The following is a 72089-nucleotide window of genomic DNA, read 5'->3' on the forward strand; positions in this document are numbered from 1 at the left end:
GCACAAAAAAGCATAAGCTTCTTCAAGTTAAAAAAAAGCTCAAAATGCCAGTAAAAGCAACTTTAAAAGCTTTATCAATAGAATAGTCCAGCAGCACTACCAAAAGGCATATAGTGTTAAGATTGGAGTGCTTCATGTATATGAGATTAAATATGTTTTCTGCAACCACAAAAAAAAAAAAAAAAATTCTGGCCCAAGATCCCTGGTGCCCAACAAATGGCCCTGGGCCACATGCTCCCCCTACCCCCCCAGCATTCCTAATGCAGCCTGCTTTGCTCCCAACTTGTAATCAAGGCCGGAGCACTGCATGCTGCACTCTGAGTAACAGCTATTTTGACAGTGCTGGAACTGCTGTCTGTCAGCGACAGCCGGAATCTAGCACTAAGCCCAAGAGCTGAATCGATCAGTTCTGCACCAACACATCCCTGCTCCCTCCCTCCACTCTATGGAAGGCTAAGGAGACTAACGTTCCACAGACTCTGCCCTCTAGTGTTAACGGTGACCATTAGTCAGATTTAATCTAATTGCGTATTTCTGCGTTTGTTATTTGTATTCTGAAAACATCTTTCAATAAAAATATAATATCAGCTTTTTTACCATTTAAACAGTCTTGATGCAAATTTCATTATTTTTGTTCCAAATTACTTTCTCAATCATACTTTTAACGTTGTTAGCAGTCTGCAGTGCTCAATTAACAATCTTCATTAAAATGAGCGAACAGGTTTGAAATTGATTAGTTTCCCCAATTCAAGGCGTGTACACATTAAAAAGCAGGATGAATCATTACCGCCGCTGTGCCTTACTCGAATAAACATTGATTAAAAAATAAGAAAGACTGCAACAAAAGTCAAGGTCACCTCCAAAATTTAAAAAAGCATTGTTGAGGCCAAAATCTTGAAGCAAAAGATATTTTTTTTCCCAGAAAACATATATATTTAAATATTCTGTAAACTAAAGAGGAGCACCAGAAACACCTGACCACCATTATTTTTATACAGGATTTATATAGCGCCAACAGTTTGCGCAGCGGTTTGAAAAATAAAGGCAGACATTACAGTTACAATACAATTTAATATAAGAGGAATCAAAGGACCTGCTCATTAGACCATGAAAAAAAAAAACTCCAATGTAATTTTAGGCAAACAATAAAACCTTTATGTAAGGAAGAATTACTGTTTCTGGGGCCCTAATAATCATACATTATAAACGAGAAGATCTACAAAGAAAAATAAAAAAAATATAAATGCACTCTCCCTTGTCTTTTGTGTGTCAGTTACTGTAATGCAACAGTGATGATGGGCACACAAACAGCATGGCTTCCACTGGCTGCCAGTAATCTTAATGAGAAACTACAATGGTTTGGAGTCAATTTCAATTTTCGTCTGCATTTTAAAACTGAAGTTTTGTATCTGCTTTTTATTTTTATTTTATTTTTTTTTCAATCTTGTGCTCAATGTCCCTTTCATTATATACTGTACAGTAGATAAGAAGAAATGAATACATGTTAAACTAAGCCAACAGCTCCACCTGCTGGTTGAATACAACAGAAAAAAATATTCATTTTCAACATCTTCTATAACTGGCTGTCATTAAGCTTAATTAGAAACTGCAATGGTCTGAGGTAAATTCTTATTTATGCATTTTTTTTCAAACTGAACTTTTGAAGCTTCGTTTTTTTTAAATCTAGGCTCTTTATCTTCCTTTCACTATATATTGTACAGTAGATAAGAGGAAAGTGAATACATGTAAAAAATGAGCCAATAGCTCCACCTGCTAGTTGAATATTTGTTCATTTATTGAAACCACTACACGATTGGAGTCCCCTCTCTCTCCCCCTTTCCCCCTCTCCTCTGTGTTCTTTTCAAGTTCCACACCACGGAAATACAAGTCCATAGCTGCAGTATTACATTCAAGAGCTGGAAATGGCCCTCTAGTGGCAGAAGTGTATACTACATGCTTTATCTGCAATTCCTTGGTTATTGTATACAAAGAAGCAAAGGAGAAGTTTTTGGGGTTATTTTCATTTGTCTGAATATTTCATCTTGAGGTGAGAGTTCTGAGAGCCTGGATTTATATATTTTGGAACATTTGGTCCCGTTCTCTCTTGTTTTCCACTTTATACCTTCACTCATCGGTGTGTTTATTTTTTGATTTTTTATTGACTGTTTTTATTTTTTATATTTTTATATTCATCATCAATTTTTTCAGTGGCACGATTTGCGCAGGACTCTTTATTTTATTCATTTTGATGCGATAGTTTGTGTTTACTATTTTGTCCCGCTGCATTTTATATTATTTAGTAGCACTTGCACTTTTGTATCACTTCACTGGTTATTTCACTTGTATTGTGTATTGGTATATTTTCCATTTTTTACACGTACTTAGATACATTTTCACGTTTAGCACTTAGTGGCGCGAGGGTCCATTTTTTACATAACAACCGATGTGGTTAAAAGCCGCTCAGCTGTTATCTCAAAGGAGCAGGAGGGGATGTCTCTCCTTTCCCGCGGCCTTCCACTGATCTTCCCGTCCCACCGGGAGACCCAATCCACGATCTGGAACTTCCACCGGCTAGGCTGAGACTGGGACAAAGTCAGAAATGGTTTAGTTTCAGTCTCCTATGTAAACACATGGAAGCTATGTCACTTCCGGTTTACTTGGCTGGCAAAGGCGCAGATTAAAAAAAAAAAAAAAAAAAAAAAAAAAAAAAAAAAAAGACAGTATTCAGCATCTCCGTTTTTGGCAATCTGAATACTTTGAAGTGCAAAGGAGGGATTTGGGGTGCATGCGTAAGTCACGCCCGCATGTATAAACAGTGTCCAAATCAAATGTGAGCAATAATTATAGCACTAGACCTCATGTCAGAGAACTCATATTGCTGCCTATATCCGTGCAGCAGTGGTCAATTCCCGTTCTGCTAATACCAATGGGCATGCGCAGTGTCCCCAACAGAGACGAGCAAGATCCAGAGCACCCATACGAGCACGTATGTGTTAGCGCACACTCACATCTGCCAATCCCGGTGCAAGCAGCCCTCTATAAACAGAGACTCTGCCTGATACCAGTGCTGGATTGTCTTCAGCTTGTCCCTGTGTTCCTGATTGCTGTTCTGATCTGTTGACCTTGCTTCCTTGACTACTCTAGTGGACAACCCCTGCCTGTTTATCTGCCTCTACTCTCATACAGACCTTGGCTTGGCACTACCACGGCTCCGCCTCCTGCACCTCACTGCCAGCCCGTTGCAAACCTCTGGCTGTCCTTGACTATGATCCTGCCTTGCCTGTTCCCGAGTCCATACCTACCTGCCTGGCTCCTGCTGAACAGGTCTGGTGATCAGTCACCACACCTTCCTCTGAGGGGTCCCTGTATCATCCAAGCTCCAGCCTTCTGTCTGCAGGCACCTGCACCCTTTCATTGCCCCACCACTCCCTGCCCCTTCCACTACCAGGGGTGTTGGGACTGGAACCATGCAAGAGACCACCCTCAGCATTTCAGACACCGCTGTAAGGTACGTGACACATTATCTGTAACCTGGCAACCATTTTTTTTTTAAAGCATCGCCTATGGAGATTTTTAGGTATCGTAGTTTATCGCCATTTCATGAGTGTGCACAATTTCAAAGCCTGACATGTTAGGTATCCATTTACTTGGCGTAACATCTTCTTTCACAATATACAAATAAGTTGGGCTAACGTTACTTTTTTGTTTCTTATTTATTCATGAAAGTGTCTTTTTTTCCCCCAAAATTAGTGCTTTTAAAGACCGCTGTGCAAATATCGTGTGATGTAAAGTATTGCAACAATCACCATTTTATTCTCTAGGGTCTCTAGAGGGTGCTAAAAAAAAAAAAAAAGTATAATGTATGTATGTATGTATATATATATTTATATATTATACACACACATACATGTTTGGGGGTTCTAAGTAATTTTCTAGCAAAAAATACAGATACAGATTTAACTTGGAAGCAACAAATGTCAGATATAGGCTTAGGCATGAAAGGTTATATTTACTTGACACAATGGGGTTTATTTACTAAAGCCGGAGAGTTCAAAATCAGTCTCACTTCTGCAGAGAAACCAATCAGCTTCCAGGTTTTATTGCCAAAGATTAATTGAACAAGCTGAGATTAGAAGCTGATTGGTTTCTCTCCAGAGGTGAGACTGATTTTGCACTCTTCAGCTTTAGTAAACAAACCCCATAGTCAGAGCAGACATAGGCAGACAGCGCGCGCGCACACACACGCGCGCGCACACATGCACGCACACAGTGATATATGCATTCAGAAGCACACGCAGTGAGGACATATGTATTCAGTAGAAACAGACACACCTACAGAGGGTATAGAAAAGAATCACCCCCTTTAAATGAACATCACATTTTGTTGCTTTTCAGCCTGAAATGAAGACAGACGCAGCTTTTGTTTTATCCAGCTGTTTTTACTCAGTGCCACTTATAACATCCAAGTAAAAGATATAACATCAACATGTCAGAAAAATAAAGAATTAAAAACGGAATCACCGAATTGTAAAAAAGGATCACCCCCTTGTGTCAGTATTTAGTTGAATCGCCTTTTGCTTTAATACCAACCTTTAGACCCCCTTCACACTGGGGCGTTTTTCAGGCGCTTTAGCGGTAAAAAAAGCACCTGTAAAGCGCTTGAAAGAAGCCTCATCTGCAATCCCAATGTGAAAGCCGAGTGCTTTCACACTGAGATCCCTTTCACACTGGGGCGTTTTTCAGGCGCTTTAGCTTTAAAAAAAAAAAAGCGCCTGAAACAAGCCGCAACTGCAATCCCAATGTAAAAGTCTGAGTGCTTTCACACAGAGGCGCTGCGCTGACAGGGCATCAAAAAAAGTCCTGCAAGCAGCTTCTTTGCAGCGCCGCTGAAGCGGTGAATACACCGCTCCTAAAACGCCCCTTCTCATTGAAATCAATGAGAAATGCCTGAAAAGCACTTTTGACAGCAGCGCTTTGTGGGCGCTTTTAAACCTTTATTTGGCCACTAGCAGGGGTTAAAAGCGCCCCAATAACGCTCGAAAAACGCTGGTAAAGAGATGCTAGTTTAAGCGGCGCTTTACGAGCGTTTTTTGGGCACTGACATTGTGAAAGGGCTCTTAAAGCACTCGAGCTTTCACATTGGGATTGCAAATGAGGCTTCTTTCAAGCGTTTTACATGCGCTTTTTTTAACACTAAAGTGCCTGAAAAACGCTCCATTGAGAAAGGGGTCTTAGTCTGTTAGGATGTCTTTACTAACTTTGCACATCTAGACTTTGCAATATTTGCCCACTCTTCTTTGCAGAACTGCTCAAGTTCCGTTATATTTGATGGTGACCATTTGTGGTCTGTGTTAGTAAAATGACTTGACAACTGCAATGTTTATTCATCTTGGGGGGGGGGGATGCACCATTTGGCAACTTCGGCCTGGGCACTGGATAACCCACCACTGCCTTCAACCACTGTTGCTGTGTGCTTTGGGTGTTTGTCATGTTTTCAAAAATTTGATGGTATTTTGCCTCATCCATTTTTCCTTCTATCCTGACAAGTGCTCCAGTCCCTGCTGCAGAGAAACACCCCCCATATCAGGATATTACCACCTTCATTCTTTACTGTAGGAATGGTGTTATCTGGATGGTGAGCTGTATTAGATTTCCGCCAGACATCGTTTGCTGTTGAGGCCAAATAATAAGAAATTATTATTATTTCAGGATTTATATAGCACCAACATTTAATTAAAAGTAAATAATTGAAAGTTAGTATCACCTGACCAAAACTCCTTTTTCCATGCAGCCTCAGAATCTTCAAGGTGCGTTTTGGCAAGGCTCAGTTGTGACTGCATGTGGCCTTTCTTGAGGAGCGGCTTTTTTCTTGCAACCCTCCCATACTTTCACATGGATGTTATAGGTTGCACAGAGTAAATACAGCTGGATAAAACACAATCTTGTGTGTCTTGATTTCAGGCTGCAAAGAAAAAAAAATGTGATTATTTTAAAAATGGGGGATTATTTTCTATACCCATTGTAGGTGTGCTCTGTGTGTATATTTCTACTGTATACATATGCCCTCACTGTGTGTTTCTGGCTGCATTTGTCGTTCTCACTGAATGTGTGCTGCCTGCCAATGTCTGCTCCGACTATGTGATTATTATAAAGGGGGGTAATTCTTTTCAATGCCCACTGTATTTGCACTGGCAGACGCAAGGAATTTGATGCACAGAGATGCAGTGAGAGTAGACATGCACAGTCCAAGCAGCCATAGGCAGACAGAGTACATACATGGTAAGATAAGAAATAGAACTAGGGTCACTGGTTCGAATCCCAACCACGACACTCCCTGCCTAGAGTCTGCATGTTCCCCCTACGTCTGCGTGGGTTCCCTCCAGGTACTCGTTTTCTCCCACACTCCAAAGATATGCTGGTAGGTTAATTTGATGGATCCTGTCTAAATTGGCCCTTCTAATGTGAGTTAGGGAACTTAACCACTTCAGCCCCAGAAGATTTGGCTGCTCAATGACCAGGCCATTTTTTTGCGATTCGGCACTGCGTTGCTTTAACTGACAATTGCGAGGTCGTGCGACGTTGTACCCAAACAAAATTGATGTCCTTTTTCCCCCCCACAAATAGAGATTTCTTTTGGTAGTATTTAATCGCCTCGGCTGTTTTTATTTTGTGCGCTATAAACAAAAAAAGCAACAATTTTGAAAAAAAAATGCAGTATTTTGTACTTTTTGCTATAATAAATATCCCCATTTTTTTTTTTTTTTTAAAGCAAATTTTTTTCTCAGTTTAGGCCGATATGTATTCTTCTACATATTTTTGGTAAAAAATAAAAATAATTGCAATAAGTGTATATTGATTGGTTTGCCCAAAAGTTTTTTTTACTAGTAATGGCGGTGATCTGCGTTTATCAGGACTGCGACATTATGGCGGACACATTTGACACATTTTTGGGACCATTGGCATTTATACAGCGATCAGTGCTATTAAAATGCACTGATTACTGTAAAAATGTCACTGGTAGGGAAGCGGTTAACACTAGGGGGCGATCAAGGGGTTAACTGTGTTCCCAACTGAAGGGGAAGGGGACTGACTACAGGAATTGATGAATCGTGGTTCCTAGCTAATAGGAACACACAATCTGTCACTCCTCTCAGAACAGAACAGGGATTTGATGTTTACACACACATTTCGATGTTCTGCCTCTCATGGTCACAATCGCTTGTGTGACGGCTGGTCGGCAAGGGGTTAAAGCGGACCTTCAGTCATTTTTCTTTCACCTTTCCATCTATTAAATCTTCTGCCCTCGTTTTAATTTTGAATAGTAAAACATTTTTTTCCGCCGGTAAATACCTTATATAGCACATTTCCCATTTCTTGTCAGGTAAAGAAAAGCCTAATCTTATGACATCATGCACAGCTCGCTCTTTTTCACTCGTGAGAGTTTGCCTGGAAGGGAGAGGGGATGAGTCATAAGAGTGCCAATGAGAGCTGCAGGGCTGGAGGTGTGCCTCTGTGTAAAACCAGGAAGTAAAGCATCCAGTCAGCAGCCGTCAACAGTTAAAATGGTTGCAGCCAGACTTTATGGAGGGAGATTTCTGCGGCATATTTGGCAAGTACAGAATCACAGTATATATAAAATAATATGCAAAGTGGTGGGAGGGAAGCTTCAGAATGGCAAAGAAGTTTTTATTACAAATTATGTGAGCAGACTGCAGTTTCTCTTTAAATTGTAAGCTCCTTGAGGCAGGGACTGATGTAAATGTACAATAATATATATGTAAATCGCTGCATAAATTAACGGCGCTGTATAAGTACCAGTAATAAATAAAATATGCACTTAGGGGCAAAAGCAGAGAAGGCAGATGTATATAGTAAACAGACACACAGAGCACACCCTTACTTTGGGGGCCGACGCAAGGAATTCTGAGCACCCAGATGCAGTAAGAATAGACATGCAGTCAGAGCAGACATAGGCATACAAAGTACATTACATAGTCAGAGCCGACAAAGTGACAAGAATAATGTCCCAGTGTGTGTCCGATAAAGATAAAGATAAAAAAAAAAAAAAGAAGACTTGATCCAGCAACACCAATAATCGCAAAAAAAGTTTCTCAAACAGTGCTCAAGTGACCAATTTGATTTAATTATTTAAATCAAATATTTTTTGATTTTTATCAAATTTATTTTAATATTAATTTATAAATATTACATTTTATTAAATTTATTTTAATAAAATGCTTTGAGTAAAAATCTATCTAATGATAGTTTTCTATTTAAGATACATTAGTAATGGAGTATATTCAGCATGAAATGGAGCTTAGTTATGTAACATGAGGCTGTATTTTCTTTAATATTTAAATTTTTAGTAAACTCATTCAATGAATCCAAGCTTTGCAAGCTGAGATAACATGCACTGCATTGATGCATTCACACAATTTCAATAGTAACCATGAGATAAAACAAAGTTCAGGAATATACCTTTATCCCACTGTTTTGCAAATCTATGTACACTACAAACTATATAATTGAATAGGTTCTGATATCGCTGTTTTACTAACCTGACAGCTTATTCTAAATAGGAAACCTTCATTTTGTTTGCAAATATTAAAAAGACTAACTACCAGAAAGAATGAGTCCATTTAACCACTTAAGCCCCGGACCATTTTGCAGCTAAAGGACCAGGCCTCTTTTTGCGATTCGGCACTGCGTCGCTTTAACCGACAACTGCGCGGTCGTGCGGCGTGGCTCCCAAACAAAATTGGCGTCCTTTTTTCCCCCCCACAAATAGAGCTTTCTTTTTTCACCTCTACGGTTTTTATTTTTTGCGCTATAAACGTATATATAGAGCGACAATTTTGAAAGACCAAGTTAGACTTACCGGTAACTTGTTTTCCAGAAGTCTTTCAGGACAGCACCTGAGAGATAGCGACTCCACCCTCCTCGTTAGGAAACACCTTCTTCCTCCAGACTTTAAAGGGAGGCGCCTCCCTACCACACATCAGTTGTAGAAGAGAACCTCCGGCCCCGGCTGGAACACATAAACACATACATTAGTCACAGCGTAGCATAATATAATACCATAGGGCGGGATGCTTGCTGTCCTGAAAGACTTCTGGAAAACAAGTTACCGGTAAGTCTAACTTGGTCTTTCCCAAGGCGTCTTTCAGGACAGCACCTGAGAGGATAACAGAGACTTACCCCTTAGGGCGGGACAACAGCTTGCAGGACCTTTCTGCCAAACGCCTGATCGCTGGCAGAAGTGAGATCCAGTCTATAATGTTTCACAAATGTGTGAAAACTCGACCACGTCGCCGCCTTGCAGATCTGCTCAGGGGTGGCACCAGCTCTCTCTGCCCACGTAGACGCCAGAGCTCTGGTTGAGTGTGCACAAATTCCTGCTGGAGGAGATAACCCTGCCTGGGAATATGCCTCCGAGATAGCTAATTTCAGCCATCTAGCTAAAGTAACTTTAGAAGCCTGAAAACCCTTTTTTCTTCCTGAGAAAAGTACAAACAGTGAATCTGAACGCCTGAAGGACTCCGTCCTTTCTAAATAACTCAGCAGAGTCCTTCTGACGTCCAAAGTATGGAAAGAAGTCTCCTTATTTCCTTTGGGGTTAACACAAAACGTTGGCAGTACTATGTCCTGTATACGGTTCTGAACTGAAGCTACCTTCGGTAAGAATTTTGCATCTGTTCTAAGAATAACTCTGTCAGGAAAAATGGAAAGATATGGTTCTTTAATTGACAGAGCATTTAGCTCACTGATCCTGCGTGCAGAGACAATGGCAATCAGAAACACGGTTTTTAATGTGAGAAACCTAAGGGAAGCCTCCACAAGAGGCTCAAAAGGCCCTTTTGTTAGAGACTGTAGGACTACCGACAAATCCCATCTAGGAAAAACCTTAACAGGAGCTGGCCTAGATCTTTTAAGAGCTCTAAAGAACCTGATCACCAGCGGATCTGAGGCCACAGATTTTTCTAAGAACACCGTCAGGGCTGCTACTTGCACCTTCAGGGTACTAACTGCCAGTCCCTTGTCTGCACCATCTTGTAAAAACTCCAAGATGGAGACAAGGCTCCCTGGCACCTGGGCGGCTGACAAACACCAAGTTTTATAACGCTTCCAGACCTTAGAATAAATGGCCCTCGTAACCCTTTTCCTACTTGCTAAAAGGGTCGAGATCAAACGGTTGGAAAACCCCTTGCTCCTAAGGAGCTGCCTTTCAGAAACCAGGCCGTGAGAGCCAGGCTGGCCACTCCTGGATGGTTCACTGGGCCCTGCAACAACAGATCGTGTCTGAGGGGCAGACGCCAACAAGGCTTGATTGCCAGGCCTAGAACTGTCGAAAACCAAGCCCTTTTTGGCCAAAAGGGCGTGATTAGAATAACTGGTACCTTCTCCCTCTGAATTTTTCTTAAAATTAACGGGATTAACTGAAATGGGGGGAAAGCATAGCAAAGACGAAATTCCCATGGATAAGCTAGCGCATCTGTGCCCAGCGAGCCATCGCGACTGTCCAAGGAAAAGAACTGGGGAACCTGGGCGTTCACCCTTGAGGCGAACAGGTCTACTTCTGGTAAACCCCATTTTCCGGCAATCATTGTGAATACCTCCGGGTTTAGAGACCATTCTGCTTCCCGAATAGCGTTTCTGCTTAGGAAGTCCGCTACCCTGTTTAGATCCCCTTTTAGGTGGACTGCTGATAGGGATAACAAATGTTTTTCCGCCCACCGAAGAATCTCCATGGCCAGTACCTGAAGCGACCTGCTTCTTGTACCCCCCTGTCTGTTTAAATAAGCCACTGCCGTGGCATTGTCTGTTAGGACCTGGACGTGATGGGACTGCAGTTCCTGAACAAACAACTCCAGAGCTAAGGCAATCGCCTTGAGTTCCCTCCAGTTTGAGGACCTTATTGTCTCCTCTTTGGCCCAGGACCCCTGAGTGAAACGTGTTCCTAGATGGGCTCCCCACCCCCAGGAACTGGCGTCGGTTGTTAGTCTTTTCCCGACTGGAAAAGCCCAGACTAACCCTTCCGATAAGACCTCCTGTCTTTTCCACCACCATAGGGACCTTTTTACCTGGGTTGACATTCTCACCTCTGCCTCTAGGGATGCCACTGTGTGATCCCAAGATTTTAGAAGGAAAGCCTGCAGACACCTGAAATGCATTCTTGCCCACTGGACTGCTGGCATTGCTGAAGTCAGAACTCCCAAAGCTGACATAACCTGTCTTACTGTCAGATTTTGGCTGGTCTGTAATAAAGACACTGCACCGGAAATCCTGTCCTTTTTGTCTAAGGGAAGGAAAATTTTTTGCTCCACCGAATTTATTAGATACCCTAAAAACCGAATCTCCTGAGATGGGTTTAGGGACGACTTTTGGAGGTTCAAAATCCAACCCAATGCCTCCAGATGGCTGCGAGCTTTGCCTAGATTGGTCTGCAATTCCTCGCTGGATGGGGCGAAAAACAGCAGATCGTCTAAATAAGGAATAACTGCGATTCTCTGAAGACGCAGTGGCGCTAAAGCTTCTGCCATTATTTTGGTAAAAATTCGGGGAGATGATGACAGGCCGAAGGGTAGGGCCCTGAACTGGAGATTATGAACCACACCCCCCAACCTCACCGCCAGCCTGAGAAACTTCTGAGACTGGGGAGAGATCGGAACATGTAGGTATGCGTCTTTTAAATCTACTGACGCCATAAAACATCCTGGCGTCAACAGATTTCTGACCGAAAAAATTGAGTCCATTTTGAACTTCCTGTACCTTATGGACTCGTTTAAAGGTTTTAGGTTGAGAATCAACCGAAATTTCCCTGTCGGTTTCTTTACTAGGAAAACATGGGAATAAAACCCCTCCTGCTGTTCTTGCAGGGGTACCTGTACTACTACGCCCTGTTGCATCAGTTCCTCTAGAGAGGACTTCATGGCCAGGGCCCTTACTGGATCCCGCGGTGTTGGTAATCAGGAACCTTTTTGGGGGGTCGTTGACAAACTCGAGTGAGTAACCCTGCGCGAGAGTGGTCAGGATAAACTGATTTGAAGTTATCCCTGACCACTGCGGAAGAAATTCTTGTAGTCTTCCGCCCACCCGCAGAGACGAGTCATTGCGATTTTTCGGCCTGTGTAGGAGGACGGAAGAGAATTCCGCCTCTACCCTTCGGCTTCGGGGCGGACCAACTTTTCCTTCTCCCTTGCAACTTGCTGTCCTGATCCTGAGTTTTTTGAGGTCGAAAAAGACGCTTTGGTACCTGCTTTTTCTTTTTGACCGGAAAGGATCTCTTTTTATCGGCTGTCCTGTCAAGAATATTATCGAGGTCAGAGCCGAAGAGCAAGTCTCCTGAAAAGGGTAACCCACACAGCTTATTCTTTGAAGCCGAGTCACCCGGCCAGGTTTTAAGCCATAAGGCTCTTCTTGCAGCATTAGTTAGAGCTGCTGACCTGGCCGATATCTTAATTGCCTCAGCTGAGGCATCTGCAACATAGGCCACTGCCGTAATCAGGGTAGGAAAAGAATCTAAGATTTCCTGTTTAGGGGAATCTGCAGCTATATGCAACTTTAACTGGTTAATCCAGTATTCTAAATTTCTGGCTACACACGTTGTGGCCATTGCTGGTTTTAAATTGCTCATAACTGATTGCCATGATCTCTTGAGCAAAAGATCCATGCGTTTGTCCATCGGATCTTTCAAAACTCCCATATCCTCAAAGGACAGATCTGTGGACCTTGAAACCTGGGAAAAGGCGGCATCCAGTCTGGGCACCTTGTTCCATACTGCTGCAGGGTCCTCCTCGAAAGGAAAACGCCTTTTGTGGGCTTTGGAGAAAAAGGGCTTTTTCTCTGGATCCTGCCATTCTTTCCTAATGGCCTCAGAGATGACCGGATGAACTGGGAATGTTCGGCCCTTAGGCTCATCCAACCCAGCATGCATGCGGTCATGGAGTGATAATTCCTTTTTCTCCTCACTTAAACCAAGCGTAGCATGAATGGCTTTAAGGAGCCCATCGACCTCTTCAAGGGACAGTTTGAATTTAGAGGGGGCTACCTCAGAATCCTCCAACTCCTCTTCCGAATCTTTAACGGAAAGAGCAGTGGACTGCTTTTCCCTATCTGAAGGGTCTTCAGGCAGAGATTCTAACACCGGGATTGAGAGAGACCCCTGGGAAGACTCTGAAGTGGAAGGCTGACTAGCAGCCGGGTTTGCTAGTGAGTCACGAAAATTCTGGATCGTGGCGTACAGCTCCTTCTTTACAGAGGCCACCAGATCCTCACATACAGAGGCAGATTCCTCTTTAACTAAAGAAGTAATGCAGGGACTGCATAAGGTTTTCTTCCAATTTTCTCCCAGCTTGGCCCTGCAAGAAGGACATCTTTTCTTTGGGTCAGAGCTCTTAGCCTATGAAGAAAAAGACAAAAAAGGGAAAAAAACCAGGGAACCCTTAGTGAGACCCAGTCTCAGCTTTGATAGGGATCACCACACAGGTGCACTAAGAAGAAACCAGTCAGCTTCTAGTGCCCAGACAGGCCCCTTGCCACCAGGGGGGAAAAAAAGAAAGGAGAGAGCGAGACCAAACGCCAGGAAATAGAAAAAGAAAGGCAGACTTTAACTGCTGCCTCTTACCTGGGCCTTGCTGGTGCCTGTGCCTGTCCCCACCGCTGCAGACGCTGAATCTTCCATAATCAGCTGTGCAGAGATCCACTTGTGGCTAAACGCCGCCTCCGGAGTCACGCCGTGCAGCTGCACCGGACCGGAAGCGGAAATAGGCACCAGCACCTGTCCTCCCTCCTCCCCCCTGCGTCCACGCCGGAAACGACGTTTCAGCTGACCCGATGACCCGCTCTGTCACTTCCGGCGCGACCGCCGTAAACAAACATGGCGGCGGCACACGCGCGCCGCCGCGCCTACGAACGTGCGGGCCGCCGAGTCTTCGGCTCTCTCCGAGCACAAGAGGGGAAGAGGAGCCCGCTTGCTACCGCTGACGAGGCGTGGGTAGGTCGGGAGGACAGCGGGTCTCTAAAGGAGGAAAAAAAGGGAAAGAAGCCTAGTCCCTCAGGAACACCTAAGAGAAACAGACTCCTTCCCAAAAGGTGTTGCCTCCGGGCCGGAGGAAACACAAAAACTGATGTGTGGTAGGGAGGCGCCTCCCTTTAAAGTCTGGAGGAAGAAGGTGTTTCCTAACGAGGAGGGTGGAGTCGCTATCTCTCAGGTGCTGTCCTGAAAGACGCCTTGGGAAAAAATTCTATATTTTTTGCTATAATAAATATCCCCAAAAATATATATATAAAAAAAAAATTTTCCCTCAGTTTAGGCCGATACGTATTCTTCTACATATTTTTGCTAAAAAAGTTATAGCTTCCACAAAATAGGGGATAGTTTTATGGCATTTTTTTTTTTTTTTTTACTAGTAATGGCGGCGATCAGCGATTTTTATCGTGACTGCGACATTATGGCGGACACGTCAGATAATTTTTACACATTTTTGGGACCATTGGCATTAATACAGGGATCAGTGCAATTAAAAATGCACTCATTACTGTAAAAATTTCACGGGCAGTGAAGGGGTTAACAGTGACCTAATTTGTGTTTCTTACTGTAGGGGGTGTGGCTTGGCGTGTGACGTCACTGATCGTCGTTCCCTATGACAGTCAGTGACAGGCTCACTAGGAAGCACGGGGAGAAGTTTGTTTACACTTACCTCTCCCCGTTCTTCAGCTCTGTGACCTGATCGCGGGACACCTGTGGCGATCGGGTCCGCGGGTCCCGTGGCCACGGTCACGACCCACATGCTATTCTGCCGACGTACATCGACGTGAGGCGGTCCTTAAGTGGTTAGAGATCACCTGTCATTTCATATCCATCATGGTAGTGCCTGTTAGCGGGCATCCACTCACCTGCTGCCGCCACATCTCCTCACCTTGTTGTGTCACTGCCGCATTACCAGCCGTCCCATTAAAGTGAATGAGGCTGTCGGCGAGTCAACAGCGGGTCAGAAGAGGAGCCACTGCGGGACAGAGATGACAATTGCTCTTTTAAATCAATGTGATTTAAATCATAATTTTTAATCAAGCTATTTTACCAGTGATTTAAATTGACTAAATCAACATCAAGTGAATTCAAAACTCACCAGAACAAATGGCTGCCATTACAGAAGTATAAACGCCTGAGTAGGAATGAAATGCAACAGGGATCAGTGTGGCAATCTGCTCTCAGCATGGCAATCTGCTCTCAGCATTACCTCCTGGTATACTCCAGCTAGGGAGAAATAAAGCCGGCCAAGAGCCCAAAGGAGTTTCTCAGTGCACTGGGTTTGTTATCAGAACAAGCATAAAACTGGAGCAATGAATCTGATTAGCTTACATGTAAAGCCGCTGCTGCCCTCGTATCGCACAACGGCGTGATGTTAGCACCATAATCTTCACCCGACGCGATTTGTCCAATGGGACGTTCATCAAGTCCCACTTTTATATCTCAACTAAGTTTGCATCTTTGTACTAGTTATTTTCAAATGTCCTTATATAGTGAATATTGCACATTTATTTGTTTAATTTGTAGACTGGTGCTGCACTATGAATTGAGGTTAGATATACTACCTTCTGTGACCCCGGGGACTGCTTTGGGTGCCGCTCAAGCTCACTAAAACAGGTTATGGATCTCAAGCATCCGCCACTGGGAGTGCCGGCTTGGTAGGGAGCTCATCAGAGCTCCTACAATCACTGCCAGTAAAGAAAGGACTCCCTGAAGCCGCACATCTGTGTTGTCCCTATGCTGGGTGTACGAATGACAACCTGAGCCTGGACTCCGACAAAGCCACACCCCCAAAGAGTTCCCCTCCGCCCCTCTGAGCTCAGTCATCAGGAAAGGAGGGGCGGAGCAAAACATGTTGGGGGGGCGTGGCTTGATCCGAGTCCAGACTGAGGTTGCCATTCATACACCAAGCATAGGGACAAGTGCAGCTTCAGGGAGTGCTTTCTATATTACCTTCGGTGCTAGCAGACTCAGTTTCACATTTTAGGTTTCATGTCACAGCGCAGATTTTGTCGCATATATATAAAAAATGCATTGAACTCTGAGATTTTGGAAGCTCCCTGTCTTGGTGACCACAAAGAAGGTTAGGGAGAAACTACCCAGTGGCTAGAGACAGCAATAGAAACATGGCAGGCATTCTAACCCTTTCCTATTCTGTCTTTTTCCTGGAGTTATGGTTTAGTTTAGATTAGTGAAATATAATATATTTCAGAAATATCGGTTTATAAAGGTCAAAGTGTAGTGACATCTTCTCTGACCTTTGGAAGGTATGATGTCCCCAGGTACTCTTGTCAATAAGTGCATTTTATCCCAGTGCTATAAATGGACTCAGATAACAATCCCAGGCACAGCAGAAGCGATCAGTCAGCAATAAACTGAAGAAATGCCAAGTGTCACCCATTGATTACAGCCTTCAGTGCCCTGCAGAGAACTGCTGCGGGAAAGCAATTGACATTTCAGTAGAGTGATTTATGCGTGCCCAGCACAAGTGTTGGCAGAGTTGCAGAGCAGCCTGCCATAGAACAGACTGCACAGATATATCTATTCACCCTAATAAAAGCTGTCCACTTTTTTTGGTGACAGGTCCATTTTTTGTATAATAAAACTTTATTTGCAGGCTTTAATATATTCCAATATTCCAGATACATACAGCTTAGGCCCCATTCACACTGGGGCGGTGCGGCCGCCGGCGGTAAAGCGCTGCTATTTTTAGCGGCGCTTTACCATCGCTTTAGCGGCGGTCTGCGGCCGCTAGTGGGGTGGTTTAACCCTGCTAGCGGCTGAAAAGGGTTAAAACCACCCGCAAAGCGGCGCTTTGCCGGCGGTATAGCTGCGCTGTCCCATTGATTTCAATGGGTAGGAGTGGTTTAGGAGGGTAGCGGCTAGCAGAACTTTTTTCACTGTCCTGCTAGCGCACCGCTCCAGTGTGAAAGCCCCTTGTGCTTTCACACTGGAGTGAAAGGGGCCGGATTTTTCAGGCGCCACACAGGCGCTATTTTTTAGCACTGTAGCGCCTGAAAACCGCCCCAGTGTGAAAGGGACCTTACCGGTCCTCAGATGCATTTGTTGATCAACAATGGATCACTGAAGCTAAGGCAATGAGGTAAATGGTCATCGGGTATATGCTGAGCAAACTATTTTGAAACTGGTACTTGCTGCTTCTGCTCCTGAGATAAGGGAATGTCTCAGAGAAAAGAGCAAAAAATAAGAAAAAGGAAGGCATAGATAAGCACAGTATACTGCACTTAGCTGTGCCTCCCCCCTAATCCTGCCATTTACTTATTCCCTGTGACAACCGTACTGAGCAGGGATGTCAATTTAGGACAGTGAGTGTGTTATGTACTAACACTTCCCTTTCTACTCCATAAGAGGGGGGAGGTGTTTTGTATTCCACTTTCAAGCTGGTGACCCTCAGATATCTAGGCAGTCCTTAAAGTGGTTGTAAAGGCTCAAGTTTTTTTTTTACCTTCATACAGTCTAATGTCGCGTACACACGATCGGACTATCCGGCGGACTTGGTACAATCCGCTTGTGTGTGGGCTCTGGCGGACTTTCTTTCCAAAAGTCCGGTGGACTTAGAAAGAAGTTTTGACTCAAAATTGTCCGCATGCTAGTCCGCTGGACTTTTGAAATGAACAGGCTTGCCCACACAGAGAAAAGGTAGCCGAGACTAGCGAAGGAATTGAATGTCGCCGCCTCCATCGGCGAGATTGACACCTCACTAGCCCCGTCGTCTGGTATGGATTTAAAGAACTCCTACGCCGAAAAAAACATTGTGGGGGTCCCCCAAAGTCCATAGCAGACCCTTATCCGAGCACACAGCACGGCCATCAGAAAAGGGGGTGGGGACTTGCAAGGGCCCCCCCCCCCCCCCCCGCACCGTACCAGGCCATGTGCCCTCAACATAGGGGGGTGCTTTGGGGAAGGGGGGGCCCTGCTGCCCCCCTCATCCCAAAGCACCTTGTCCCCATGTTGAGGACAAGGGCCTCTTCCCGACAACCCTGGCCGTTGGTTGTCGGGGTCTGCGGGCGGGGGGCTTATCGAAACCCCTACCCATTCACCTGGTGAAAAAAAAAAGTGTAAATCAAAAAACACAACACAAACATGAGGACAAGGTGCTTTAGGGTGGTGGGGGGCGCAGGGCTCCCCCTCTTCCCCAAAGCACCCCCCATGTTGAGGGCACGCGGCCTGGTACAGCCCAGGAGGCGGGGGGCGCTCGCTCGTCCCCACCCCCTTTCCTGAGCGGCCGGGCTGCATGTTCGAATAAGGGTCTGCTACGGATTTTGGGGGGACCCCCATGCCGTTTTTTCAGCGTAGGAGTTCCCCTTTAAATCCATACCAGGTGACGGGACTAGTGAGGGGACAATCTCACTGATGGAGGCGGTGAGATTCACTTCTTTCACTAGTCCCGACTATCTGGAGGCACGTTCAAAACGAACGGACTTTACTCCGTGTGTGGGCAAGTCCGTTAATTTCAAAAGTCTGGCGGACTCCCGCCATAGTCCGGCGGATTGTCCACTGGACCTAGTCCGCCGGAAAAGTCCGGTCGTGTGTGGGCAGGTCCGCTCGTTCGGAAAGTCCAGCGGACCTCCGCTGCAAAGTCCGGCGGGTTGTCCGCTGGACTAAGTCTGCCGGATAGTCCGATCGTGTGTACGCGGCATCAGGAAGTGTCCCTGTTCAGGTGCCCCCATAGCAAGAAGGGAGGGGTCAGAAGCCGTTGGGGGACCCAAGAAGAGGATCCATTTCACAGAGCAGGCAAGTATGACATGTTTGCTATATAAAAAAAAAAAAAATATGCCTTTAATATCACTTTAAGGAAAGGATCTGGAAACAGCCATAGTCTCTCGTGAAATTAGCAACAGTCAGCAGCACATTGTAGCAAAGTACAGGAACATTGACAAAGTTTTGGGCAATTTAACACTCACCCCAATCATGACACAGCAGCTTCTATATGAAGATGGCGGCTTTATCCAGGGTAAGAACTGGGACAATGCAGAAGAGGAAGAAGGATCAAATGAAATGTTGCCACTGAGTAGGGAAGAAGGGGGACATATCAGGTCCAAAACCGGTATTTTATATCATACTTTTATCCAAAATAAGATAAGGGAAAAAAAACAACAAACATTAAGCACACAGCAAGCTCTAATAATTTAAGGGCCAATAACCCCTAAAAAATGTTTGGGTGTACTGACACTTTAACCTCTTCCCACTCACGCTATAGCCAAAAGACATCTGCAGCATGGACTCACATTGCCGGGAGGGCGTCCACCAACATCCTCATGATTGCAAGGCATGCATCAGCAGGGATCTGTGACCGCCATCTCCTTAGGACACAGCTGATCACAGATCGGGGTAAAGAGCCAACCAGCTGTATCCAATCACAGCTGATCACGATGTAAACAGGATTTGATTTATCGGCATTCCTCTTCTCAGCTATCCGTCTCAAAAAAAAAAAAAAAAAAGTTTTTTTTATGGGTACAGTGCTGACCTCGCAATTTTCACTAAAAGTGTGAGAGCTCTGAAAATTGGCCTGGGCAGGAAAGGGGGGGGGGGTAAAAAAGTGTCCAGTAGGCAAGTGGTTAAAGTGTCAGGAAACCCAACATGGGTTCAAAGTTTTTATATATTAGGATCCTCTAGTAATGTTGTCTTGGGATGACTGCTGCAATGGATTAATTTGTACTAATACTTCCAGGACCCCTTCACACTTTTCTGCCATATTCACAGCAAAGCAATTTCATAAAGTTGTCATTTTTCAGTTGTCCCTGTCACTTCCTAACATTTTTTGAACTTTCCATTCATCTTTTATCTACCTTCCATAAACTACTAATCCCATCACCCACCATGTAATGCAGATGAAGAAAGGAAGAAATATTTTAAGTCCAGCCTGGGTGACAACCATGGCTTACTCCAAAGATACAGCAGTAGTGAGCATAGATGCCTTATTTAAGGACGGGTAACCTGCAGTATTAATGTATTTAATGTGTGTTCCTCTGCTCCAATATGCCTACAGCTAGTTAATACAGGAAGGTGACAAAAGGGAACACAAGAGGGCACCAACTGAGTGCAGCATAAATGGGTTTATTGTGATTAAAAAAAAAGCAAAGTCACAGAAATCTAAAATCAAAAGAGCTCATCTGCAGCCACACCACACTGGATGGAAGAGCAGCTCGCGACAGCAAAAAGAGTGTTGTCAGTGAGAAAATCAAGTCCAATGTTGCAGGAAGTGAGGAGAGCCACTGTGGAACACGGCAGGATGTGACATCACACCTGGGGTGGGCTACTTGCTAAAGTAATGGGTTTCATTTTGGAGCCCCTTAGGTCTTTGATTTTACAATTCTGAGTTTGCATTTGGCTTTTTAATCATAATAAACCCATTAATGCTGCACTTAACTGGCGCCCCTTGTGTTCCTTTTTGTAAATTTCAGATTTGTTCCTGTCCCAGTTGGAGCGGTCTACTGAAGTACAACATCCTTCCTATGGGATATTTATACTGTAAACTCCTTAAACATTTTGGAACTACTTATGCTACACACAAGTATCTCTTCACATTTATCTAGGCTAGGGGGTAAAGGCTAACTTATGTGGATTGTGCATTTGCATTAGTTTGCGCCACAATTTCACTTGTTGTTAATACGGGGAAATTAAACCAATAGTCGTGTTATATGACCCTATGGCTAAAGTTCACATGGGCATTGAATTTTATAGCATCATACCATCCATCCGATGCATTGCACAGGCATTCAAGCCATGTCAAGTGATGCATCTCAAACACCCTGTGAGATTTTAATTTTTTTTTTACAATGCAAAAATTTTCACTTTTGGCACTTACCTGTGCTGTAAAAGTCAATAGAAGTGAATGAAGCTGGTTAGAAAGTGTTAATGCCGGCCAAACTCTGCAGGTAGCATTATTCTTGCTTCGTCATGATGCAATGCTAATGCTGCTGTGTGTACACCTCCATCTGCTCCCTGTTAACAGTTTTGAGTTGCATAAATAGGAAGCGATAGAAAGGTAACACATCTGTCTATGTTGAATGCCTTGTGTGAATGAGGCCTATGGGTTTGAGCATAGCTGTAGCTATATTCTACAGTAATCAATGGAGTTGATCTGGAGGTAGCAAAACATGAATCTGAGGACAGCTAGAAGGTTTAATGCTAGAAAGGTCTGATATAAACCACTCACATTTAAGATGCTTGAGAGGGGTTACGATTTCAATGTACAAATACCGTACTGGTGACCCCCACAATAGGGATAAAACTTTCCAGTGAAAGGCCATTTAAAAGACTTGCGGCCATTTACAAAAATTAGAGGAAAATCGATTTAACCAGAAACTGTGTAGAGGGTTCTTTATGGTAAGAGCAGTAAGAATTGGAATTCTCTTCCACAAACTGTGGTCTCAGCGGGGAGCATCGATAGTGTCAAAAAAACGGATAGGCACCTAAAGCGACCAAAACATACAGGGTTATACAATGTAATATTGATATAAAAGCACACACATAGGTTGGACTTTATGACCTTTCGTCTTTTTTCAGCCTCACCTACTATGTAAGAGGTTGAATAGAGCACTGCAGTGATATGGAATACACACAGGCTTAGCAGGTCTGTGAACAACCTCAGCTGAGCATGCTCCTTTGTTATCGGCTTTCTGGCCGAACAGAACAAGTTAATCATGTACTGCCAGCTGCAGGATGTGTCATTTGCCGCGTCTGACGTAAGGGCAGGAAATAATTACTCATGCATTACTTTCAAATATAAACTACAGCTCAGTTTCAGTGTGACGTATGAATACTGCCTGATCTGTTGGAACTTCATATTGTATTGGTCAAACAGTTAAACCTCCTTTAATTGAGGGATTGTGTATACTGTCCTTGAAATGCGTTAAACATATCACTTTCCTTCAGTTCTTTACTATTGAAGGACGCCCTTGCATAACTGCTAGAAATATTTATGGCATATACACAGTGATGGTACATATACAGTGACTATTGCAGTCACATTGGCTGGTCTATGGAGAAATTTGTTTTAACTTTATCTTTTTACTGTAGGAAAATAATTTATGTCAGGATCACGTTTATGGTCGTATGAAACTGATACAGTAATTCCTGTCATTTATCAGTTGCAGGGCTTGTTCACTCCTGTTGTGTAATGGTGTGATATTACGGTCTGGACTTGTAAAAAGTATTTGCTACGGGGCCAGTGTACATTCAAGCTGAAAATTAAAGTGATTATAAAGTCTTGTGTTTTTTTGTTTTTTTTTAAAGAACAAACATGTTATATTTACCTGCTCTGTTGCAGTGGATTTGCACAGAACAGCCCAGATCCTCCTCTTCTCAGGTCCCTCTTCGGTGCTCCTGGCCCCGACTGTCAAGTGCCCCCACAGTAAGCAGCTTGTTATGGGGGCACCCGAGCTGAGCTGCAGCTCTGTGTGTTCATTCAGACGTGGAGCTGCCGTTTGCGTGCCCTCCCCCCCACCCCCTCTCTCCCCTGATTGGCTAACTGACTTTGACAGCCCCGGGGGGGGGGGGGGGGGGGGAGGGGTGGTAATGGTGCTGCTGCTTTGTCTCAGCCAAATCGGGGGGGGGGGGGGGGGGATCTCCCAGACATCACTGGACAGATGGGCTCAGGTAAGTATTGGGGGGGGGGGGCTGCTACACACAGCAGGCTTTTTTATTTTTAATGCATTAAGTAAAAAAAAAAAAACCTTCTGCCTTTACAACTCATTTAACTGTAAGCACCATAAACTGAAACCACTAATTTAATAACCAATTAAAACATTTTTATATTCAAAGCAAGCTCACCCATCCACGTCTCATGCATTATTTTGTTGGGAACTCACTTTGAAACCTCCCTCCCCCTCCTAGAATTTTTAGTTGTGGCCAACTTGAGTAAAGGCAGTAAATTCATGTAGCATTTACTTCCTGGAATCCATCTGACCTTAGCTTGGGCATAGAGGTGGTTGTGCTTAGCAAAGAAAGTCCCTCCTCCCAATAAAAGGGAAAAAATGCTCATGAAGGCTAATGGGATGTACGACGCCATTTTGGCCTACGCCAGAAACCAGGAAGCAACTGACAAAATGTAAAATTTCAAGTGGTTATAAAGTCAGATTTACAAATAACTGGCATCCCCTCTGTTGTACAAAGATATAAAGTATTGTGTCAGCTTTTCTAAAATGATAATCCTATATACCTTTTTGCACAGCTCTGTGTGGTCACGTGATCGCTACCGGCTCTCCTTCCCCGATCTGAGGTGAGCATCCAAGATTCCCTCTGACAGCCGCCATATAGCAGAGGGAGATCACGTGACCGCCCAGCGGAGCTTTACAAGAAGGTATTGTAATTTTGAAAAGCTGACACAATATTTTATATCTTCATAACAGAAAATGCCAGTTATTTGTAAATCTTACTTTACAGCCCCAGGAAATAGCAGCAGGGGGAGAGGTGAGGGGTGGGAAGGAGTGTGGCTCTCACAGACACACAAATGACAGGCAGGGAGGAAGGGGGAAGAGACTGAGCATACAGCAGGATAACAGAGACACAAACTGACCACGGTATCATAGATCAGCAGCCATAATTACTGTGGTCAGTACACCTAGGGGGACACAGGAACAGGCAGCATCAACCAGGTATTTTACAACATACAGTGGGACAAATGACACTGCAGAAGCACTATGGTATTTGTCATGCGTTAAAAGGAACAGACTTTTTTTCTTCTTTTTAAGGTTACAACTACTTTAAGTAAATATATCTTCCTATATATATTTACTAATGCTAGCAGCATAAAGATTAAAATAGTTAATGTTGATTTGGGGTTTAGTTCCACTTTTCTTCCTCCAGTTTTACTTTTGCAGTAGAGAAAAATATGATGTTCCGTTCTACCAGACAAACAGCTGTGTTGTAGAACAGTAAAAATGATCAGACAAGCACATTCCTGACAGGTAAATAAGCCTTGAGTTCATCTTAAAAAACACAGCTCTGCATGTTAGTGCGATTAAAGGCCTATTGTCAATCATATTTACGAACTACAAATAGTCACAATTTCAGAAATAAATACACTTTTTTGCAGGTTAAAAATGTATTATTTTTTTGTTGCAGGAGCTTGTAAAGCATTGCACTGGTGATCAGATCGCTGATGCCATGCAGGTCTCCTGCAGACCTGTCAGTGTATAGCAGGGATAGCCAATTAACGGACCTCCAGCTGTTGCAAAAATACCTCTGGGTGTCATACTTATGACTGTCAGAGTTTTGCCAAGCCTCATGGGACTTGTAGTTCTCCAACAGCTGGAGGTACACTAATTGCATATCCCTGGTGTATAGGCCTGCTTATACTTCATACAAAGGCAGCCAATACACACTGACAGGAAGAACAATTGAATGAACTACCACTGGTAGTTCATTGAAACACTAAAATCCGACAGCCGCAAAGGCTACCAGACCTTGTAGTTTTCCATTCACAGAGCCCTTTGAATGAGTGATGGGGCCGGCTGCCCGGAGCCCCACACATCCATGTATTTTTATTTTTTTGTTAAATTTTGACAGCTAGCGGCTGGAGAAGATGCCCCCTGGAGTCGGTGCATTCATAACATGTTACACTCTGAATATGGGTGTAGCACGTAATGAAAGGTGAACTTCTCCTTTACTTAAAATCCGGGCACAAAACCACTCAATAGTTACAAAGGTTATAAATCCACTCTTTATGCACCAAACGTCATTACAAACCCAGTTATTCCTAAAAGTAGCAGTGACATCACTGTGCTGTACATTGCTCAGAGAGCAGAGCTGTGGAAAGGACATGGCAGGGCCACCCACTACAGTAGTGGTCCTCAACTCCTGTCCTCAGGAGTCACCAACAGACCAGATTTTAAGTATTATCTTACAGAGAGAGACTAGAATACTGCAATCACTGAGCAGCAAATGATATCACCTGTGATGTATTTCAGTTATCTTGCAAAACTGGCCTGTTTGTGGGCCCTGATGACAGAAGTTGAGAACCACATTGCTACAGGCTTCCTGAAGAAAACTACACGAGGAGACAGAGTCAAGACCAGTCATCATGCACAAAGAGCAGCATTTACAGGTCTGCATTACTGGAAGCTCCCGCACAGAGGGAAAGTTTCACACTGGATTACTGCACAGATCTGGAAGAAATGTACTAAGCACTCCGATATACCCATGAAAAATGTATTTAGAAATCACTAACTAAAATGCTTTCTATATTGTAGTAAAATACAAAAAGAAAAGTCCCTACACATTCACAAAAAATACATTGCAGGTAACTGCATGGATATGTCCTAGACCCATAGGAAATACAGTAAATGGAGTGTAGTGCGTTTCTGTGGATCTGCAAAAAAAAAACAAAAAAAAAAAAAAAAAAAACACATTTGTAAACCTAGCCTGCAGTATATCTAAATTATATATTTTTTTTACATTTTGAGTAGAGGGATTAGAACACCTGTCAGGATTTTATTGCCGTTTGTGCTCGGTCTCCATTTGTCATGTGTGCCGTCATCACCGAGATAAAAGAAAATCCCAGAACAGGAATAGAGATGAATTCATCCAGTAGGGACACTAGTTCTGATGGCAACCATCTAACACTTCCCTTCCTCCAGACTCACAATGCTGCTGTCCAAATGTTCTCCCTTGTATTAAATCATCTGGAGTGGTGTCTCTAATACAGGAAGGGGGGGGGGGGGGGGTTACTGGCCAGGTCACCAGGGGAAAATAAATAAATACAGCTACTACATCTAAGGATTGGCAAGTTACAAAACATTACATTTTTGGTTTTATTGCCGCTTTAAAAGGCCAACTCCATCTTTTTCACTACGTTCATGTTACACCCATATTTAGCGTGGAACATGCAAACCAGTTCTTCTCCCCTGCAGCCTGTAATTCAGTGCAGCTGTGTAGGGGCTCCACCAGCATAGTTGCATCATTCATTCACAGAGAGTCCCATCAACCCCTGAAGCACACAAACTTGTAGTCCTCAAGTGAACACAAGTGCGGTAATCGCCCTACTTCATAGGCAATTGACAAAGTTCACTGGTCCCAAAAGCGTCCCATCTATCCGCCACAATCACCACCATTATTAGTAAAAAAATAAAATAAAAATAGCCAAAATTCTATCCCCTATTTTGAAGATGCTATAACTTTTGAGCAAACCAATCAATATACGCTTATTGTGATTTGTTTTTACCAAAAATATGTAGAAGAATACATATCGCCTTAACTGAGGAAAACTTTTTGGGGATATTTATTATAGCAAAAAGTACAAGATAGTTTTTTCAAAATTGCCGCTTTTTTTTGTTTATAGCACAAAAAAATAAACCGGAGAGGTGATCAAATACCAAAAGAAAGCTCTATTTGTGGTGGGAAAAGGACAATTTTGTTTGGGTGCAATGTCGCAAAACCGCGCAATTGTCAGTTAAAGCAGCACGGTGCTGTATCAAAAAATAGCCTGGTCGGAAAGGGGATCAATTCTTCCAGGGCTAAAGTGGTTAATATACCATTGAAAGCATGACAAGTGCCAAGAAAAAAAATTAAAATAAAACCTTCACGTGCAGAACATTGCACAGCTGGACAGCTACACACACACACCCCCCAAAGTAACCTGGGTCTTCAGCAGACCAACACACCCATTTCTCCAATAAAAAAAGAAATAAAAAAAAATAAAAAATAAAAAAGTGTATGGGTTTGGGGGATTATTGCAGTTTCATACTTACCTAAGTGGATGCAGCCTCGGTCCCCACCACCTCTGCACTGGGAACTGAGCCATCAAACACCGCTAATGGCTCGGTTCTCTCAGCTCCCCGAGCAGAGAGCTGCTGCCTGTCAAACAACAGCTCTCCTGCTCTGCTGCTCCACACACAAGTTCAGAACTGTAGATGGGTGGGAAGTGGACAGTTGGACTGATATTGGTGACGGAGAGAACTTCAGACCGATCTCTGCTGAAAACGGGTCACAGGAGTGCAAAACAAATTGCACTCCTGTGACTTATAGAAGTCCAGCCAAACGAGCTCAGGCTGGACTTCTAATTGGAGCACCTTTTGAAGGGGGCGTTTCAGACCACTGTGTTGTGTGGAAAGCACCAGTCTGACTTTCCAGTGTGCTGCCACCATCTGGTATTTTAATGGCTTGCGGCATGCTTTTTTTTAAGGTCACGTGGCAACACGACTAAGAAAAAAAAAAAGCCATTTTGTGGCGCTTTCCATTCATTTCAATGGACAGGGAAGTTTGAGGCACTTTTTAACCACTTCAGTACAGGGCATTTTCACCCGCCTTCCTGCCCAAGCCAATTTTCAGTGCTGTCGTAATTTGAATGACAATTGCGCGGTCATGCAACACTCTACCCAAATTAAATTGTTATAATTTTTTTCCCCACAAATAGAGCTTTCTATTGGTGGTATATGATCATCTCTGCGTATTTGGTTATTTTTGCGCTATAAACAAAAGGGCAACAAGTAAAAAAAAAAAAAAAAAAAAAAAAAAAAACACGACAATATTTGATTTTTCCTATAATATATATTCCAATAAAAATAAAAATAAAAACAACCCCCCGCAATAAGCATATGATTGGTTTGCGCAAAAGTTCTAGTGTCTACAAAAAAATAGGGGACAGTTTTATGGCATTTTTATTTTACTAGTAATGGCGGCGATCTGCTGACATTGCAGTGGACAGATCGGACACGTTTGACACCATTCACATTTATACAGCGATCAGTGCTATAAAAATGCATTGATTACTGTATAAATGTCACTGGCAGGGAAGGGGGATGGTTAACACTAGGGGCCAATCAAGGGGTTAAATGTTTTACCTAGGAAGTGATTCTAACCGTAGGGCGAGGGGACTCAAGGGGAGATCGATTGGTGTTCCTCTGTACTGGGAACACACCATTGGTCTCCTCTCATCTGACAGGACGAAAATCTGTGCATTAACACACACAGATCTATGGTCCTGCTTTTACCTGCCAATCGCGGGTGCCCAGCGGTCATCATGGCCACCAAGCACGTACATTGGCTCTTGAGTGACACAGCTCGCTCCCCCCCAGATGGCTAGGAAGTCATGACGCCCGCCCAGGATGAGAGATCTCTCCTGCGGATGTCATATGGGTGGGATGTGACGTAATTAAAGGGCCCCAAAGATGCCGCTTGCAGGAATTTTGCATCATCCCAGTGTGAAAGCATCCATTGAAATGAATGGAAAGCAGTTTTCAGGCACTATTTTTAGCGCAAAAGCGCCTTAGTGTGAAAGGGATCTTAAAAAAATAAAAATAAATTAATTATAAAAAACAAAAAGGCATACTCGTATTTGCAGCTTGACTGCATATCGCAGTAGTAAGTATACATAATTCAGATGAGCTTTACAAAAAAAAAAAAATAATAATAATAATAATTTGTACAAAGTGAACCTGCAAGGCTGCAATTGATGCACACACTCTGAAACCACTACTTACATGACCAATGGGGGTCAGTACTTTAAGGATCTTTGTGCGTTTTTGACATTGGTTTGAGAGGCTACTGAAATCATTCAGAACTCGCTGGCAGTCCATTTGGCCTGTTTCGATCAGCTTTTGCATTTCCATGGACTTGTATGAGGACAGACAGTCCTAAGCCAACAAAAGCCAGTTGACAGACTCCAAAACTCAAACCTGAAACAAGTATTCAATTAGAAGCTGATGTCACTTTAAAAATGCTAGTTTCAACTCAGATCAGCAGCGGTAGCCAACAGTCCTTTCAGTACAGATTTATTTTAAAAAAAAGGGAAACTATAATTGTTCTGAGAGAATTTTTAATTTTTTTATTTGACAGCTGAACAGGGTTAAATGAGAATACAGCATCAAAACTGATTTTAATGTTTGAACTTGCAGTTCTTTTGCAGAGACTTTAATGTCAGGATCCACCCAGGTCCCTAACCGGCAGCTGGCTCAGCCTCAGTAGGCCACTGAGAGCCTCCTGCGAGCACTGGCTCTCTGCGAGCCTTTGATTGCTCAGTTCTTGGTTTTCGAGGCACCAGGGACTGATTGTGCATCCATCCAGGTGAGCATGCATGCTTTTTTTTCCCCTCAAACTTCTCTTTAGAGCAGATGCTGCTATCCCACCGTTACACTAAGTGGCTTGCATTTCAAGGCCTATTCATAAAAGGCGGGCAGCACTCCATGACTGTGGGAGAGCAAGTCACATGACTGGGCTTTCTGGCTTTTTTTTGCCCCCACCTCCTATTAATTTTTATTGGGCTCTGCAATCCTGAAGCCAGCAAAATGCAATACACATTTGTAAAGCACATGGTTGTGATAAATATATATTTATATATTAAAACCCTCACTACAGCTTTGGAAATGGACCCCTTAATGATGTATTCAGACAACAGGAAGCCAGCATTCTTAACCATGTAACACATTTGTGCTGCTGCAAAGATGGTGGGCTTTAATGCTCACGCGTGTGTATATAGATGACTAAAGGTTTCTGTGCACGCCCAGCACAGTGACCAAGCTACAGGACAGCTCCTGGTCTCTTATAATGATCGTGGGCTGGTGGGACCAGCTCCTGGTCATGTGACTTGACCGTAAATCAGTGCTCACGTGATCAGGCAGTCCTTCCTGCCCTGGGTGTGAAGACCCAGTAAAAGGGATGCTGGTCAAGGGGTTAAGAAGTCAACAGCAGTAATATGCATTATTCTGTGCCATACATCTGGGGAGGGCCAGTCTCCCTGATGCCAACTTCACCACTTTTCTGCTCCTATAGCAGCCACAAAACAACATGGGAAACAGCCTGCACAGAATCAAGAGATTGCACTCAGACCTGAAGCACCTGAGAGAATCAAGCAGGATCTGGCTGCAGGAAAATTGTGCAACTTCACACTGACATTTGGCAATTTATAGACTGTATAATTAGCTGTTCACACCAGCGGCTGTGCTGGAATGCAGTCACTGGTGTACTGTAGGATAACAGTGGTGCATTACTTAAAAAAAATAAAAGTGTAATTGAAATGCTAAAAAGTGACATTTCATTAAAGTGTTACTAGACCCACAACAGTAAAATCAGTCTGTAGATGCACTAAAGCATGCTTGTTATACTCACTGTGGAACCTAAGGGGTTAATCCTCTGCATTTGGTATAAAGGCTGTTTGGTCCAGTCTGTCTTCACTGATCCTCCTCCTTCCAAAGTCCCCAATCAATCTCCTGGTAGAACAGAACCTTTGGTGTCACTCTGCAAATTGCTCAGTTTGGTGTGTATTGCTAGGAATGATCAGCACAGGGCCAACCAACACTATCCAGACAGAGGGTCAGGGGTTATTCCGGGAGAATGAAAACTCTTAACAAGCTTTAACCAGACACTGATAGGACATCACAAGACTGCTATATACTGCTGATGAGAAAAGTTATTTAGCAGTTTATATTTACTAAAATAATGGCATTTCCATGTACTGTGGGAGACCAGATATAGTGAATGCAGGGTCCTGGGTTTAGTAACACTTTAAGTTACTATTGGCTACAGCCTGGTGAGAGGCATTGGCTTGCGCCACACTGCTGAAAAAAAATTAAATAAAAAAGTACTGCATACTGCACTTTCACAGTGTGAACTGACCAGGTAGGAGACGAGGCAATTTTGTATCACAGTTTGATTTTGCTGCAATAGCAGCCCAACGCAGTCCTACTGCACCTAATGTGAACAGTCCCTGAACATAAAAAAAAATATATATAAATTATACTGTCTGGTCCCATCCCTAACCAAATCATATTGGCCTATGACTGGCACGGCGAGTTGTATGCGATGCAGGAACCAGCACTGGAATTGCGCTAGTTCCCGCATCGCATATATGTGTGAACCGGCACGGAGTCACCCACCCTGACAAATTCAGTTTATTTTTGGGAGGATTTCACAATTCTTTCTCGCTTATAAATATGGCATGAAGATCACTCATAAAAGGTTTTAAAGACAAGTGTAAAAGCAAGGTACTACTTTTATTGAACAAAGTATACACATTATAGACATCAAATCAATATAATTACAACTGTAAAAATTTGAGGGTTGCCAAGCTTGAGATTTACAAATTGGTAAATAACTGTACATTTAGAGGTCTCTGTATGAATCCCTTTGAGGAAGCCACATAGAAATCTGGTTTTCTAGAGCCCCCTTTTTAATTTTTCTCGAAATACCACCAGTGAACAGTCGTACAATGAAGGAAATTCCTGAAAAAAGATAAATGCACCACCATCAGATCAATTGCATGAAATATAAAACAACAATGTTGTAATATAAAACAATGCTTAAAGTCCATCTAACGTCAGAGTGCAAACGAGTAAAGTGGTGAAAGGTTACAACGTCTTTGACCCCACTGGAAAGATTCAATTTGTCCTGGTGATCACCGTTGCCAAGACAGAAAGACAATCCAAAAGTTGAAATAGTCACCAGAACAGGAAGAGTGAGGAATCTTTTAAAGGAGACACTTGTTGCAGAGCCAACTGGCATTTCCATCACTTTGGTCAGTGAAGCCCGAGTGTCAGCATAATAGCCAGACAACTGGTGGCCAACAATGGCCGCTCCTATATGTCTCGCATTACAGGGGAACCAAGAATGGTTTGGAGGTCAAGGTTTAGAGGTCAAGGTTTAAAGTGTCACTAAACCGACAAAAAAAATAAAAAATAAAAAAAAAAAAATTAAAGGGGAAAATAAATGGTGTATTACATTCTGTTCATACTTAGTCACCATGAGGTTTTCTATATTCTGCAAAAAACCTAGTTGACCTCGCTGTTCTCCATCTCCACCTTCTGTCCAATACCCCAATTCATCTAGGGATTTTGCAGAGCAGCGTTGGCTTTCCACATGCTCAGTTTTTGGCGTGTTCCTATGCTGAGCATTTCCTCCCTATCACATCTGAGCAGTCCATGTGACTATAGAGACACACATGTGGGTGTATACACAGTGGTAAATGACAGCCCACTACTTCTCTCCTCCATGTCCACTGACCAGCTAAACACAACGGAGGTGGGATATTACATATAGATTGAGGGAGGCTTCACCTTCCTCTTATTCAAATGCAGAAATCCACTCACACCATGTTATTTCCACAAAATAAGATTTGATTTAAAAAATATATTTGTATGTCGATTTAAAACCATTTATTGATATCAATGTATTTTTACTTTGTATTCCAAAGGCTTTTTTTTTTCTCTATTTGGCACATGTGACCTGCAGCAGGTCCAGAAGCTCACTCTGCTTAGGTTTCCCTGCAGACAGACTGGGAAAGATCTGGGTCATGTGACAACTGTATATCAATAAGGAAAAGGGTACTTCAAAATTTTAATTAAAATAATTACAGTGCCATCATTCATATAGAAAAATAAGGGATAGTGTAAATTAAACAATAGGGGTTATTTACTAAAACTGAATAGTGCAAATCTGGTGCAGACCTGCACAGAAACCAGCCAGCTTCCAGGTTTTATTATCAAAGCTGACTAACTGAACAAGGTGAAGTTAGAAGTCGATTGGTTACCATGCACAGTTGCACCAGATTTTGCACTCTCCATTTTTAGTAAACGTACCCCCAACTGTGCGTTTAGGACCACTAAGTTTACAAGTTTATAAAATTGTTCTCCAGCTACTGCAAGTCAATACCACACAAAAGGCATGAATGTGCCAATGTAAAGTATTTTATATCAATACATACCTTTCCATCTATGCCTCGACTCCAACCAGCTCTGGAGGCAGTGGCACTTTTGGATGTTTGCTCTCAAAGTGTTGTTTGAAGGTTTTGGGATCTGGCATTTGTGTCTAATACAAAAGAAAAACAAACGTGTTTCAGAATGACTGTAGTGTAAACTTAGGGTAAACAGATTTATCATCAATACTTTAAAAACAAAGAGTTCCCATTTGTATAAAGTGGAGAAGCCAGAGTTGCTGATCATATCTAAGCCATCAGAATCCACACACTGTAGAGGTTTTTTCCTTACACTTCCGTGTCACCACTGGAGGGGTTTATTACCCAAGATAACAGTGCGTCTCCCAAAAAAGGTGGGATTAAAAAATAAAAATAAAAAAAATAAAAAATAAAATTGACAGAGGTACTGACACTTTAGGCAACATTGCAGTGCAACTTAATCGCAGAAGGCCTGCACTGCGATTTGAGGCATCATTCAAATGAATGGCATCACAAAATGCAAGTCCTGCGCTCTGTCACACATCCGCGCTGTCAAGTCGCAGGCAGATCCAAAAAACGCTATATAGTGTGAATGCAGCCTAAAGCCTCATATACACAATGAGAATATCTGACAAAAATCGGTTTTTCTATTTTTTTGCCTGCTAGTCTCACATCGAAAAAGGCGTCACTAAACTGAAAATTCTCATATGACCGAATCCAACTTCGGAAGCGATATAATGTGTGCTTTCGGTTCCAAGCATGCGCGGTCTTGGTCTTTCAATTTCTGATGAATACTGGTACTGATGAAATTCAAATCGTACGATCTCGTATCATCTGAACAAAATTTAGTGCTTGCCCCTTCGGATAATTTCTGATGAGTGGCTCTCAAAAGCTGCGCACCAACTATCAGGTTATCGTACGATTGCTTTAAAATCTGCATTTGTCCAATTTTCTGATCACATGTATAAGGCAAAAAGATTTATACCCAAGCAGTTTAAAAATGTTTGGTACTGGTCTAGCTGCTATCACATCACTAAGGCCTTACGCACACTGGACCTCCCTCCCCCCCCCTCCTTTTTCCATGGTTAAGGGTGTCTAGCATTTTCCTTTCTTTGCCACTAAATGCCCTTGCACATTAGCCTATGCATCTACGCACACATAAAAGAGTGCAAAAAAAATTAAAAATAATAATTTAACCAAAACACACACACACACACACACACACGTGTTTTGGCAGGAAAAAAAAGTGATGCATGTAAACGCACATTAGCGTTAACCAATTTCAATAGCCAGAATAATTATTCTGGCCAATGAAATGAATGCTAAAGCACTTGACACTTTACAAGCATCATGTGTTTTGTCTGCCAAAATACTGCTGCCAGGAGAAAATGCATCCAAGAGAGATGGCAAAATGTCCTGTGTACGAGACCTACATGGGAATTACCTGGGGTAGAGAACAATGATAGGAAGTATATTTGACTGCTTCCTAGGTGCTATGGTGAATACTGCCCACTGTTCTTACCCCCGCATCCATGAACCTCTTCACACTTACATGTGTGGGGCTATGAGATTATAGTATATACAGATTACCATTGGTAGCAATTGGTCATGTTTTCAACTTGGATAACGCAAACATATGCAGTACTTTCCTAGTACCGCTTTAAAATATCAAATCAGAACTGTCAGTGTACTGCACATTACCCAACCCCCCCGGATCCTTGCACATTACACAATACAGACCGGAAAAGCTGGAGGTACTTTAAATGAAGTCAACCAACTAGTTTGGTTGCCATGGTCCACATAAACATGCAACTACTCAGAGCTTTCCATTTCTCCTCACTCTAAGGTGCTGCATACTAAGGAATGTAATAATAGTGGCTCCCAACACCTAATTTACTGCAGGCAGTTGCGACATTTGGGTGGAGAACACACTTTAGTGCTAGGTATAAGTTATGACATGAGTCATTCAACGCATACATTCATATCTACAAACACCAAAAGCAGACCTGCCCAAAATTGGGAAAGCACACCACTTGAATAATCGGCAACCTGCCAATCAGTATACATTCTACTGCAAATGCATAACATATATGTGACTTTAGCACTCATTCCCCAGTCTCCGTTATTAGCTCCTTGTAGATATAAAGTACTGTATATAAGCATATAATGCAGAATACACAGCTCTAATCACTGCAATTTTTCCCAACATCTTTAGTGATATTGACTAAAATGGCACGGATCTCATTATGCAGTGTGCGGTAAGCAGAGTTCAGGTACTGCTCGCTCAGAATGCAGTCAGCAAGTCTTTGTGCCCATTACCTCTCCCATGCACATGGTCTGCCAAGCTCCCCAGGGGGTTTAATGAATGTCTAGGGCACAGTCAGACTGCTGCAGTGTGGTACTGTGCGTGTAAATGTGCATTATTATGTGTTATGTTTGTTGCCAACACAAACTTAGTTTAAACTGTATGTAAATGATCCCCAATCATTCAGTGCCCTATAAAATCATAATAGTAAAATATATTTGCTTTGTTTTTAATACATCTTTTCAGTTAATATCTTAAATTTAGACTTTTATAAAGCGGTCTTGTAACCACTATTCAGCCAAACTGCCAGGGCTGGCGAGGGTGGGGGTTTGTAATGCCAGTGGAAGCCAAAAAAATCATATCAGGAAGGAGCTCTTCTCCATGGAAAATGGCTGTACATAGCAGGGCTGAGGGGACATCTCCATTGCTTGACAATAGGGAAAGTAGGACGCATCAGGCGGAGAATAGCTGGGAAGGGGAGTTAGGTTGGTGTCATGTAGCTCCGATGATCAAACTGACTACACCAGCAAGGAACAGATTTAGTACTTGGGGCGCTCAGAATACTACGCTAAGATAGGGGATTGGCAGGATGACCAAGTATTTCCTGTGAAACCAAGTAATAAGAACGGGCTACATTTACAAACATACAAACAGAGACAGGAGACAAAATACATTTTGGGGTAAACATTCCATAAAAGGAACATGCATTATTTTTACAATGTAGAGCACGACAGCACACAAACAGTTCACATCTGTGTCATTGTTATCCAAAATGGACAAGTGTTGGGTTGACTAGTTGCGCTGGTGTGCCATTCAAAACAAATAGTAGCTCAAAGCATTGCCCTAGTTGTCAAACCAAACGCGCAATTCCTGAGCTGCATCCGAGATTAATGATAGGACATAACATGCACGGGATACAGACTCCAGTACAAGCAGTCCTGCAACAAACTTCTAGTGCCGTTACCTACGCAGGGATGCCGACCTGTCTTAGCAGAAGATCATTTCATGTAACATAAGAGCTGGAGCAGTCATGCGTTTATAAAACACACGTTAACCATTTGACCTTTGGAAGGTTTTAACTCCTTCATGACCAGGGAATTCTTTACTATTGCTTCTTTACCTGACAATTGCTCAGTTATGCAACACTGTGCCCAAATCTTTTTTTCCAACCAAATAGAGCTTCATTTTGGTGGCATTTCATCATCACTGTTTTTTTTCACATACATACACTAAATAGATTATTTAGATAAGTCCTCCCACTACAAAGGTGATGGTTATTTAGGATCTGTCACAGAATGATCAGATTGTACATGCACATGCCAATGCCCTCTACAGCAGTGGTCACATCAACCCCGTGTCCTCAGGGCCCACTAACAGGCCAGGTTTGCAAGATAACTGAAACACATCACAGGTGATATCATTTGCTGCTCAGTGATTGCAGTATTCTAGTCTGAATCTCCCCAAAGTAATAGATAAAACCTGGCCTTTTAGTGGGCCGAGGACATGGTTGGTAACCACTGCTCTACAGTCTGCAACTACTTTTAGGTTAGAGGCAAACACTGTATACAATTTATGATCTCTGCGGTTCCATCACACAGAACATGGAAATACTTCAGCACTGTATCATGTGATAGGATCCCATAGTGCATAGCATAACCTTTTTCTCTAGCCATTGAATGGACCTTCTTGTTGTGCTATTGAAATGCAACAGATGCACACTGCAAGTGTAACTGAGCTCCGACATGACGCAACCGCACGTTTTACATTTATCTATATAACTAGGATGGCATGGGAAAGAGGAAGTCCAACTATACTGCGGAAAGCACACCGTATAGTGAAATAGAACTTCAGGTGATCCCACTACCCAGCAACATTTCCAAACTAGTAAAAAAAGAACGACAATAGTAGGCTATATGAAAATTAGGTTAGTAGCTGTCTGCTTTATGCCAGTAAAATGTTCTGCCAGATCAGTGCTGAAGATTAAAGTCTTACCCGACAAACTAAACAGGTGTATACTAGAGCTACTTTAGCTGCGGCTTTCTGATCGTGCCCTTGTTTCTTCTTCTGTTCTGCTTGTTTCTTGGCATTTTTCTGCTGCGATTGAATCTTCTGATGTCCTCGAGCCATATCTGCAATGTTAAACAGTTTACTTAAACAGAAGCTGAGAAATCCCCACACAACAGCAGGTGCACCAAAACATATTTACTGAAAAAGGGCTAAGAGGAGGTTATGCAACTTGTGAACACCTGCTGACTTCCATACACAAACCAAGATATGCTGGGTGGAAATGTATAGTCGGGTGGATGCGGTAGAACAAATCAAAAATAAAAATACAACAGTTTAATTGTGACACGGGGTTCCAACTCCTACAGCCTCGCTGGAAACACAAAAGGAGGAATCCCACCCGCTTTACGATTGTTATTTTGCAGACTGCAACACAGTAGATTGTATCCTGGTCATGTCTCAATGCCAGATTTCAGCAGTAGGGGGAGCTACACATGAAGTCAAACTGCAGCTTTCAGCCCTAATGCCCCATTCACACTTCGACTAACAGGAATGCGAGTTCCTGCTTACATATATTATTAGGGGTGCACCGAATGGGTTTTTTGGTGCCGAAACCGATACCGAAAATGAAAAATACACTAGGCCGAAAACCGAAACCGATACCGAAACAGCACCGATACCGAAAATGACTGTTTTTAAAAAATATTTTTGTACAGGAGGTGGTCAGAGACTGGCGACACGGTACAGGAGGTGGTCAGAGACTGGCGACACGGTACAGGAGGTGGTCAGAGACAGAGGACGTGGTACAGGAGGCATCCCCCATTGCAGCCAGCGTGTGTCCCATTTTGCAGCCAGCGTGTGTCCCATTTTGCAGCCAGCGTGTGTCCCATTTTGCAGCCTGTGCAGGGAAGAGAGCCGCCTCCGCTGCCTATTTGATCACAGCGCCGGGAACATCACAGCTTTCATTTCAATAGCTGTGTGTTCCCGGCCGCGCGCCGTCACACGCAGCCCCCCCCCCTTGTCCGGGCACTTTGATAGACAGATCATCCGTCCAATCCTGCGGATGATCTGTCTATCTAAGTGCCCGGACAAGGGGGAGGGGCTGGCTGTGACGGCGCGCGGCCGGGAACACACAGCTATTGAAATGAAAGCTGTGATGTTCCCGGCGCTGTGAAAAAATAGGCGGCGGAGGCGGCTCTCCTGCGCTATACAACCCCCATGATGGGCGTCACCAGGGGCGGAGCCCGCCCCCACCCAGGCCACGCCCCATTTTTGGCTCCATTATCGGCCGTTTTTCTCTTTCGGCAAATTGCCGAAAAGGGCATTTTCGGCCGATATATTTCGGCGGCCGAAATTTCGGTGCATCACTATATATTATGCATGGTTTTTCACGCGTTTTAGCCCTTTAGGGACATGGGAAAACACTCATCAGCTAACCACAGTTGGGGTGCCAATAACAAATGTCACTGCAAGTCCGATGCATTTTTGTTGAATTTTTTAAATGCACCACAAACACACATTTTTGGTATGCTTTGTAGTGTGTGCCAGAAACATCAAAATGTTAATGCAGCCTAATAAAGTTCAACAGGTAAATATTAAAAGAAGTCTCATCAGGAATAAATATTTATCTGCTTGTCCAGTGACTTTGGCTTTAATCCCAATTTTGGATGTTCTTATGACAGGTGTCCAGCAAGTCCCAGTAGATACGGCTTCTCTTCTATGACCACTCCCTCTTCTCCCATCTACTGCTGCCAATCTCCTCCTCGCCCCATTCCTCATGCATGCGTAGCAACAGTGCTCGCCCCTGGTGCACACCTGCTGCCCGAGACAAGGGCCATAATTCAGAACCAATGATATAGTCATAGATGCTATAAGATCATCTTAGATAAGCATACACTCCACTTGGGAAAAAAAAAAAAAAATACAAAAATTAGCAAAGTGCTTTATGCCCAATGGGTACTGGAGAACAAGACTAACCGGGACAAAGTTTGGAGAGTTTTTTTTTTTTTTGGAACACTTCAGCTTTTAGCTCCAGGAAACCTCAAGGGCTATGGAATGGGGAAACTCACTTTATTATTGAACCCTTGTATTAATATAGAAGGGTTCATGGAATTAACATTTAAAAGGCTGCAGAAATGCTAATTTTTGTAACACTGTCCAGGAATAGTCACCATTTCCTAAGCAGATTTCTAAGTGTAGTAGTCAAGGATTCCCCCTCCAATACACAGATGAACCCCCACCTCTACTTAAAGAGGTGGTGCCAGCAATGGTCCATTTACTGAACACAAAAATAGTCTGCCCTGCAAGTGTAGTTGCTCTAGCTCTGAGGGGAATATGCAAAGAAAAAACATTTTGGGTGGAGCTCTGCTTTAACAATAGCGTCTCACCTTAAAGGCTAAGTCCACCTATAGGAATATGTTGCCACGGCAGCCAACAGACTTGTAGTTCTCAATGGACTACAAGTAGAGTAATCAGTACTCTTAGTCCACTGACACTTCCTCCAGCTTTCTAACAGTCCACAGAAAGCGTGCAGGAGCCTGACATTGCACTAGTGACCCACTGGCATGGGTGCAATGCTTTGCAAACTCTTGCGGGGAAAAAAAACAAATATAAATAAAATTATATATATATATATATATATATATATATATATATATATATATATATATATATATATATATATATATATATATATATATATATATATATATATATATATACACACACACACACATACATATATATATATACACACACACACACACACACACACACACTTCTTCCCCCCTGTCAGAAATATATGAATGTATTTTTTCCATAAAAATGAACTTAGCCTTCAATGGCCCTGCCTTGAGTTCAGCACTGTCATTTTATGAAAGTGGCCTCCATCCCTGCTGTGCCCACAGCCACTGGTCTGGTACCTTCTCCTTTGTAGTCTGCTTTTCCCACACCGTTGAGTGGAAACAAAATGAGGTTATTATTCACTGTAGTGAGCGGACCAGAACATCAAAGACCCCAGATCTGTCCACTCATACTGCATGGGATAAAGCCACAAGACCACTATCGGGTCTCCTCACCACCACCACCTCACCCCTGTGTGCCCTCGCCGCCACCACCACCACCTCACCCCTGTGTGCCCTCGCCGCCACCACCACCACCTCACCCCTGTGTGCCCTCGCTGCCACCTCACCCCTGTGTGCCCTCGCCGCCGCCACCACCTCACCCCTGTGTGCCCTCGCCGCCGCCACCACCACCTCACCCCTGTGTGCCCTCGCCGCCGCCACCACCACCTCACCCCTGTGTGCCCTCGCCGCCGCCACCACCTCACCCCTGTGTGCCCTCGCCGCCGCCACCACCACCTCACCCCTGTGTGCCCTCGCCGCCACCACCACCACCTCACCCCTGTGTGCCCTCGCCACCGCCACCACCTCACCCCGGTGTGCCTTCGCCACCACCACCTCACCCCTGTGTGCCCTCGCCACCACCACCACCACCTCACCCCTGTGTGCCCTCGCCACCACCTCACCCCTGTGTGTCCTCGCCGCCACCATCACCACCTCACCCCTGTGTGTCCTCGCCACCACCACCACCACCTCACCCCTGTGTGTCCTCGCCACCACCACCTCACCTATATGACAGCACTTGTGGAGCAAGGTTTTTTGTATCCCAGAGTTCTGCTTCAAAAGTTACAGTAGCTCCACCTTTTAGACCAGGTTTTATATTACACCATTTGGGGCGCAACATGAAACACTGTCAGCAAGCACAGACCATCATCTCCCCCCAACAGGACTGTGGGCATTCTTCCCACTGGCTGTCAGATTTGAAATCGGCACACCATTTATTCAAAGAAAATCGTGAATGGGGGGAAAAAATAAAAATAAAAAATAAAAAACACACCTTACAAATTCCATGTGCTATCACAGCAGAGGGACTATACTTCACAATAGAGCACAATTGTGATGACAACACAAATGTAGTCCACTGATCTGAGCCAAGGAGGAATAGCCTGCAGGAACCAGAGCATTGCCTCCCTGAGCGCCACTAATAGCAATTACAATACTTTACAAGCTCAAGTGCCAAAACAAAAAATAAATAAATAAAACACCCCCACACGTGCATTTATGTTTCTGCAAAAAGACATCTCCTTTAATGCCACCATTTAAACATTGTACAGCGGGATACTAAAGTCTAGTTTTCCATTGGTCAAAACATGTTATACTTGCCTGTTCTGTGAAATGCTTTTGCACAGAGCAGCCCAGATCCTCCTCTTCCCGTGTCCCTCCTCAGTGCTCCGGGTCCCTCCCTCCAGCCGAGAGCCCCCACAGCAAGCCACTTGCTAAGGTGAGCCATGGCTCCCCGTGTCCAGTCTGATATGGAGTCGTGGCCTGGTCCTGCCCACTTTCTTTCCTCATTGGCTGAGACAGCAGTGTGGCGCCAATGGCTCCCGCCAATCAAAGTTAGTGAGCTAATGAGGAGGGGAGTCCCAGACAGTCAAGTCTCTTGAGCAACATTGCTGGATCTAGATGAGGCTCAGGTATCTATTAGGGAGGCTTAGGGGGGAGCTGCTGCACACAAGGCTTTTCATCTTCATGCATCAAAACTGACATTACAACCACTTTAAGCCTCAAACACCCAATGAGAACAGTGGGGGAATGATTGACTTTTTCTGCATGCGAGTTTCAAACCAAAAAAGAGGAGGTTATTGTCCTCTGACAGAACAACTTCGGAAGTGATGCAACGTGTTGTATTCTTTTGTTTCTGAGCATACATAGTCTTGGTCTTCTGAATAAATCCAATAAAAACCCCAGTTCACACCACATGCAGTCCAGTGCGTTTCTGTTCCGCATCAGCATTGAAAGTAGGTTTCATGGTTTCCAATGGCATAGCTCACACCAGTGCAGTCAGTTCAAGAAAAAAAAAAAAAAAAAAGAAGAAGTAGACCAGGCTGCATTTTTCCTGCACTGGAACGCAGTAAAATGCATCAAAAACACACTGGAACCTAGTAAAGTGAAAAAATAAAGGGGACCCGGAAACTCAAAAAAACACATGCAGAAAAGCATCTGGAGCGGATCCGTAGTGTGTTTTTTTGGTGTGAACTGGCCCTTGCAGTGTAAAGGCAAAGATAAACATGAAAGAAACCCTACTAGTGCAGCAGCTGCCAAAACAATCCTTACACAATAATGACAAGAACTGTTCACTAAAGCACAACAGTTTCAGTCTAGTTATAATTAACAGACCAAAAAAAAGAAAAGGCATTAACCTTCACTGCAGAAATAAAGGGGGAAATTCTGCCCTGCTTATGAAAAGAATGCTGGGTCCACCAGTTGTATAACAAAGTTAGACAACATGCATCACACTGTTTATGCAACAAATTACACAATACAAATTACCGGGAAGCCTGCAGTAAAGAAGAAGAAAAAAAAAAAGCGTGCATTCCTTTCCAGTAGAAAGGACAGAAGGAGATGGTTCCGTTGATCCCCGCTGAGCAGGCAGTGGACAGGTCAGTCTCTGCTCACTGTACAGGGACCGACCTGTCAGAGGCCTGCTGTTCCGCTGTTCTCTTGGAGGAGATCGGATGAAAACGGACAGCCTGTTCCATTTTCAGCAAAAGGACGGATGGCAAACGTATCTCCATCTGTGTTTTGAGCGGATTTTGTTGGATCGAATGGCAGGCAGGTGTCAGTGGACACATCTCTGCTGACATCTGCCTGCCCATAGAAGTCAATAGGTTGCCCTCAGCTCCATGGCTTCAAGTTCACTCTCTGCTGAAGTCACCAAGATCAGTCCAGACACTGCGTCATGCCAACTCTGGATCCGCCAGGTGCCTGGATGGATGGACGTCTCAGCCAGCCACTGAGACGGCCGATCCCTGCCCCAGCGAGCATGGAGGAGCAGAGCTGCTGATCGACAGTCAGCAGCTCTCCGCTCAGGGAGCCGAGAGAACCGAGCCATCGGCGGTGTTTGATGGCTTGGTTCTCAGTGCAGAGATGCCGGGTGACAGATGCAGCATCCACCTAGGCAGGTATGACTGGGGGGAAAAAAAAATAAAAATGTATTGTTATTTATTTTGTTCATAAACGACCTGGAGGATGGGGTAAACAGTTCAATCTCTATCTGCGGACGATACTAAGATAAGCAGGGCAATAACTTCTCCGCAGGATGTGGAAACCTTGCAAAAAGATCTGAACAAATGAATGGGGTGTGCAACTACATGGCAAATGAGGTGCAATGTAGAAAAATGTAAAATAATGCATATGGGTTGCAAAAATGTGAATGCAATCTATACACTGGAGGGAGATCCTCTGGGAGAGTCTAGGATGAATAAGGACCTGGGGGTCCTAGTAGCTGATAGGCTCAGCAATGGCATGCAATGCCAAATTGCTGCTAACAAAGCAAACAGAATATTGGCATGCATTAAAAAGGGGATCAACTCCAGGAGATAAAACAATTTTCCTGCTCTACAAGACTCTGGTCTGGCCGCACCTGGAGTATGCCGTCCAGTTTGGGGCACCAGTCCTCAGGAAGGATGAAATGGAGTGAGTACAAAGAAGGGCAACAAAGCTAATAAAGGGTCTGGAGGATATTAGTTATGAGGAAAGGTTGTGAGCACTGGACTTATTCTCTCTGGAGAAGAGACACTTGAGAGGGGATATGATTTCAATATACAAATACCATACTGGTGACCCCACAATAGGGAGAAAATCTTTTTGCAGAAGGGAGTTTAATAACTCGTGGCCACTCATTAAAATTAGAAGAAAAGTGGTTTAACCTTAAACTACGTAGAGGGTTCTTTACTGTAAGAGCAGCAAGGATGTGGAATTCCCTTCCACAGGCGGTGATCTCAGCAGAGAGCATCGATAGTTTAAAAACACAAAAAACTATTAGATAAGCACCTGAACGACCACAACATACAGGAATATACAATGTAATACTGACATAATCACACACGGGTTAGACTTGAGTCAACCTCACCTGCTATGTAACATTTAGGGCCCCTCCTCCTTCCCCCTTCTAGGAGACACACAGGTCCCAGAAGACGGTGGGACCATTCAGAAAGTGCAGGGCAGTAGGAATCCAGCTGTGAAGCCTGAAGGCTTCACTGCCGGTTTCCCTTACAATGTTGGCGCCTGCACCCGAGTAATGGATCGGCTCAGGATGTCGACATCACGGGATCCCTGGACAGGCAAGTATCCTTATATTAAAACAGGAAGCTGCTACAATATTTGTAGCTGCTGACTTTTAAAATTGTCTTTTTTCCTCCAGACTGGAGCTCCTCTTTAACCACTTGCTTACTGGGCACTTAAACCCCCCTCATGCCCAGACCAATTTTCAGCGCTGATGCACTTTGAATGACAATTGCGCGGGCATACAACACTGTACCCAAATGACATTTTTATCATTTTTTTCCCACAAATAGAGCTTTCTTTTGGTGGTATTTAATTACAGCTCGGAGTTTTTTTTTTTGCTAAACAAAATAAATGCAAAAAAATAAAATAAAAATCACGTTTAATAGTTTGTTATAAAATTTTGCAAACAGGTCATTTTTCTCCTTCATTGAAGTGCGCTGATGAGGCTGCACTGATGGGCACAGATAAGGTGGCACCGATGGGCGGCACTAAGGTGGCACCGATGGGCGGCACTAAGGTGGCACCGATGGGCGGCACTAAGGTGGCACCGATGGGCGGCACTAAGGTGGCACCGATGGGCGGCACTAAGGTGGCACCGATGGGCGGCACTAAGGTGGCACCGATGGGCGGCACTAAGGTGGCACCGATGGGCGGCACTAAGGTGGCACCGATGGGCGGCACTAAGGTGGCACCGATGGGCGGCACTAAGGTGGCACCGATGGGCGGCACTAAGGTGGCACCGATGGGCGGCACTAAGGTGGCACCGATGGGCGGCACTAAGGTGGCACCGATGGGCGGCACTAAGGTGGCACCGATGGGCGGCACTAAGGTGGCACCGATAGATGACACTGATGGGCACGGATATGTGGCACCGGGGTGCAGCACCATTGTTGAGGCAGATTGCGGGCACTGCTGGGTGGCACTGACGGGGGGCACTTATTGATGGGTGGCACTGGCAGGGCTGGCCGTGATCGGGACTGATGTCCCGATCACGGCCGCCGGTGATTGGCTCTTTTTTTTTCCTCCTCGCGCTGACAGTGCGAGGAGGAATAGCCGATTACCGGCTCCATTGTATCACATGATCAGCTGTCGTTGGCTGACAGTTGATCACGTGGTAAGGGGTCGGGATCGACCCCTTGCTCGGATCGGTGATCAGGCGAGTCTCATAGACTCACCGATCACAGGGAGCGCAGGCCGCTCGTGCACGGGACGACGTCAATAGACGTCATCCCGGCAAAGGAGGTCCGCGCTGTAGCCGTCATTTGGCTATAGCGCGGATCTCAACTGGTTAAAGAAATGAGGATCACTGGAATACAAAAAGTGACATTACACAATCTGGGGAATTCATAAAGAACGGTACACCCTCAGAATTGATGCATACCCCCACAACAAATGATGATATAGTGTGCAACATATTCATGTGTAGGATGGAAACCTGTCACTAATCTGACATGACCATTTTACATCTTGTGACACAGCAACTTGTGAATGAAATCTTGTCATATCACAGACTGGAGTGTGGAGCAGGCAGAGCACCACAATACTAGTTTGCTGTAAATGAGAACTTGAATATTTTGCACGCTTTGTAACCGTCTAAGAAACTGTTGCATGAATTTGATGCATCACTTTCACCTGTTATAACTAAAACGATTAGGAATAGTACACAATTAAAGCAAGGTTCCACCCAAAAGGGTTTGGGTACCTGTTTTTTGACAGGTACCCATCCCCACTTTCGGGAGACTAAACCGAGGCGACGTCCCTAGAAGATCAGATCCCCTCCTCCTCCCTCTGCCGTCAGGCCAGATCCTAGAACCTGATTGCCGTCAGATGGCAATGGCAGGTTAATTAACTGAAGAGGAAAAAATAAATAAAAAATTAAAAGCAATATGGCTGTGAAGTACAACTCTACCAAAGGAACTACTCCCTGAACTGTGATCATGGACCGCACAGTTCTCTCTCTCTCTCCCTCCCTCTGATTGGAGGAGAGAGCGAAGTCCTCCCTCCCTCATTGGAGATCATGAAGTGGAGATCATGAAGTGGAGATCATGAAGTCCTCCCTCCCTCATTGGAGATCATGAAGTGGAGGATCATGAAGTGGAGGATCATGAAGTGGAGGATCATGAAGTGGAGGATCATGAAGTGGAGGATCATGAAGTGGAGGATCATGAAGTGGAGGATCATGAAGTGGAGGATAATGAAGTCCTCCCTCCCCCTCATTGGAGATCATGAAGTCTGATGATCCGGGCAGTGGTAGCTCAGTCTATGTAGTCCGTGTGGGTGTAGAGGAGTGCGCACAGCCAGGAATCCTCCCAGTCATCTCATTACTAGCATAGTACATCATCCACACTGTACATGAGTGATATTCCCCGGACCCCCCTCCATGTCCCCGGACCCCCCTCCTCCATGTCCCCGGACCCCCCCTCCTCCATGTCCCCGGACCCCCCCTCCTCCATGTCCCCGGACCCCCCCTCCTCCATGTCCCCGGACCCCCCCTCCTCCATGTCCCCGGACCCCCCCTCCTCCATGTCCCCGGACCCCCCCCCCTCGGGTGAGGTATACGATCACATCCCCGGCAGGCCGCGATCTTCCCACACAAGGACATGGCGAGGTCCGGGGCCGCTCATGGCGGTGTGAGGGAAGAGCTCTCCCCACCCATATGCCGGCGCCTGACTCTCCCTAACACCCCGCCACAGACTCCTCATCTCCCAGCCACCCTGCCAAGCTCTCACCTCTCCCAGGCGGTCTCCGGCGGGCCGGACAGACGGTACACAGACAACCCTCTACTACAGCTGGGAACACACAAGGAGGAGGCGGGCTGCCGAATCGCTTGTATCCGGACTTGCGCCTCCACTAGCTCCTCCCCTGGGCCTCAAAAGAGCACACTGCGCAGGCGCGCTGCACACGGCCGTATCCAGGGGAACATGGAGATAGGCGGAGCTACAGCGCTTCGCACTCACAAGAGCCACCGACCAATAGAAGAGTCGAGCCGTGATGTAAAGGAGTTGGGGGTGGGCGTGGCTGCGCGGATTAGGCGGGCTGAGCCTTCTGCGGCATTGGTTTGGTGTCCTCGTGTGCTCCAGTCTGTGTGGTGTGCACTGCTCACCTCGCTGCAACCTGAGCGAAGCCGGTGCGCTATTGCATTGTGTCCCCCATCGGATAGTGTCTGCTGTAGTACACAGCACACACAGATTCCGAAAATAGCCAAAGATGAATGGCGCCGTGAGTCCAGGTTCTAGTCCCACCATCCAAGTGGACATAGAGTTAGAATAAAAAGAGCCGAGGGCAGCGAGGCCGTGCCCGAAGCACGGCGATCGGCCCTCTAATATTTGCAGCCCTATGTCCATGTGGATGGTGGGGCTATCACCTCCACTAACGGCGCAGGCTCCGTTTGGGGGGTAAGGCTTATATTGCAGCCATCACTGACAATCACGCTAGGTCTTATTTTCGGGGAAACGGTATGTAGCACTGACCCCCAAAGAAGCTGCCAGTTTTACTTGGGCTTACCGTGGAAACTGACACTGAATCCTCTTGAGTTATTTATTTAGAACAAAAAGTCTCTCAATAAAGGGTTAGGAGTGAGTTCAGGCACTTAGAGTGCAAGATGGAAGTCTTGAGCGAAAATCCAGAGAATAAAAACTGTTTCACAACTGGATTTAGCAACTCCCGGATAGACCTCTCTCACTAGGCCTAGGAGCCGGTGGGGTGCTCGACAAAGCCTCTGCCACAGACTTGTGAGGTACACTTGAGCGTTACTGAGAGATGTGGATAAATTTAAAGAACTGACATATGGTACCAGTTTCTCTCAGCCGATCCGGAGATACCATATGAGTGTGGATCCAGGTTTCGTCCTTCAACTAAGCCTCCAGGCTCCTTCAGAGAAACCAACCTTGCGCACGGCCTTCTCCTGAAGAGTCCTCCCCTGGGGTTCTTCAGTTGTTGGGCCTCTCTGTTCAGATAAGATGTCACCGGACCATCCTTGGATCAGTAGGCCCCCAAATTCACTCGGGCCTGTCCCTGCAGTTGCCTCCCCCTGGGCCAGCCGGCCCCAAGGAGGGCCATGGAGCTGGGTCAGAATGACCATCAGAACCAAACCGACAGAAAATAATCCGCCGCCAACATGGCATTGGTACCTTAAATACCACCCCCCAGAATGCACAGCAGGAAAACTCTCCCACTGGGCTGGTTCCGAGAGAGAAGTGGCATTCAATGCACCCAGCTAGACTGCGTTTCTACTCTTGCCGGTAGTGACAGCGACACCTGCAGTCAAGGAGATCCCAGTGCAACCCAGCTGGACTGGTACTGAAACCAGAAATTTAGAGAAATAGTCCCAAAGCCCAACTGTGGCTTCAGGTAACGTAACTTTTCAAAAACAATAGCTTCTGCTCGTCAGGAGCCAGCGCTACATACTCCCCCTCCCATTTAGACAATGTCCTCATCGTCTGGGAAGGAAAAAAAAAATAGATACTTTCAGTCCTGAAAGTCGGGTACCCGAACTTGAAATTGGGATGAGGGATGGAATGGAAAAGGAAAGAATTGAACATACAATACGTTGAACAGTTGACATAAAACAAGTCACCTCACACACAAACCCCAATACCTGACTATCTACACCACCCACTCATTGGCAGCTTGATTGGGGATCTCGGTGATTCCTGAAAAGAAATACACAAAAAAAAAACACATACTAAGTGTACAGTTACAGGAGGCAGAATCCCATTTCCAGCAGAAAATGAGACTCTCTCCAGTGTATTTGACCTATGTGTCTACGTGCAATTGTCCAACTTTTTGCACAAACTCCCACCATCTAGTGGCAAGAGTGATGAAATGCAAGTCCTTCATACAAGTGCTGCGGCCGGTAGATGACCTTGACACTGAGCTTTCCTCTGATAAACCTGACACTATCTAACTAGCCCCACAGTCCTTCTACTTTTTGCAGAAGAAAAAAACTTTTTCCAAGCAGAGGTTCTCAATAATTACTTTACCAATAAAAGCGAGGGTCTGGCAAAGTTAACGTTTTCCCCTTGGCATCCACGGTGGTAATAAAGTATATCACGTTGTCTTTTGCTGGCCGGCAAATTACAACTTTGTCGGAGTATATACAGTGGTGTGAAAAAGTGTTTGCCCCCTTCCTCATTTCCTGTTCCTTTGCATGTTTGTCACACTTAAGTGTTTCGGAACATCAAACCAATTTAAACAATAGTCAAGGACAACACAAGTAAACACAAAATGCAATTTGTAAATGAAGGTGTTTATTATTAAAGGTGAAAAAAAATCCAAACCATCATGGCCCTGTGTGAAAAAGTGATTGCCCCCCTTGTTAAAACATACTATAACTGTGGTTGTCCACACCTGAGTTCAATTTCTCTAGCCACACCCAGGCCTGATTATTGCCACACCTGTTCACAATCAAGGCATCACTTAAATAGGAGCTGCTTGACACAGTAAGGTCCACCAGAAGATCCTTAAAAGCTACACATCATGCCGAGACCCAAAGAAATTCAGGAACAATTGAGAAAGAAAGTAATTGAGATCTATCAGTCTGGAAAGGGTTATAAAGCCATTTCCAAAGCTTTGGGAATCCAGCGAACCACAGTGAGAGCCATTATCCACAAATGGCGAAGACATGAAACAGTGGTGAACCTTCCCAGGAGTGGCCGGCCGCCCAAAATTACCCCAAGAGCGCAGCGACGACTCATCCAAGAGGTCACAAAAGACCCCACAACAACGTCCAAGGAACTGCAGGCCTCACTTGCCTCAGTTAAGGTCAGCGTTCATGCCTCCACCATCAGGAAAAGACTGGGCAAAAATGGCCTGCATGGCAGAGTTCCAAGGAGAAAACCACTGCTGAACAAAAAGAACATCAAAGCTCGTCTCAATTTCTCCACAACACATCTTGATGATCCCCAAGACTTTTGGGACAACATTCTGTGGACCGATGAGACAAAAGTGGAACTCTTTGGAAGGTGTGTGTCCAAGTATATCTGGCGTAGAAGGAACACTGCATTTCATAAAAAGAACATTATACCAACAGTAAAATATGGTGGTGGTAGTGTGATGGTCTGGGGCTGTTTTGCTGCTTCAGGACCTGGAAGACTTGCCGTGATAAAAGGAACTATGAATTCTGCTGTCTACCAAGAGATCCTGAAGGAGAATGTCCGACCATCTGTTCGTGTACTCAAGCTGAAACGAACTTGGGTTCTGCAGCAGGACAATGATCCTAAACACACCAGCAAGTCCACCACCGAATGGCTGAAGAAAAACAAAATGAAGACTTTGGAGTGGCCTAGCCAAAGTCCTGACCTGAATCCTATTGAGATGTTGTGGTATGACCTTAAAAAGGCCGTTCATGCTCGAAAACCCTCTAATGTAACTGAATTAGGACAATTCTGCAAAGATGAGTGGGCCAAAATTCCTCCAGGACGCTGTAAAAGCCTCATTGCACGTTATCGCAAACGCTTAGTTGCAGTTGTTGCTGCTAAGGGTGGCCCAACCAGTTATTAGGTTTAGGGGGCAATCACTTTTTCACACAGGGCCATGATGGTTTGGATTTTTTTTCACCTTTAATAATAAACACCTTCATTTACAAATTGCATTTTGTGTTTACTTGCGTTGTCCTTGACTATTGTTTAAATTGGTTTGATGTTCCGAAACACTTAAGTGTGACAAACATGCAAAGGAACAGGAAATGAGGAAGGGGGCAAACACTTTTTCACACCACTGTATGTCTCCCAAAGTTCCAGTGCTGAAGACACCCGGTGAAGCATTCATACATACTGGGGGAACATCCTTGTTGCCTAAAGGGCTTTGGTACCTTCAGATAGTCCCACACATCACTGGCATACCAATGCTCTCGGCTTTGCTCGATCTCCTGCATGATTTCCCTGGGAACATAGGGAAATTCCAAACCGTACTCTGTAGCCACTCGCTTGTTCAGCAGCTGCTGGGATCATGCGAACCTAGGCAGAGCTCGGGCACTTCCATCCCCGGGAGGCACACAAGAGTTAGGTGATTTCCGTACCATGGTAAAAGGCAATCCCTTAGGTTCGGACAGACTGACATTTTTGGGTAAAGTCTCGTTAATGGTTGTAGGGGTTCCCGCCCGAGGTGATACAATCCCCGAATTCGAGGCTAACCAGCCAGATACATTGCATGTTGCAGCCACATCATCTGCATTGGCCCATAACATTTCTTGGGATATAGTCTCGAACAGTTCATCGTCCCCTGATAAGTCAGACAGGGAATCTATTTCTGAGTCCCGCAACTCCTCTGCAGGCAAATATTTACACATAGTCCCACTCATTACAATTTCCCCATAGTTTTCACCTGTATCTGCGGCGGATTCCTTGGGAGCGATCACTTTCCCCCGATCTGATCCAGGTGAGTTCTGAGATAGGCTTCTACCGTGGCCGCAGGAGGCTTTCACGTACCCTACTTTCTTGTGAGCAGGTGTAGGGATTTTACTAGTAGCACGGTGGGTTGCTCCACTGTAAATAGGTATTCTTCGCATTGCAGGCATCGGACAAATGGCCGGAGACTTGCGACGAGCCCCTCGCACTTGTTGCAGAGCATTCCCAGGGCCTCGACATCTCCCATCATATACAGTACAAAACGCCCCTGCGGTCTCAGGCAAATTCCTGTATCTGTACGCAAAGTCCCAGGCAGTCTCACACTTGTGGCGTTTCCTACTGAGGGCATCCTGGGTCCCATGATGGACGGTGTTCCTGGCATCCGGAACATTTTTTTTTCTTTAGCAAAGAAAAGAATTCAGACTCTTCTTTCTTTCTCCTTCGTCACACTCACACGGTGCCTCATGCAGGAAAAGAACAGGCAAGACTCCTCTCACTGGTTCCTCCGGTTACGCAACTCACAGGCTTTTCTCAACCCCGCCCACAGTCTATGCGCCAGGCAGTGGCCCGCAATCAACCCCATTCCAAAAAAAAAAAAAGAAACCCTCTACCGTATAAATTCCACACAAATAGTTCTCTTCAGTTGCGAGTGGTAATGGCAAATCCCGGACTCGAGCCCCCACATGTAGCACTGACCCCCGAAGAAGATGCTGGTTTTATTTGGGCTTACCGTTACCTCACCTGCTTGCTTCTCAGTCTTGGGGTTCCTGTGGTAGATGGCCCAAAGAATGTTGAAACTAACACTGAATCCTCTTATGGGTTATTTATTTAGAACAAAACAAATTCTCTCAATAGAGGGTAGAGGGTTAGGAGTGAGTTCAGGCACTTAGATTGCAAGATGGAAGTCTTGAGAGAAAATCCAGAGAATAAAAACTGTTTCACAACTGGATTTAACAACTCCCGGATAGACCTCTCTCACTAGGCCTAGCAGCTGGTGGGGTGCTCGACAAAGTCTCTGCCACAGACTTGTGAGATACACTTGAGCGTTACTGAGGGATGTGGATAAATTTAAAGAACTGACATACGGTACCAGTTTCTCTCAGCCAATCCGGCGATACCATATGAGTGTTGATCCAGGTTGCGTCCTTCAACTAAGCCTCTAGGCTCCTTCAGAGAAACCAGCCTTGAGCACCGTCATCTCCTGAAAGAGTCCTCCCCTGGGGTTCTTCAGTTGCTGGGCCTCTCCCTTCAGATGAGATGGCACCGGACCATCCTTGGATCAGTAGGCCCACAAATTCACTTGAGCCTGTCCCTGCAGTTGCGTCACCTCGGGCCAGCCGGCCCCAAGACACAGGATGCATAGTTCCGCACCCCAGGCCAGGAGGGCCATGGGGCTGGGTCAAGAGGAACACCAGAACCGAACTGACAGAAAATAATCTGTCAGGGCTCTGCACGCGCGGTTGGACAGACCGGGCATCGGCGTGTGTGTGCGTGCCAGTGTGCATCCCGGGCGCGCGTTAGCGCGTTTTGGCGCCAGTGGGCCTATTTAAAGGTGACAGCCGCACTTGTTCAGTGCTGTTTTGTCTGCAGCTGTACCTGAGACTTCTGTTACCTGCCTATCTGTTTACCGTTATTGACCCGGCTCAGGTCTGACTCTGCTCCCTTCTCTTGCTCTGATCCCGGCTTGTCTGACCCTGCTTATGGGCTGCTTATCCTTGATGCTGAACCTCTGCTAGCCTGTGACCTTGCTTCTGCCTGCCGCTCCTGCCTTCTACCTGCCTGATCTGACCCGGCCTGTTTGACTAATCTTCTGCTTGTTCCAAGTGTGCTGCACTCCTTCCAGGATCCACTTCCACTGTTCCAGTGTCTGCTGCTATCCGGCTGTGTGATCGTCCTTCTGTTCTACCAGCTTCTGCCAGTTCCTGCAGTTCCAGCCGTCCAGAGGACTACTCCCACTGCCTGCATCTACTGCTGCTTCCAGCTCAGACACTCCTACCCCGCTGTGTCTCACTCCAGTGGACCCTGAACCAGAGTCGTAAGAGAAGTCTTCTCCACCAAGTCAGGCTCACCTCCCAGGTACCTAACATAATCCAACATGGTGTCGGTACCTTAAATACCACCCCCCAGAATGCACAGTAGGAAAACACTCCCACTGGGCTGGTTCCGAGAGAGAAGTGGCATTCAATGCACCCAGCTAGCCTGCGTTTCTACTCTTGCCGGCGGTGACAGCGACACCTGTGGTCAAGGAGAACCCAGTGCAACCTATCTGGACTGGTACTGAAACCAGAAATTTTGAGAAATAGTCCCGAAGCCCAACTGTGGCTTCAGGCAACTCACCTTTTCAAAAACAATAGCGCCTGCTCGTCAGGAGCCAGCAATACATATATATATATATATATATATATATATATATATATATATATATATATAGGGACACTGCCCTGGGTGCCAAACACTGAGGGGGTGGGGGGTGTCAGTAGGGTTGCCACCTCATCCCTTTAAATCCAAACACACATTAATTACACAGGTTCTGAGGCTAATTTAATTCAGATAAGTCACCAAGTGAGTTTAATTACCACCTTAATCAGCCACAGAACCTGTGTAATTCATATAGGTTTGGTTTTAAAGGGATGAGGTGGCAACCCTAGGTGTCAGGCCGGCACCCCTCCACGACTGAAGCGGTGACAGTGCCGTGGGGCGGTGACAGGGCAGGTTAGAGCATGGAGAGACAAGCTGCAGTGGCGTTGCAAAGCAGGGGCGGGGTGACACCATTGGCTGCACAAACATTCCCCTTCTCTCTCAGCCGCGGGTTGTCTGAGCGATCCCAGATGTCTCGCACAGCCAAGCAGAGTGAAGTGACCTTCCCCTCCTTGCTGTTTATGTGTACACAGGGGGAGGGGAGCTGCTGTGCATGTGCTGTGCTGATCTGAGGTACTGAATGGGTCTATACCGAATAGTGGGGGGTCTGTCTAACATGCAGGGGGTCTAAAGCTGTGGGGGGCTGTATAATGTAGAGGCTACTAGAGGGGTAGGAGGCTGCGTAATGTAAAGGGATGCAGGGTGCTGTGTAATGTAAAGGGGTCCAGAGGTGCAGTTGGGGAGAGGGGGTACACAGCAGTGACAAAGAGATATTTAAGGATGCAGGGGGCACAATGGGGTGTTTTTACATGGGGGGTGCCAGATATAGGATCCGCCCCGGGTACCAAATGCTCTAGGTTCGTCCCTGCACATATCTATATCTACAGTATCTCACAAAAGTGAGTACACCCCTCACATTTTTGTAAATATTTTATTATATCTTTTCATGTGACAACACTGAAGAAATGACACTTTGCTACAATGTAAAGTAGTCAGTGTACAGCTTGTATAACAGTGTACATTTGCTGTCCCCTCAAAATAACTCAACACACAGCCATTAATGTCTAAACAGCTGGCAACAAAAGTGAGTACACCCCTAAGGGAAAATGTCCAAATTGGGCCCAAAGTTTCAAGATTTTGTGTGGCCACCATTATTTTTCAACCCTCTTGGGTATGGAGTTCACCAGAGCTTCACAGGTTGCCACTGGAGTCCTCTTCCACTCCTCCATGACAACATCATGGAGCTGGTGGATGTTAGAGACCTTGCACTCCTCCACCTTACATTTGAGGATGCCCCACAGATGCTCAATAGGATTTAGGTCTGGAGACATGCTTGGTCAGTCTATCACCTTTACCCTCAGCTTCTTTAGGCAGTGGTCATCTTGGAGGTGTGTTTGGGGTCGTTATGTTGGAATACTTTCCTGCGGCCCAGTCTCCAAAATGAGGGGACCATGCTCTGCTTCAGTATGTCACAGTACAAGTTGGCATTCATGGTTCCCTCACTGAACTGTAGCTCCCCAGTGCCGACAGCACTCATGCAGCCCCAGACCATGACACTCCCACCACCATGCTTGACTGTAGGCAAGACACACTAGTCTTTGTACTCCTCACCTGGTTGCTGCCACCCATGCTTGACACCATCATAACCAAATAAGTTTATCTTGATCTCAGCAGACCATAGGACATGGTTCCAGTAATCCAAGTCCTTAGTCTGCTTGTGTTCAGAAAACTGTCATTAATGTCTAAACAGCTGCCAACAAAAGTGAGCACTTATTATGTGACACTTACCTGCAAATGAAGCTCGCGCCATCCCTGATGGAGGTCGCATCCATGTTCGTCCCTCTTCCTTCTGGGACTGCGGCTCTGTGACAGAGCCGGAGTCACGTGATTCCACTCCCACTCGCTAGTGAAGAAACGGCATGGTGGGTCGTTTCTGCACAGTGCATGCGTGGATGTCGTCATCGGCACAGTACAAAGTAAATATCTCATAAATGGCGTACGTTTAGGAGATAATTACTGTACCTATAGGTAAGCCTTATTATAGGCTTACCTATAGGTACAACTTTAAAATGGAGGTTTACGACCTCTTTATCCCCCCTTCCTGCCCAGACCAATTTTCAGCTTTCAGCGCTCTCACACTGTGCATGACAATTGTGTTGTCATGCTACACTATATGACTATATGACCACCATATGACATTTTTCATTTTCATAATTTTTTTTCACACAAATAGAGCCTTCTTTTGGTGGTATTCAATCACGGCTGGGTTTTTTTATTTTTTGCTAAACAATAGAAAAAAGACCGAACATTTTGAAAAAACAAAACAGTTTCATAGTTTAAAACAAAAAATCTGAATAAAGTTTATTAACGGCTTTTAACGGTACAACAGACAATTCACATTCCCAAGTACAGTATTACATTTATACAATACCTTCACAGAATACAAAGTAGAATAATGTTCTTGTACATAGCCAAAGCAAAAACAAAATAAATTGAACCTGAAGTGTTATTAGTCATTATATCTCAGTGTATGCACCCCTAGATATGGTTTAGGAACACATTCTCATCATATCTTTTCCCCAGTGCTTTAAATAGGAAGTAAAATTTCCCACTCTGATGCTTCTTCTCATTTAGTCCATTATAATAAGTAATTAACAAACTATAGACACTGTAATCCAGCCCAAATCGCATATTACTTACTGTTTAAAGAAACTTTAAAAAAAACTTGTTTCCAGGGGTTAGGCAGCGCTATCTTAAGTATTGTTTTCTGAGTCCACAGTGGAGTGTATTTCCACCCTTACATTGAGCAGCACTTCTTGTACTGTTAACCAAGCCTCCTTCTCAATCCAACGTTTCTATGGTAACCCTGCTTCCCTGTTCATAGCTGACTTGTTTTATTTCATAGTATTTACTTGTGCTGATTATCTAGTGTTTGCCTGTGTGAGTCTTATCAGCTAACTGCAGTAATGCTGTCCCATGCCCTGATTTACACTGCATGTGATGTCACATGGTCACATGGGGTGTAAGAGGAAGCTCTGAATGATTCTGCAGTCTCCTGGGATTTCAGTGGTGTGCCGTAGGAAGTCCTGATAACAGACAGAAAAGCACATAGACAGTGTGCCATAAATCAGGGAAGATCTGGGCATGCTCAGTGATGTCATTCTAAAGAACAAAAATGATTACAACAATACTAAGCAAGTAGTAAGGAGATATCTACAAGCAGTGTTCAATAGGGTTTTTATGCTGATTTACATGGGTGGGGGAGAGTTTACAACCACTTTAAATGAAACTTACCCCAAGGGTGAGGACACACTGAGCGGTTGAGTTACCAAGTTAAGTCTATAGCCTATTAAGAATTAGCTCAAATGGAGCCAAGTCAGGTGTAGCTAGCCAGCATCCCCAGATCACAGTTTCACAGTTTGTTATAACATTTTTCAAACACTTCATTTTTCTTTGTCATTGATGCGCGCTGATGAGGCTGCACTGATAAGGTGGCACTGGTGGGCACTAATGAGGCGACATTGGTAGGAACTGATAGGTGCCACTGAAGGGCACTGATAGGTAGCACTGATGCACACTGGGTTGCACTGGTAGTTGACACTGATAGAGAGCACTGATAGGTGGCACTAATGATGAGGCACTGATGGGCACTGATAGGTGGCACTGGTGGGCATTGATAGGTGTCATTGGTGGGAACTGATCGGCAGCACTGATATGCACAGGTAGGTGGTGTGACAGACCTGACCAAGATAGGGCTTCTGGAAAGGACAAGGAGCAAGCCTCTTACCCACTGATTATGGGCCCTGGGTTTTAAGGCATGGATACTGTTTGTGAGGTGTATGCCTGGGGACCCTTGAAGTAATGCTGCTTGTGATTCAAGTCCATGTCCCCCCAAGACACACAGACTCTGGTAAGCCTGTATAGGGCCTATATGCCATATTGGAAATAGTGACTGCTTCACACTGTTGGGAATTATAGCAGATGCTGATGTCATCAGCCAGCCACCTGTCTTGGATTGTCTGCTATAATGTATATTTTATTTAAGCCCCTTTTACACTGAGGCGATTTTCAGGAGCTACAGCGCTAAAAATAGCGCCTGTGTAGCGCCTGAAAAAACCAGACCCTTTCACTCCAGTGTGAAAGCCGGAGGGCTTTCACATTGGAGTGGTGCGCTAGCAGGACGGTAAAAAAAGTCCTGCTAGCTGCATCTTTGGAGCGGTGAAGGAATGGTATATTCACCGCTCCTAAAACTGCTCCTACCCATTGAAATCAATGGGGCAGCGTGGGTATACCGCCGGCAAAGCGCCGCTGTAGCGGCGCTTTGAGGGCAGTTTTAACCCCTTTTTGACCGCTAGTGGGGGTTAAAACTGGCCCGCTAGCGGCCGCATACCACCGCTAAAACGACGGTAAAGCGCCGCTAAAAATAAGCGGCACCTTACCGCCGACGCCCGAACCGCCCCAGTGTGAAAGGGTTCGTAGGGAGCTAGGAGACGAAAAGGCTAGGACCTGAAAGGTCATATCTCTGAGTCACTTAGTCTGGAAATTATTAGTTAATTAGCTCATGTTAATTTAGGTTTCTGGTTACAGGTGTATTGTTAGAATAATATGAGTAGAAGTACTGTCTAGTTATTGCTGGCCAACAGTTTGGAATATCTGATATCTATATTCAGACTGGAGGAAGCAGTATATGACGAAAGCACTCAAGCGGAGTTTGGGACGTTTTGATACAGGTGGCACTGGCAGATGGCACTGGTGGGCACTGTTTAGCAGTGGCTCTCCATGTGCGGGATCAATCTCTCTCTAACAGCGTGAGGAGAGAAAAAAAGGCGATTACGATCTTCTGTATACATCACGCAATCAGCTGTCAATGGCCCATTACTCCGATCTGTGATCAGCCGAGTCTCATTGACTCGCTGATCACAGAGCGTGGAGCGCACGCCCCACAGGGGGCGCACAAGCAGCTCATGCATGGGAGGACGTACATGGATGCCCTCCTGGCAATTTAGGTCCACACTAGAGGTGCAACGGATCGTCACCGATCCGTGATCCGAACGGGTCACCCTGCTCAGATCGGCACATGCCGCAATCCGCGGAGCGCTCCGCGGAGCGGTCTCGGCCTTAGGAAAGGCCGCGGCTTCGGCCTAGCTCAGAAGCAGCGGCCATCTTTCTACACCCAGCCTGTTTACACTGATCGCTCCGACGGAGCGCTCACTTGTAAACAAACCGGCGTCATGTCATGACGCCGGTTCCTCTCTCCCCTCTCTGTACTAACCTGTACAGTGGAGGGGAGAGATCCTGAGATGGAAGCAGCCATCCCTCCATACCCTGAAGTACCCAGCAATACCCTGCCAATACTCTGCAATACCCCAATACTTTGCAATACCCTGCAATACCCCAATACTCTAGCAATACTCTGCAATACCCCAATACTCTAGCAATACTCTGCAATACCCCAATAATCTAGCAATACTCTGCAATACCCCAATACTCTGCAATACCCCAATACTCTAGCAATACTCTGCGATACCCTGCCAATACTCTAGCGATACCCTGCCAATACTCAGCGATGCCCTGCCTGCCAATACTCAGCAATACCCTGCCTGCCAATACTCAGCAATACCGTACCTGCCAATACTCAGCAATACCGTGCCTGCCAATACTCAGCAATACCCTGCCTGCCAGTACTCTGCAATACCCTGCCTGCCAATACTCTGCGATACCCAGCCATACTCTGCGATACCCTGCCATGCCCAGCCTTACTCAGCCGTGCCCAGCCATACTGAGCCGTGCCCAGCCGTACTCAGCCGTGCCCAGTCGTACTCAGCCGTGCCCAGCCATACCCAGCCGTACTCAGCCGTACCCAGCCATGCTCAGCTATGCTCAGCCGTACCCAGCCATACTCAGCCAATATTACAGTGGGGGAGATTGTGGATATTACAGTGGGGACTATATGGTGGTGGAATTTTCACAGGTTTTTGCAAATTAAATTATTATTTGCTGATCCGAAAAATGATCCGATCCGTGACTCTGATCCGAGGAACGATCCGATCCGTAAGTTTTTTGATCCGTTGCACCCCTAGTCCACACTGTAGCTGTTTTTCAGCTATAACTCGGTCAGGAAGAGGTTAAAAATCTCCATAGGCGATGTTTTAAAACAGTTCTATAGGTTACCTCTTTAGAGTTACAGAGGAGATCTTGTGCTAGAATTATTGCTCTAACGTTCATGGCGGTACCTCACATGTGTGGTCTGAATGTCGTTCACATATGCGGACGTGACCTACAAATGCATTTGCTTCTGTGTGCGAGCACGAGGGGATAGAGACGCTTTAAAAAAATACATATTATTATTATTTATTTTTCTATTTTTCTTATTTTTACACTGTCTCTTTCATTTTTTTTAAATGTTTTTTTATCACTTTTATTATCACAAGAAATGTAAACATCCCTTGTAATAGGAATAAGGCGTGACAGGACATCTTTATGTATACATCTGGGGTCAGTAAGACCCCAGGTACAGTATTATCCTTGTGCAATATCTACCTTTCAATGTGCGAAGTCCACATGTTAGTGTTCCACACCTAGACAGTTTGTGCTCCAGTGCTTCAACAAATGTGCCGGGTTCATTCAACAAATAACACTCAGTGCAGTGATCCAAACTGTCTCACATACTGTAAGTAATGTAGTCAGTGGCATGAGTCAGTACTGGTGGCAGGCAGAGACGTGGTCAGTAAAAAGGCAAAGAATTGGTCCAGGCAGCAGGCAAAAACATGGCTGATAAAGAATAATAAATAATGTAGTCAGTGGGATGGGTCAGTACTGGTGGCAGGCAGAGACGTTCTCAGTAAAAAGGCAAAGGATTGGTCCAGGCAGCAGGCAAAAAAATGGCTGATAAACAAGCCAAGGTCAGTTCAGGTGGAAGGGATAGATGGGGTCCGTATACAGCATGACATTCTTGGGGTTATGCTCAAGTGTATTGGCCTGCTGGTCTCTGGTAAGTCCTGAACACAGGGTTGAGAGGCTTCTTTCCACCCAAAGCTCTTCAAAGACTCCACATTCTGATCCAGGGATTACAAAACCCAGAGAATGCAAAAAGCTTAGTTTTCTCTGCTTTGAAACAATACTCTTGAGCCCCTCACATATGTGAGAACCCTGTGTCGTCTTCAATCTTACTACTACAATGGGAAGGCCTCGCACTGTCACAGGAGGCAAAAGATCAGTCCAGGTAGCAGGGGCGGATCCAGAGTCTAATCTCGGGAGGGGCACTGCTATAAAATATGTTTTTTTGGGGGCAATTTATATGGGAAATGGCTGGTATTTGCGCTTCAATCATTACGGCACCATAGTTGTTATGGTGTCAGGATGATTGAAGCGTATTATTTCTATTAATACATTGTAATATAAAATTAAATGGTTCAACTCACCATAATGCAGAATCAGTGGGAGCCCTGAGGATGTCCCTTGCCATGTCGCCTGCCACCAAATGTGGATTGTCACTTGCCACGTCACTTGTCACCAAATGCGGATTGTTACTTGCCACGTCACCTGCCACACATTGCGGATTGTCACTTGCCACGTAGCCTGCCACACATTGCGGATTGCCACTTGCAACGTAGCCTGCCACACATTGCGGATTGTCACTTGCCACGTCACCTGCCACACATTGCGGATTGTCACTTGCCACGTCGCCTGCCACCAGATGCGGATTGCCACGTAGCCTGCCACACATTGCGGATTGCCACTTGCAACGTAGCCTGCCACACATTGCGGATTGTCACTTGCCACGTCACCTGCCACACATTGCGGATTGTCACTTGCCACGTTGCCTGACACACATTGCGGATTGCCACTTGCCACGTCACCTGCCACACATTGGGGATTGTCACTTGCCACGTCACCTGCCACACATTGCGGATTGTCACTTGCCACGTTGCCTGCCACACATTGCGGATTGCCACTTGCCACGTCACCTGCCACACATTGCGGATTGTCACTTGCCACGTTGCCTGCCACACATTGCGGATTGTCACTTGCCACGTCACCTGCCACACATTGCGGATTGTCACTTGCCACGTTGCCTGACACACATTGCGGATTGCCACTTGCCACGTCACCTGCCACACATTGGGGATTGTCACTTTCCACGTTACCTGCCACACATTGCGGATTGTCACTTGCCACGTTGCCTGCCACACATTGCGGATTGCCACTTGCCACGTCACCTGCCACACATTGCGGATTGTCACTTGCCACGTTGCCTGCCACACATTGCAGATTGTCACATTGGGGATTGTCACTTGCCACGTCACCTGCCACACATTGCGGATTGTCACTTGCCACGTTGCCTGCCACACATTGCGGATTGCCACTTGCCACGTCACCTGCCACACACTGCGGATTGCCACTTGCCACGTCACCTGCCACACATTGCGGATTGCCACGTCACCTGCCACACATTGCGGATTGTCACTTGCCACGTTGCCTGCCACACATTGCGGATTGCCACTTGCCACGTAGCCTGCCACACACTGCGGATTGCCACTTGCCACGTCACCTGCCACACATTGAGGATTGTCAATTGCCACGTTGCCTGCCACACATTGCGGATTGCCACTTGCCACGTAGCCTGCCACACATTGCGGATTGCCACGTCACCTGCCACACATTGCGGATTGTCACTTGCCACGTCGTCTGCCACACATTGCGGATTGCCACTTGCCACGTAGTCTGCCACACATTGCGGATTGTCACCTACTGTGTCACTTTTCTGCTAAGGTGGTCTTTTCTTGGGTCCCAGAGTGAAGATAGGCAGCAGAGAGATGATGCAATCTCTCTGCTGCACACAGTTTCCTACACAGTGAGGGCGGAACTGGAGGGATGCAGGGCAGTGAGAGATGATGTCATCTCCCTGCTCCCCTGCCTGCTGGCTTCCTGATTGGCCAGCAGCCCTCCTAAGCCACCCAGCTGCCCCCCCCACCGTCCACTCAGCGCGGGTACCTGCGGAACCGGCCGCGCGGGTACCCGCGGAACCGACCGCGATTGGACCCGCGGAACCGGCCGCGATTGGACCCGCGGAACCGGCCCGCTGGTACCCGCGGAACCGGCCGCGATTGGACCCGCGGAACCGGCCCGCTGGTACCCGCGGAACCGGCCGCGATTAGACCCGCGGAACCAGCCTGCTGGTATTCTCGGGGGGGGGGCAATTGACCCGTTGCCCCCCCCTGGATCCGCCCCTGCCAGGTAGCAGGCAAAAAACATGGGCATTTAGGCCGAGGTCAGTTCAGGTGGCAGGCAGAGACGTAGTCAATATTCAGGCTAAAGATCAGTCGAGGTGGAATGTAGAAACGTGGTCAAGAAACAGTCCAGGGTCAGTTCAGGTGGCAGGCGGAGGCATGGTCAGTATGCAGGCAATTGATTGGTCCAGGCAGCAGGCAGAAATGTGGTTGATGAAACAGGCAAATGGTCGATACACAGGACATCAGATACAAGCAATATGCAGGTAGTCAGATATAACAGAATCGCCTTCATTGCACCTTCACTAGTATTGTAATGAGGTATGGCAGCAACACAAGCAGTCTTTTATACAGAGGCCAGATTATGAGGCACACTCAGGACAATAATAATGCATGTCATGTCTTATTCCATCTATGCAGCATACACCGCATTTGGGGGGGGGGGGGGGTTAGCCTATTTCAGTAGGAGGGATCATATCGGGGAGGTGTCTCTCATACAGCCTGTTGACTGCATCAGAACTAATGTTTTCAGGTACAAAGTTCTGGTAAATAATGGCCATTACAGTCTGTTCTTAGTAGTTTAGAAAAGAGCTAGGTTTCCCTGTAGATGATGTAGGAGTTGTACATTGCCAATTGGAATAGGTATATGGACATTTTTTGTAGTGAAAGGATCTTATGGATACCAGGTAGTGTATCACCATTTGGTTGTTTTAACCACTTCAATACAGGGCACTTTTACACCCTTCCTGCCCAGACACATTTTTAGCTTTCAGTGCTCTCACACTTTGAATGCCAATTACTCAGTCATGCAACACTGTACCCAAACTAAACTTTTAGCATTTTTTTTCAAACAAATACAGCTTTCTTTTGATGGTATTTAATGACCACTGGGTTTTTTTATTTTTTGCAACATAAGTGAGAAAAGAGTGAAAATTGTGAACCAAAAAAAAAAACACTTTAAGTTTCTATGATAACATTTGGAAAATAAGTCATTTTTGTTCATAAATTTGGGCCAAATTTTATACTGCTACATAACTTTGGTAAAAATAACCCAAATTAGTGCATATTATTTAGTCTCTGTGAAAGTTATAGAGTCCACAAGCTATGGTGCAAATCACTGAAAATTGATCACACCTAATGTACTGATGCTCTATCTGATTTCTTGAGGCCCTGAAATATCAGGAAAGTACAAATACCCCCCAAATGACCCATTTTTGAAAAGTAGACAGTCCAAGGTGAATTTTTTGAAGTTGTAATTTTTCCCACAATTCATGGAAAAATTAAGAATAGTTTTTTATTTTTTTCACAAAATTGTCATAAAAAACAAGTTATTTCTCACACACAGCATATGCCTACTCCCAATTACACCCCAAAATACATTCTGCTACTCCTCCCGAGTATGGTGATACCACATTTGTGTGACTTTTACACAGCCTGGCCACATACATGAGGTCCAACATGCAGGGAGCACCGTCAGTTGTTCCAGGAGCATAAATTACACCTATAATTACCTAAAAACCTATTATACTTTTTAAGGCCCTGGCACATCAGGACAATAGAATTACCCACAAAATGATCTCATTCTGGAAAGCAAACACCCCAACGTATATTCCATGAGGCATTATCAGTCTTTTTAACTGTTCATTTTTTTCCACAAGTCTTCGGAAAACGTGTAAAGAAAATGAAAACCTATTTTTTTTTTTACACAAAGTCAATTTATAAGATATTTCTAACACATAACATGTATATAGCAAAAATGACACCCCAAAATATATTTTGCTACCCGTCCTGAGTATGGCGATACCACATGTGTGAGACTTTTACACAGCCTGGCCACATAGAGAGGTCCAACATTGAAGTAGTACCTTCAGGCTTTCTAGGATCATAAATTGCATCACACTTTTGAAGGTCCTGGAGCACCAGGACAGTGGAATTTCTCATAAAATTACCCCATTTTGGAAAGCAAACACCCCAACATATATTCTATGAGGCATGGGCTGCAGATAGGTACTCGGGTACTCTGATGGGCTGCAGAAAGGTACTCGGGTACTCTTATGGCCTGCAGATGGGTACTCGTGTAACCTGATGAGCTGCAAATAGGTACTCTGATTGGCTGGTTACAGGTACACGGGTACTCTGATAGGCTGGTGACAGGTACTCAGGTACTCTGATGGGCTGGTGACTGGTACTCGGGTACTCTGATGGGTGGTGACAGGTACTCTGAAGGGCAGTGACAGGTACTTAGATGGGCTGTGACAGGTACTCAGATGGGCTGTGAAAGGTACTCAGGTACTTAGATGAACTGTGACAGGTACTTGGGTAGTCAGATGGACTGTGACAAGTACTCAGATGGGCTGTGACAGGTACTCGAATACTCAGATGAACTGTGACAGGTACTCGGGTAGTCAGATGGACTGTGACAGGTACTCAGATGGGCTGTGACAGGTACTCGAATACTCAGATGAACTGTGACAGGTACACAGATGAACTGTGACAGGTACTCGGGTACTCAGATGGACTGTGACAGATACTGAAATGGGCTGTGACAGGTACTCGGGTACTCAGATGGGCTGTGACAGGTATTCATTCTGAAGGGACGTTCACGCTGGACAATAATATGCATGTTAGCAGACTGTAACCTGTAGGTATTCAGAGATATTAATACCTATAGAAAACTACATCTGTGGCATAATCATAAACACAAAGACAAAAAGACATCTCATGGCCCTCAGCCTTTTAAATGGTCAGATCATTTCTGACATCACCCCTCTCACAAGCAAGAAAAGGGGACTGCCCATGAAGTTGGGAGCTCTTGTTTAACATCAGACCAAGGAACACCTAACAAGACATGAAAGAGCCACTGTACCATCCTGCTTATTCACCAGACTACAAACCATGACCTGCAAGTTTTTTAAAAAAAATTCACCCCTTTGTCTTTCTGTTGCATTATTTTCTCTTTGTTTTGTTTTTTCTAATGCCCTTTTTCTGTAAATATTTTATTTGCACCATTGTTTACATTTTCATTATTAAACTATATTTTGAAACGTGTTAAAATTGTCTCTAATGCTTTAATGTAAACTTAACCACTTCCCGACCGGCACACGCCGATGTATGTCGGCAGAATGGCACGGGCAGGCAAATGGGCGTACCTGTACGTCCCTTTAAATTTGCCACCCTGCCATCATGAGCACACCGCCGGTGGTGTGTTCGCCTGGCGGTCAGGACCCCCGTGAGTCCAGTCGCGGGTCCCACGGACTCGATCGCCACGGGCATACCCGCGTTCGTCTCACTGGGTGGCTGAATTAGGAGATGCCATTGTAAACAGCATCTCCCAGTTCTGCCTAGCAACAAGTGACGCTGATCTCTGCTCCATGTGATTGGAGCAGAGGTCAGTGTTCACTAAAATAAAGCCCAGCCCCCAACAGTTAGTAACACACCCCTAGGAACACTTAACCCCTACACTGCCACCCACTGGTTAACCCCTTCACTGCCAGTGTCATTTACACAGGAATCACTGCATTTGTATAGCAGTGATTGCTGTATAAATGACAATGGTCCCAAAAATGTGTCAAAAATGTCCGATGTGTCTGTCATAATGTCGCAGTCACAATAAAAATTGCTGATCACTGCCATTACTAGTAAAAAAAAATTATTAATAAAAATGCCATAAAACTATCACCTATTTTGTAAACGCTATAAATTTTGCGTAAACCAATCAATAATCGCTTATTGCGATATTTTTTTTGTACCAAAAATATGTAGAAGAATACGTATCGGCCTAAACTGAGGGAAAAAAATGTTTTTTATATATTTTTGGGGGATATTTATTATAACAAAAAGTAAAAAATAATGCGTTTTTTTCAAAATTGTCGCTCTATTTTTGTTTATAGTGCAAAAAATAAAAACCACAGGGGTGATCAAATACCACCAAAAGAAAGCTCTATTTGTGGGAAAAAAAGGACGCTAATTTTGTTTGGGAGCCACATCGCACGACCGCGCAATTGTCAGTTAAAGCGACGCAGTGCCGAATCGCAAAAAGTGGTCTGGTCTTAAGCCAGCAAAATGGTCCGGGGCTAAAGTGGTTAAAGAATCCCTGTTTCTTTGAAGAGCGCTACTGTAGTATAAGGTTCATAATTGTCATTGCTGATATTGTGAAGGGTTGATAGCCCCAAAGCTATCTGGTGGCGGTTTGGGGTGTAAAGGGTTAATTGCTTAGTTAACCACACCCAGTGACAATCACTCTAAGGCCTCTTTCACACTAACGTCCCGTTCAGGCCCGCCTGTCAGTTTTTCAGGCGGACCTGAACGGGTGCTCCATAGAGCTCTATGGAGCGTCGGATGTCAGCGGTGACATGTCCGCTGACATCCGACCCGCTCCGATCCGAAAAAGTGTAACGGAGGAAAAAGCTATTTTTCCATCCGTCTGCGGATCGGATCGGGTGACGACGGGCACTGCGGTCCGTCGTCATCCGATCTCCCATAGGGGAGAGCGGCGCTGTGACAGGTCCGTCCCTGCGCAGTGTGCAGAGACGGAGCTGTCATCTCCCTGCTCAGCGGGGATCGGCGGAGTGATCCCCGCTGAGCAAACGGACATCCACAGGGCGGATCAGAACTGATCCGCCCCGTGTGAAAGGACCCTAAGTCTGTTGGCATTTAGATTGTGGGTCTGCAAGCTGGAAAATCTTTGTGCAGGGTGAGGCTGGGAGTCTTATTGTGACCTCAGTGATCAGTGACAGGCACGTATCAGTGACAGGCACATTTGCAGCTGTTGTGAAAAACTGGTTGCTCTACGTCTGGGAGGAGGAGGAGGGTAAGCAAGGCCTTTTGAGCCCCTCGACTACTTCCTCTGTGTGTGCAGGCTGTATATCACTCCCAATGCCAGAAAGTAAAGGCAGATGCGCTCTGCCTCTCAAAGGTGTGTTCTGACCACCGTGTCCTGAAAAGCAGAACCTGCCGCCTCCTACTAGCTGCATGTGCAGAACCTCTGCCTGCCTCTCCCTTAGCCCTTGTACACACGGTCGGACATTCCGACGGAAAATGTCCGATCAGACCGTGTTGTCGGATAATCCGACCGTGTGTGGGCTACATTGGACTTTTTCCGTCGGAATGTCCGACCAACAAAGTTTGAGAGCTGGATATAAAATTTTCCAACAACATGATCCGATCGACTTTGTCCGATGGTTTGTAGAAAATTCCAATTGGACAAAGTGCCACGCATGCTCAGATCAAATTACGAGACCAAAGCTATTGGCTACTAGCCACAACGTAGTCCCGTCGCAACGAATGAACGTTATCACGTTATGAACAAATGGATTTACCGACAACTTTGTCCGACCGTGTGTATGCAACACCAGTTTCGGACAAAATCCGTCGGAAAAAATCAGACGGATTTTGTTGTCGGAATGTCCGACCGTGTGTACAAGGGCTAAGACCTTCCAGATATAATGAATACAGAGGTTGACCTAACTTTGTTATTATTCATGGCTATAGGGGGGATAAAGATGGCTTTGGTGCAATAAAATGTGGTGATATGGTGCACTAAACAGTATGCAGTGATGTACTTCAAACAAAGGACAAGTTTGCCACTTTCCATCATGCTGCTGACCCCAAAATAAACAAGGCAGAACAGCAGTCTGCCTATGTAAACAAGGCAGATCGCCATTCTGTTGGAAGGGAAGGCTGTGATCCTGTGTTCCTAATGTAGCGCCAGCTCCTGAAGAGCAGGCACTATGTTTTTATAAATTTAAGGTTACACCTGAACTGCAGTTTGGTTTGGGTGAAATTGTCTAAATTTGGACCTCAGCATCAGTCTGACTGGACTATGAGATGTTCAGCCTTGCAACAGGAGTCATTGTCTCTTCTGACAGGCATGGAACTACAGTCTGGTTGGGTGCTTTAAGATTACTCTCTCTCGGAGCCCGCCCAGTGGGACTGACACTCTTGCTGTGCTTTCTGGGAGAGGGTACTTAAGATTAGGATGTCACGTGGTTTGGGGTTCCGGTCCAGAAGGATATGCTGACTTCATGGTCCTGGTCCTCCTGACCAGCCCCCAGGAAGGCTATGGCCTGGGGTGCGGATCCACCCGAGTTGTTGTCTCTGGGCTGGCTAGCCCGAGGCAAAGGAAACTAAAGGAGGATTCTGAGGTGTTTGTTTGGGTGCCATCTCCGGTTTGGGAGAGACCCATTAGCTTTGCAGCATTCCAGGGGAGGACTCTTCAGAAGAAGACCACGTATGGTTTCTTAGCAAGAGCCTGGAAAGGCTGAAGTACCAAAGTGAATCCGGTCTTGTGGATATCGCCAAGCTGGCTGAAAGATCCAGGTATCACACGAGTGTTCTACAAGTTTAGTTTCCTACATGTTCTAAAACAACGCCTGTGGCAGAGACTTGTTCCTAAGTTAAGCACCTAGTTGGCTGCTAGGCCTTGTGAGAGAGGGACTATCCAACCTGAGTGAACATCCAGTTGTGAATGGCTATTCTCTGGATGCAGTCAATGTGAGGGAGTTCTTCAATTTTTGACTTTGACACTAAGCCCTTGTACACACGGTCGGAGATTCCGACAACCAAATCCGTCGGATTTTGTCCGACGGATTTTGTCTGAAACTGTTGTATACACGCGGTCGGACGAAGTTGTCGGAAAATCCGATTGGTTCAGAATGTGATGACGTTATTTCGTTACGACGGGACTATGTTCAGGCTAGTAGCCAATAGCTTTGATGTAGGAATTTGATCTGAGCATGCGTGGCACTTTGTCCGATCGGAATTCTCTACACATGATCGGAGTATGTCCGATTGGAGCATTTTGACGGAAAATATTTCCGGCAAGTTGGAAAATTTGGTCCGACGGATATTCCAACGGAAACAGTCCGATGCATACCACACACAGTCGAAATATCCGACAAAACGCTCCGATCGGACACATTCCGTCGGAATCTCCGATTGTGTTTACAAGGGCTAAGAGTACCTAAACTTTCTTCGTAACCCTCTGATCCCAATTTAAGAGACTGTTCATTGTCTACGTTTGCAAATAAAACCCCTTTATGCAGATTCTGTCTTCAGTCTCTCAAGTTACTGGGCCATCTACCACGGGACACCCCTAGATGTGAATTGAGGAAAATAAGGTAACGGTAAGCCCAAACTAAACCAGCAGCTCCTTCGGGGTTAGTGCTACACTAAAAAAAACAGGAATATGGATCCCTGCCTTCCCATAGTACAAACACCTCCCCCTAAGTTAGTAAGCACTCTCTTGGCATACATTTAACCCTTTGATCATCACTGATGTTAACCCCTTCCCTGCCAGTGTCATTAGTACAGTGACAGCACATATTTTTAGCACTGATCACTGTTTAGTGTCACTGGTCCCCAAAAAGTATCACTCAATGTCCGGTTTGTCCGCCTCAATGTCTCAGTCCCGCTACAAGTCACTGATCGCCACCATTACTAGTAAAACAAAAAAAATAAAAATTCCAAAGCTCCACCCCATAGTTTGTAGATTCTGTAACTTTTTGCGCAAACCAATCAATATATGCTCATTGGGAATTGTTTTTGCAAAAATATGTAGCAGAATTGGCCTAAATTGATGAAGACATTCGATTTTTTTGCGTTTTTTTTATTGAATATGCTTTAGAGCAGAAAGTAAGAAATATTGTTGTTGTTTTTTTCAAAATTGGCGTCAAAAGAAAGCCCTATTTGTTGAAAGAAAAGGACATATATTTTATTTTGGTACACCATCTCACGACCGTGCAATTCGTGTCACAAAAAATGGCCTGGTCATGAAGGGGGGAAACCTTCTGGAGCTGAAGTGGTTAAAATAAAATATATTCTACTGAAAAAAAAAAAAAAACTAAAACATTAAACCCCCGACCCTATATTTTTGGGCTTTTTTTTAAACCTAGGTGAAAATAAAAAAATATCTAAAAAAGAGTAATAAAATCAAAAACAATAAAACACCAAAAAATAAATACTGCAAGTAGCTTGTTGCTAAAACACACAAAAAAGTAGTGTTAAGCAGCCAATAGATGAGACAGTTTTATATTCAACCAAAACAAAATGACTCAGCTCAATCCTCCCTGCTAAGCTGTCAGAATACACTGATCAGTGTTGCAGACTATAGCTTGCAACACAGATAGAGAGTGTGGAAACTCCAACAGGGCAATTATATAAAAGTCAGATCGGTAGATCGAATTCTGTAAGACCACAGTGCCCATATATGGATCAAAATATGTCCGGTCCATGCTGATCTGACCGTATTGTGATCCATGTAAAAAAAAAAAAATGGACTGTTGGGTCTATGCACATTGAACACAGCGCGTTGTATAGCTTTGTAGAGCGCTGCATAGCACAGCTATCTCTCCCTGCACTGTCAGCTCTTTATCTACCCCAACACTGAAAAAAAGCTGCTTTTATGGTGAGAGATTGGCACATAAGAAAACCCCTATTACGGGCCATACACACGTGCCCAATATTCGTACGGCAGCTGGTCTGACAGAAGCGGGCCGAATATTCGTCTTTGTCCAAGGGGCATGACTGAATAGGTGTGCCAATCAGCCAGTGGCTGAGAGCACTGACTGGTGTGTTCTGGTGGGGGGTGTTCCGACAATCCTCCTGTCAGAACACAATAGCTCAGCAGGGGAGATTGCTGTACTAACATCGGATTGTTAGTACAGGATATCCTCCGGAGCTCTTAGTGTATACCAGGATTAGCTGACCCTTCTAACCTATCTGACGATTGTTTAAAAGCCAGGAAGTGCATTACCATATGCCGACCAGGCCATAGCTGAAAGACGGCTACAGCACGGTCAGCTTATTCTGGGATGGCATCCATGGACGTCCTCCCAGAAACTTGCTCCCGGGCACCCCCAGGAATATCCATGACCGCTGTCAAATGACAGAGCCGATCACTTGTAAACAAACCGGCCAAACCGGTATCATGTCCAGTTCCTCTCTTCCCTCCCTGTACCTATTGGTACAGTGTGAGGGGAGAGATCGGATGCAGCAGGCGCTGTGGGCTGGATCTATACTGCATCTTGTACATGCCCATTCCAGCCATCCATCCATCCCATCCA

At 45.1% G+C, this 72089-nt stretch overlaps 2 protein-coding genes across 9 annotated transcripts; both read right to left on the bottom strand.

The window, feature by feature from the left end:
• Positions 1 to 4418: 4418 nt before the first annotated feature.
• LOC143997483 (uncharacterized) lies at positions 4419 to 30261 on the bottom strand. Of its 8 annotated transcripts, none has more exons than XR_013277690.1 (6): positions 30098 to 30261; positions 20859 to 20995; positions 18955 to 19057; positions 14919 to 15005; positions 5765 to 5962; positions 4419 to 5670 (listed from the first exon to the last, which is right to left on the bottom strand). XR_013277690.1 is itself a non-coding variant. In XM_077493118.1 (2 exons), the coding sequence occupies exon 1, from the start codon at positions 10474 to 10476 to the stop codon at positions 9202 to 9204; it is 1275 nt and encodes a 424-aa protein (XP_077349244.1). In that variant the 5' UTR covers positions 10477 to 10522; the 3' UTR covers positions 4419 to 5670; positions 5765 to 9201. The 8 variants fall into 8 exon arrangements, 1 of the variants encoding a protein (XP_077349244.1); XR_013277688.1 differs by having other exon boundaries at positions 28474 to 30261; XR_013277687.1 differs by lacking the exon at positions 30098 to 30261 and having other exon boundaries at positions 20859 to 22488.
• Positions 30262 to 30962: 701 nt separating this feature from the next.
• On the bottom strand, positions 30963 to 46986 carry ZNF706 (zinc finger protein 706). Its single transcript, XM_077493119.1, has 4 exons — positions 46823 to 46986; positions 36955 to 37091; positions 32688 to 32791; positions 30963 to 31209 (listed from the first exon to the last, which is right to left on the bottom strand). Exons 2-3 carry the CDS (start codon positions 37087 to 37089, stop codon positions 32696 to 32698), a joined length of 231 nt encoding a protein of 76 aa, XP_077349245.1. The 5' UTR covers positions 37090 to 37091; positions 46823 to 46986; the 3' UTR covers positions 30963 to 31209; positions 32688 to 32695.
• Positions 46987 to 72089: the final 25103 nt, after the last annotated feature.

Source organism: Lithobates pipiens, unplaced genomic scaffold, assembly GCF_037356315.1.
Source record: "Lithobates pipiens isolate NorthernLeopardFrog02 unplaced genomic scaffold, aLitPip1_a1.2 Scaffold_19, whole genome shotgun sequence".
Lineage (NCBI taxonomy): Eukaryota > Metazoa > Chordata > Amphibia > Anura > Ranidae > Lithobates > Lithobates pipiens.

Coding starts and splice junctions, on each gene's coding strand:
- ZNF706 (XM_077493119.1), bottom strand. CDS start 37,089: ATGGCTCGAGGACATCAGAAGATTCAATCGCAGCAGAAAAATGCCAAG. Junction 32,792..36,954: donor ACACCTGTTTAGTTTGTCGG/GTAAGACTTTAA, acceptor CTTTTGTATTAG/ACACAAATGCCAGATCCCAA.
- LOC143997483 (XM_077493118.1), bottom strand. CDS start 10,476: ATGGGAATTTCGTCTTTGCTATGCTTTCCCCCCATTTCAGTTAATCCC.